At 44.5% G+C, this 72,089-nt stretch overlaps 2 protein-coding genes across 2 annotated transcripts; one reads left to right on the top strand and one right to left on the bottom strand.

The window, feature by feature from the left end:
* The first annotated feature begins 9,311 nt into the window (after positions 1 to 9,311).
* On the top strand, positions 9,312 to 36,406 carry LOC120971712 (uncharacterized). Its single transcript, XM_073503771.1, has 7 exons — positions 9,312 to 9,455; positions 9,524 to 9,616; positions 9,714 to 9,827; positions 35,628 to 35,800; positions 35,855 to 35,977; positions 36,179 to 36,260; positions 36,353 to 36,406. Exons 1-7 carry the CDS (start codon positions 9,312 to 9,314, stop codon positions 36,404 to 36,406), a joined length of 783 nt encoding a protein of 260 aa, XP_073359872.1.
* Positions 36,407 to 41,007: 4,601 nt separating this feature from the next.
* LOC109737592 (uncharacterized) lies at positions 41,008 to 43,833 on the bottom strand. Its single transcript, XM_073503773.1, has 12 exons — positions 43,453 to 43,833; positions 43,204 to 43,359; positions 42,902 to 43,105; positions 42,711 to 42,816; positions 42,594 to 42,658; positions 42,217 to 42,502; positions 41,949 to 42,097; positions 41,767 to 41,850; positions 41,555 to 41,683; positions 41,365 to 41,480; positions 41,211 to 41,286; positions 41,008 to 41,124 (listed from the first exon to the last, which is right to left on the bottom strand). Exons 1-12 carry the CDS (start codon positions 43,831 to 43,833, stop codon positions 41,008 to 41,010), a joined length of 1,869 nt encoding a protein of 622 aa, XP_073359874.1.
* Positions 43,834 to 72,089: the final 28,256 nt, after the last annotated feature.

The raw sequence follows: 72,089 nt of genomic DNA on the forward strand, positions 1-72,089 counted from the left end.
TAAGCGACGCTTAAATGCGTCTTGTCCTGTAATACAGGCGATAAGCTCATACTACTATAGGCCTTTCCACCTCTTGTGTGCCACTGTGGCAGCCCATTTCGACTATAAAAGGAGGCCCTTGGCATACTAGAGAGGGATTCGGATCTTTTGAACTACGCAGCCACCATAGCTAGTTCGAGAGCCCAAGAACTCTCTCAAATACACACCAAAGCAGGACTAGGGTATTACGCATCCTCGCGGCCCGAACCTGGGTAAACGATCCTTGTGTTGACTGCTAATCCTGCTCTTCTCACAACCCCGTGCCCCGGCAACCGTAGTAGGGATTCTTGTGATCCCATAGGTGTTGTTTCCCACCAACAGTAAGAGTGTTGAACCCAACGAGGAGCAGAAGGAAATGACAAGCGGTTTTCAGTAAGGTATTCTCTGCAAGCACTGAAATTATCGGTAACAGATAGTTTTGTGATAAGGTAATTTGTAACGGGCAACAAGTAATGAAAATAAATAAGGTGCAGCAAGATGGCCCAATCCTTTTTGTAGCAAAGGACAAGCCTGGACAAACTCTTATATAGAGGAAAACGCTCCCGAGGACACATGGGAATTATCGTCAAGCTAGTTTTCATCACGTTCATATGATTCGCGTTCGTTACTTTGATAATTTGGTATGTGGGTGGACCGGTGCTTGGGTGCTTTCCTTTCTTGGACAAGCATCCCACTAATGATTAACCCCTATTGCAAGCATCCGCAACTACAAAAGAAGTATTAAGGTAAACCTAACCATAGCACGAAACATATGGATCCAAATCATCCCTTACGAAGCAACTCATAAACCAGGGTTTAAGCTTCTGTCACTCTAGCAACCCATCATCTACTTATTACTTCCAATGCCTTCCTCTGGCCCAAACAATGGTGAAGTGTCATGTAGTCGACGTTCACATAACACCACTAGAGGAAAGACAACATACATCTCATCAAAATATCGAACAAATACCAAATTCACATAACTACTTATAGCAAGACTTCTCCCATGTCCTCAGGAACAAACGTAACTACTCACAAATCATATTCATTTTCATAATCAGAGGGGTATTAATATGCATAAAGGATCTGAACACCTGATCTTCCACCAAATAAACCAACTAGCATCAACTACAAGGAGTAATCAACACTACTAGCAACCCACAGGTACCAATCTGAGGCTTTGGGACTAAGATTGCATACAAGAGATGAACTAGGGTTTGAGAGGAGATGGTGCTGGAGAAGATGTTGATGGAGATTGACCCCCTCCCGATGAGAGGATCGTTGGTGATGACGATGGGGATGATTTCCCCCTCCTGGAGGGAAGTTTCCCCGGCAGAACAGCTCTGCCGGAGCCCTAGATTGGTTCCACCAAGGTTCCGCCTCGTGGCGGCGGAGTTTCTTCCCGTAAGCTTCCTTATGATTTTTCTCGAACGAAAGACTTCATATAGCAGAAGATGGGCACCGGAGGCCTGCCAGGGGGGCCACGAGGCAGGGGCGCGCCCAGGGGGTAGGGCGCGCCCCCCACCCTCGTGGCCAGGGTGTGGGCCCCCTCTGGTATTTTCTTCGCTCAATATTTTTTATTAATTCCAAAAATGACTTCCGTGGAGTTTCAGGACTTTTGGAGTTGTGCAGAATAGGTATCTAATATTTGCTCCTTTTCCAACCCAGAATTCCAGCTGCTGGCATTCTCCCTCTTCATGTAAACCTTGTAAAATAAGAGAGAATAGGCATAAGTATTGTGACATAATGTGTAATAACAGCCCATAATGCAATAAATATCCATATAAAAGCATGATGCAAAATGGACGTATCAGGCCCATGGAGTTCTGATAGCCCGGCTCGGTTGTCCCCCACTCAGGCGCAACAGCGCCAGACGACTGCGGCCCCGACCTCTGACGCGGGCGTTGCTGGTTCATGCAGGCCGACTGCCAGTGAATCCCTCTCGGGATCCAGGGCGGGTGCATCTGGCGGGATCTCCCTCGGGATCGAGTCCCGCCAGGACTGGGCGATCGAGCGTGGTATCTTCTGCGGCCGAGTCGACTATACCTGCTTCACGCCCTGCACGCATCAGTACAAGGTTACAAACAGGGAAAAACTAGCCGGTCAGTTACAAAAATATTTTGAAGTTTGGACTGACATGTAGCACAGGAGAACCACACTCTGTTGAGGAAGCTTTGGCAGATCCGAAATGGAGTAAGGCCATGGAAGAAGAATATATGGCCTTGAGGAAAAACAATACTTGGCACTTGGTTCCACGTGGTCAAGGTAAAAATTTGATAGATTGTAAGTGGGTGTACAAAATTAAGAAAAAAGCTGATGGAACAATTGATAGGTATAAAGCTAGATTGGTAGCTAAAGGTTTTAAACAAAGATATGGCATAGATTATGAGGACACCTTTAGTCAAGTTGTTAAAGCTGCTACTGTCAGATTGGTCTGGTCTATTGATGTGTCTAGGAGATGGAGCCTACGACAGTTGGACGTACAGAATGCATTTTTGCATGGTATTCTGGGAGAGGAGGTTTACATGAAACAACCACTTGGGTTTGAGAACAAAATGCACCGTATCATGTGTGCAAACTTGACAAGGCTCTTTATGGTCTGAAATAGGCGCCAAGAGCATGGTATTCTTGATTAAGCATGAAGTTGCAAGATATTGGTTTTGTTCCTTCCAAGTCTGACACTTCATTGTTCATTTACAATAAATTTAATACAACAATGTACATGCTCATATATGTTGATGATATCATCATCACTAGTTCATCTGATGAGGCAGTGACGGCACTTCTGAAGGACCTAGGCTCAGGGTTTGCATTGAAGGACTTGGGAGATCTTAACTTCTTTTTGGGCATTGAAGTCAAGAAAGTCACAGATGTTATAGTTTTGACTCAAGAAAAATATGCAATTGATCTTTTGAAAAGAGTTGGTATGGAGGGTTGCAAGCCTTCCCCAACACCGTTGTCTAGCTCAGAAAAACTGTCTCTGCATGAAGGTGAGGTCCTGAATCAGGAAGATAGCACTCGGTATAGAAGCATGATTGGTGCCTTGCAATATTTAACTCTTACTAGACCAGATATCTCCTTTGTTGTCAATAAAGTATGTTAGTTTCTGCATGCACCTACTATCCTTCATTGGACAGCTGCTAAGCGTATTCTCAGATATGTCAGCAACACAGCTAGCATTGGACTAACGTTTAGCAGATCTCATTCCACCCTTGTCAGTGCGTTTACTGATGCTGACTGGGCTAGCAGTCTAGATGACAGGAGGTTAACAGGAGGTTTTGCAATATTCCTTGGACGAAATCTAGTATCATTGTGTGCTAAGAAACAGGCAACGGTTTCCATGTCTAGTACAGAGGCCGAATATAAAGCTCTGGCAAATGCCACTGCAGTGATTATCTGGATACATTCTATACTCAAGGAACTTGGTGTGAAACAGGTCCAGGCTCCTTGTCTTTGGTGTGATAACTTGGGTGCTACGTACCTTTCTACAAATCCTGTGTTCCATGCTCGAACGAAGCATATTGAGATAGATTTTCATTTTGTGAGAGAACATGTTGCTAGCAAACAATAGGACATCCGTTTTATTCATTCAAAAGATCAGATTGCGGATGGTTTTACCAAGGCATTGCCCACAAAGAGTTTTGAAGAGTTCAAGTATAATCTCAACTTAACCAAGTTGTGATTAAGGGGGTGTGTTAAGCATATCTTCTGTAGTTAGTCAGGCGCATCAGGTAGTTAGGGTCAGGTTGTTGTAGAGATAGACTTGCATATTGTTTAGATCTTATCTCTCCCTCTCTACCCGTGTACTCCAAGTTACAACCTTAACTGTATGCGCCCTATGGGATATGCCCCATCGTATCAATAAATACTCACGCGGCCCTACATAGAGGGTAGAACGCTTCCACCATATTTTCTACAGTTATCACTTCTAGTTTTGTTCTTTGCTATTCATTTGTTGCAGGTATTGTCGTTACAGCTGATCTATTGATTTGGGAAATTATTGGATAAATGCTACATTACCGTGATGTTGCCTGAAGCATGATTGTTCATATATGATTATTAAGAAATATAGGATAGACTAGGATTTAGTCCTGCCTTGTCTTGTACTCCAAGTTGGTCATTGTACTTCTATATATATGCTCACGAGGCTCAAGCAATATCAATAAACTATTCTACCAATTCCCTCTATGACCTCCATGACCGCCGCCGGGGGCCGCGCCGCCCGTACCTAGGGTTCGTCTGCCAGTCATGTTAACCGGTTGCCCTAAAAAGCCTTTTTCCCGAGCCTTGATTCGGGTTCTCTCTCTCTCTCGCCGGTCGCTTTTGATCAATGTTTACTTTTTGGTTTTCCGATGTAAGATCGATTTGCATCGTCCGCCGCCGCCGTCGACCCTCGTGCGCCTCTACTCCAACACCGGCGTGACCGGCCGACTCCTTCACCGATCCGGCAGCCTCGCGCGACAGGCGGCCCCTCAGGGCTGTCGTTCGCCCGTTTGCCCGCCCATCGCCTTGCGCCGGCCGTTGCTGCCCTGCTCCGATTGGGACCTCTCCATTGCCACCTGCCTCCGCCACGTCTGCACGGCGGCCCTGCGGTCTGCCTCACCGGCCTCGTCCCCGGCTGCGTCAGGCTCGTCGGCTGCCTCGAGCTCGGGCGCCTCTGCTACATTGGTCGCCCGGGCCTCGCTGCCCGGGTGCCGGTGCCGATGCGCTCACATGTCGTCCCACGCCGTCCGTCGTCGCCGGTTTCATCTCGGACTCCGCTGCCACCCCGCCTCCATCGAACGGCGTCCTCGACCTCGCGCGCGCGATCGGTTTGATCACCCGCTCGCCGCTGCAATCCGCCTCATCTATACCGCTTGACCGACCTGGCCCGTCGGTTGCGCACGCCTCCGCAAGTCCCGTGAAGATCGTCCCCGAGTTCAGCGTTCTTGGTGTACACGGCTTAGGTCTAAGACGTGAAGCTGTGTGGGCACACAGCGTACAGGAGCATTATGGTTTACCTATAAACCGTGAAACCCTCCATGCACATGGCTTACTATAACACACGACTTATAGCCTCGCCACGTGGCATCGCCGTTGGTGCGGCTGTTCGTGATCTCACTTTGTTTGTCGAGTGCCTACGTTTTATACTTGGCTTTGCCTATAAGCCATTAAGCCATGCTCTCGATATACAACACTCGGCTTATACTGCCTAAGCCGGATCATTCTAAGCCGTGTGCGCTACGCCGAGTGTAACACTCGGTTTAGAGTTTGTCGTGGTTAAAATGGCATTTGCCGTGTATGAAACATACACGGCTTCGTATGTTTTTCCTGTAGTGTAGCAAGATATAATTCAAATCTCTTCACTCTATAATTTATTTAGCTTGCAAGACTTCCATTACTAAAAATATATATAGTTAATGCAAATTTTCTTTTAACTAGTTCATACAAATTTAACTTTCATGTCCGCGCCTCTATATGTTTATAGAAATATTCCAACCATTTTATCGTGAAAATTATGATGGACCTTGCTTCGGAGTGAAGAAGACTAGCTATAAGCTAGTGCAGCCAATCATGGATGCACTCAAAGATTCACTTAGTCTTTGCCAAAGAAAACAATATTCACTTAGTCAAAGATTTGGTTCCGACCAGAAGAAAAGAACGGGGGTTGGTAGAAGTTTGTTACACAAGGAGTACTACAGCAGTAGTGATTGGCACACAAGGAGTTGTTAACGTGTAAGGGAAAATGGGGGTGTAAGGTGTTGGCGCAGCTCTTGCCCTGGCACTCACCGGAGCTCTCTCTCACTCACTCATCGGACTGGAGGTAGACGTAGAGGAGTACAGAAGAAGAAGGAGCAGGGAGACACAACAGAATTTCTTCCCAGCGCACGAACGCTGCAGCTGCACGTACGGCCTTGTATTTCCTCAAGCAACAAACTCGATTTTTCATCTGTTACAACGCATGGGGTATTATACCCTGGGACTCGCCGGGCATGTAGCCACGTCCCAGTCCACGCCCAGCGGCCGTTCCAGCCCGTGCCATCCACGCCCCACGCATGCACGTACATGCCCTGGTCGTGCGCGCCCGCTCATGCATGACCGACTCCGGCGCTCCCCCGATCCCGCCAACAGAACACACACGCACTACACACCTACGGTGTAGTAGCCCACGGACACACCCATGCGCTCCACACGCACGCACACACGTACGCACACTCGCGGACACGACGCGCCCGTCATGCCTGGCACGCGCCCATACACGCGCCCGACTCGACCGGCTTGCCGCCGCGACTTATTTTCCCAACACTCTCCCCCTAAGACGCGGCTCAGAGCAGGCCGCCGTCCTCGACGCCGGCGTCCGCCATCATAGCGTGCTCCTCCGCTGGCGCCTTCCGAAGCTGGGGGCATTCTCGCTTGAAGTGGCTGTGCTCGCCGCACTTGTAGCAGCGGCCGCGCCTGTTGCCACCGTAGCCCGACGCCATGCTCCACCCATCGTCGTCGCCCCGAGCACCACCGCGCTGCCGCTCCCGTGCTCGCCACTGCGTCGCCGTGTACATGAGCTGGCCGTCCGCCCGCTCGCCGCCCGCCTGTCCACGTCGTCGCAGCCGCTCGTCGAAGGCCTTCAGGCGACCGAGCGCGTCCTCGAACGGCATGGTGGAGACGTCGCAAAACTGCTCGATTCCGGCAACCGCCGCGTACAAGCGATCCGGCACAGAATCGAGGAGCTTCTTCACCATCACGGTGTCGTCCAGCGTCGACCCGAGTCCCGCGTAGCGCGCCGCCATGCCGCTGAGCTTGCCGGCGAACCCATCCAGCGTGTCGCCCTCCGCCATGCGCAGCATCTCAAACTCCCCTCGGAGAGTGCCCAGCCGCGCCGCCCGGACTCGGTCCGCCCCGACGAACCTCGCCTTGTGGCTGCTCCACACCTCCGCCGCCGTCTTCTTGGACGCCACCTGGAGCAGCAGATCCTCCGCGAGCGCTCCGAGCAGGTAAGCCCGCGCCGGCTTGTCCTTCTTGACGATCACCGCCGCCGCCGCGTCCTCCGGCACCACCACCGCCTCCCACAGCCCAGCCGCGTCGAGATTGGCCTCGACTTTGATTGCCCACGCGGTGTAGTTCTCACCGGTGAGCATCGGCACCGGCTGCGGCAGTGAGCTGCCCGATCCGCCGGCGTACGGAATGAGCGACATCGCCGGCGATCACCTTTGCAACGAGGCTCCGAATACCAAATGTTGGCGCAGCTCTTGCCCTAGCACTCACCGGAGCTCTCTCTCACTCACTCACCGGACTGGAGGTAGACATAGAGGAGTACAGAAGAAGAAGGAGCAGGGAGACACAACAGAATTTCTTCCCAACGCACCAACGCTGCAGCCGCACGTACGGCCTTGTATTCCGTCGAGCAACAAACTCGATTTTTCATCTGTTACAACGCATGGGGTATTATACCCTGGGACTCGCCGGGCATGTAGCCACGTCCCAGTCCACGCCCAGCGGCCGTTCCAGCCCGCGCCATCCACGCCCCACGCATGCACGTACATGCCCTGGTCGTGCGCGCCCGCTCATGCATGACCGACTCCGGCGCTCCCCCGATCCCGCCAACAGAACACACACGCACTACACACCTACGGTGTACTAGCCCACGGACACACCCATGCGTTCCACACGCACGCACACACGTACGCACACTCGCGGACCCGACGCGCCCGACTCGACCGGCTCGCCGCCGCGACTTATTTTCCCAACATAAGGGACAATGGGACATGAAGTTCTCCACGACAACGTCGAAGCAGGCTATTAGTACAAAACTGTCCCTCTCTTTCACCTCAACCACCTTGTTCGGATCTCTGCCTACCCTATCCAGCTGCCCCTTCGTAGGTTTTCTTTATAGCTCGACCCAGTTATCCCAGTATTATCTAGCTAATTCAGTTTACATTCCAAAAGGTGTAGATTACAGTAGAATTAGTATTTTTATTTTATTTTTCTTTGCTTCGGTAGTTAGATTAGTAGGTACTTAATTTTCCTGGAAAAAGATTCATTCAACGTAATTTCAAAGGTTCTGGTCCGCCGTACACTGCCAGAAGACACTACCAAGATGTACTATACAATTAAATTTCAGAAAAAGGAAAAAGGCATACCGAACCTTGCGTAACCCGTGTGCTTTCTTGGGTTGTTAATATAGTACTATAGAAGATGATTGGCTTTGTACACAAAATGGGTTTGATCTGGCTACATGCATACGTGTGCGCAAGCAACACGTACGACGCCATTGACGAGACTAGGATGGTAGGTGCACGCGCGTAAGTTATGTATATATATGTACGGAGAGGCTTGCTCCGGTGCACCTCCCTAACTCAATTTCCTAGGGGTATTCTTGACCCCCGCCATCTATTTTTTCTCCGGTCCACCGCTGCCCATATCCAAGCCCCGTAGCCCATATCCAAGCCCCGTATAACCCGTATGACCCATACGTATGTATACGGTAACATCCCGAAAAAAAGATGACACGACCCCACGACCAGGTAGGACCTGCCGACGGCCGATCCATCAATCACGCAGCTCAATCAATCACGTAGCTCCATCATTCACGCAGCCCCTCCATTATTCTGGTGAGGTTCTGTAGGAATATCGGCGGCAGCGATCTTATCGTCGGCGATCTCGTCCGAGAGCGCGCGCGGCACCGTCGTCAACCTCCAGCGCTCGCAGGTACCGCATCCCGTTTCCACACGTTTGTCTCGCTCGCGGCAGCATCAAACGAACTGCCGATGTTTTCGTCGTAGTGGTTAACCTAGCGGGGCGGGCAACCTAGCTGTCTGGCAGTCCAGGCCATCGCAGATCTTGTTCTGGTAGTGCTGCTCGTCGTGATATACACAGTGATCACGCGGGCTAAAGTGGGTTTCTTCTTTCTAGGGTTAACCTAGCGGCGGTTGCCGTCGGTTGTGTGCACGACGGCTCCGTTATTTGATGCGGCGGCTTACCTAGGTATCCGGCGATCCAAAGTAATCACGACTGGTGCCGTGGGCTAGGAATCTGGCGGCGCATGTTATCACGGGTAGCGCTGCTTCTCGCGATCCAAAGTGATCACGTACTGGATTCGTGGGACGTACCTTAACGCCGCTCGGTGTGGAGAGGGGGGAGGACCCATGGGCGATCAGAGGTCGTTGGCGTCGGTTGTGTGCACGATCTGAACGCCCTCGGTTGGGGCGCTCTCCGGTTGGTGTAGTTTATTTAACATCCGTGATCGTGCGCTAGGTGTTGTATATGTCAGCATTGATAATGTTTGCACATTTGATGATACATATTAATTGTTGTAGGAAATGGCGGACGATGAGTTAACTGATATGATGTATGACATGGAGTTTGGAGAACTAATGAAAGACTGGATAGAAGATTGGTCAGATGATGAAAATTCAGATCGTGGAGATAGGTCAGAGAATGGGAACGTATTGGAAGATCTTAATGTGAGTGGCATTATCATGTTGTAATTTTTTGGTGGCATCCGACAATATTATATTTTGAAAATTTATAGATGGATGAACATGATGATGGTCAAAAAAACAATGAGCATGATGATGGTGAGGAAAACAACTCGGAGATCTCGAATGAAGATTACATTAGTCAGGTATGGAAGTGGAATTTTTTGTTGGCATGCATGCAAATTGAATTAATCCTGGAATATTATATGATAAGTACTTATGTATTTGTGTTACATTTTTCAGCTCATTTCCGAATGTCATAATGCGTACGACTATTACGGTGAATCCAACGCAGAGACAGGCCTTGATGTTGAATCATTAGCTGCACCTGATTCTGGGGAGTCGCTGTTGGGGAACGTAGTAATTTCAAAAAATTTCCTACGCACACGCAAGATCATGGTGATGCATAGCAACGAGAGGGGAGAGTGTTGTCCACGTACCCTCGTAGACCGACAGCGGAAGCGTTATCACAACGCTGTTGATGTAGTCGTACGTCTTCACGATCCGACCGATCAAGTACCGAACGTACGGCACCTCCGAGTTCTACACACGTTCAGCTCGATGACGTCCCTCGAACTCCGATCCAGCCGAGTGTTGAGGGAGAGTTTCGTCAGCACGACGGCGTGGTGACGATGATGATGTTCCACCGACGCAGGGCTTCGCCTAAGCTCCGCAACGGTATTATCGAGGTGTAATATGGTGGAGGGGGGCACCGCACACGGCTAAGAGATCTCAAGGATCAATTGTTGTGTCTCTGGGGTGCCCCCCTGCCCCCGTATATAAAGGAGCAAGGGGGAGGCAGCCGGCCAAGGGGAGAGGCGCGCCATAGGGGGGAGTCCTACTCCCACCGGGAGTAGGAATCCTCCTTTCCTTTTGGGAGTAGGAGAAGGGAAGGGGGAAGGAGAAAGAAGGAAGGGTGCGCCCCCCTTCCCTAGTCCAATTCGGACCAGACCATGGGGAGGGGTGCGGCCACCTTTTGAGGCCTTTCTCTCCTTTCCCGTATGGCCCATTAAGGCCCAATACGAATTCCCGTAACTCTCCGGTACTCCGAAAAATACCCGAATCACTCGGAACCTTTCCGAAGTCCGAATATAGTTGTCCGATATATCGATCTTTACGTCTCGACCATTTCGAGACTCCTCGTCATATTCCAGATCTCATCCGGGACTCCGAACTCCTTCGGTACATCAAAACTCAATAAAACTGTCATCGCAACGTTAAGCGTGCGGACCCTACGGGTTCGAGAACTATGTAGACATGACCGAGACACGTCTCCGGTCAATAACCAATAGCAGGACCTGGATGCCCATATTAGCTCCCACATATTCTACGAAGATCTTTAGCGGTCAGACCGCATAACAACATACGTTGTTCCCTTTGTCACCGGTATGTTACTTGCCCGAGATTTGATCGTCGGTATCTCGATACCTAGTTCAATCTTGTTACCGGCAAGTCTCTTTACTCGTTCCGTAACACATCATCCCGCAACTAACTCATTAGTCACAATGCTTGCAAGGCTTATAGTGATGTGCATTACCGAGTGGGCCCAGAGATACCTCTCCGACAATCGGAGTGACAAATCCTAATCTCGAAATACGCCAACCCAACAAGTACCTTTGGAGACACCTATAGAGCACCTTTATAATCACCCATTTACGTTGTGACGTTTGGTAGCACACAAAGTGTTCCTCCGGTAAACGGGAGTTGCATAATCTCATAGTCATAGGAACATGTATAAGTCATGAAGAAAGCAATAGCAACATACTAAACGATCGAGTGCTAAGCTAACGGAATGGGTCAAGTCAATCACGTCATTCTCCTAATGAGGTGATCTCGTTAATCAAATGACAACTTATGTCTATGGCTAGGAAACATAACCATCTTTGATTAACGAGCTAGTCAAGTAGAGGCATACTAGTGACACTCTGTTTGTCTATATATTCACACATGTATTATGTTTCCGGTTAATACAATTCTAGCATGAATAATAAACATTTATCATGATACAAGGAAATAAATAATACTTTATTATTGCCTCTAGGGCATATTTCCTTCAGTCTCCCACTTGCACTAGAGTCAATAATCTAGATTACACAGTAATGATTCTTACACCCATGGAGCCTTGGTGCTGATCATGTTTTGCTCGTGGAAGAGGCTTAGTCAACGGGTCTGCAACATTCAGATCCGTATGTATCTTGCAAATTTCTATGTCTCCCACCTGGACTAAATCCCGGATGGAATTGAAGCGTCTTTTGATGTGCTTGGTTCTCTTGTGAAATCTGGATTCCTTTGCCAAGGCAATTGCACCAGTATTGTCACAAAAGATTTTCATAGGACCCGATGCACTAGGTATGACACCTAGATCGGATATGAACTCCTTCATCCAGACTCCTTCATTTGCTGCTTCCGAAGCAGCTATGTACTCCGCTTCACATGTAGATCCCGCCACGACGCTTTGTTTAGAACTGCACCAATTGACAGCTCCACCGTTCAATGTAAATACGTATCCGCTTTGCGATTTAGAATCGTCCGGATCAATGTCAAAGCTTGCATCAACATAACCATTTACGATGAGCTCTTTGTCACCTCCATATACGAGAAACATATCCTTAGTCCTTTTCAGGTGTTTCAGGATGTTCTTGACCGCTGTCCAGTGATCCACTCCTGGATTACTTTGGTACCTTCCTGCTAGACTTATAGCAAGGCATACATCAGGTCTGGTACATAGCATTGCATACATGATAGAGCCTATGGCTGAAGCATAGGGGACATCTTTCATCTTCTCTCTATCTTCTGCAGTGGTCGGGCATTGAGTCTTACTCAACTTCACACCTTGCAACATAGGAAAGAATCCTTTCTTTGCTTGATCCATTATGAACTTCTTCAAAACTTTGTCAAGGTATGTGCTTTGTGAAAGTCCAATTAAGCGTCTTGATCTATCTCTATAGATCTTGATGCCTAATATATACGCAGCTTCACCGAGGTCTTTCATTGAAAAACTCTTATTCAAGTATCCCTTTATGCTATCCAGAAATTCTATATCATTTCCAATCAGTAATATGGCATCCACATATAATATCAGAAATGCTACAGAGCTCCCACTCACTTTCTTGTAAATACAGGCTTCTCCAAAAGTTTGTATAAAACCAAATGCTTTGATCACACTATCAAAGCGTTTATTCCAACTCCGAGAGGCTTGCACCAGTCCATAAATGGATCGCTGGAGCTTGCACACTTTGTTAGCTCCCTTTGGATCGACAAAACCTTCTGGTTGCATCATATACAACTCTTCTTCCAGAAATCCATTCAGGAATGCAGTTTTGACATCCATTTGCCAAATTTCATAATCATAAAATGCGGCAATTGCTAACATGATTCGGACAGACTTAAGCATCGCTACGGGTGAGAAGGTCTCATCGTAGTCAATCCCTTGAACTTGTCGAAAACCTTTCGCAACGAGTCGAGCTTTATAGACAGTAACATTACCATCAGCGTCAGTCTTCTTCTTGAAGATCCATTTATTTTCAATGGCTTGCCGATCATTGGGCAAGTCAACCAAAGTCCATACTTTGTTCTCATACATGGATCCCATCTCAGATTTCATGGCCTCAAGCCATTTTGTGGAATCTGGGCTCACCATCGCTTCTTCATAGTTCGTAGGTTCGTCATGGTCTAGTAACATAACTTTCAGAACAGGATTACCGTACCACTCTGGTGCGGATCTTACTCTGGTTGATCTACGAGGTTCAGTAATAACTTGATCTGAAGTTTCATGATCATCATCATTAACTTCCTCACTAATTGGTGTAGGTGTCTCAGAAACTGGTTTCTGTGATGAACTACTTTCCAATAAGGGAGCAGGTATAGTTACCTCATCAAGTTCTACTTTCCTCCCACTCACTTCTTTCGAGAGAAACTCCTTCTCTAGAAAATTTCCGAATTTAGCAACAAAAGTTTTGCCTTCGGATCTGTGATAGAAGGTATACCCAACAGTCTCCTTTGGGTATCCTATGAAGACACATTTCTCCGATTTGGGTTCGAGCTTATCAGGTTGAAGTTTCTTCACATAAGCATCGCAGCCCCAAACTTGAAGAAACGACAACTTTGGTTTCTTGCCAAACCACAGTTCATAAGGCGTCGTCTCAACGGATTTTGATGGTGCCCTATTTAACGTGAATGCAGCCGTCTCTAAAGCATAACCCCAAAACGATAGCGGTAAATCAGTAAGAGACATCATAGATCGCACCATATCTAGTAAAGTGCGATTACGTCGTTCGGACACACCATTACGCTGTGGTGTTCCGGGTGGCGTGAGTTGCGAAACTATTCCGCATTGTTTCAAATGTAGACCAAACTCGTAACTCAAATATTCTCCTCCACGATCTGATTGTAGAAACTTTATTTTCTTGTTACGATGATTTTCAACTTCACTCTGAAATTCTTTGAACTTTTCAAATGTTCCAGACTTATGTTTCATTAAGTAGATATACCCATATCTGCTTAAATCATCTGTGAAGGTGAGAAAATAACGATATCCTCCACGAGCCTCAACATTCATCGGACCACATACATCTGTATGTATGATTTCCAACAAATATGTTGCTCTCTCCATAGTTCCGGAGAACGGTGTTTTAGTCATCTTGCCCATGAGGCACGGTTCGCAAGTACCAAGTGATTCATAATCAAGTGGTTCCAAAAGTCCATCAGTATGGAGTTTCTTCATGCGCTTTACACCGATATGACCTAAACGGCAGTGCCACAAATAAGTTGCACTATCATTATCAACTCTGCATCTTTTGGTTTCAATATTATGAATATGTGTATCATTATGTAACACCCCGCATGTAACTTGCCATATTTGTAACTCCGACTCTTGCCATTTTCGGCTATGTGATATGTTTTTCCCTCCGTTGTCGGGTTTTGTCTTTCGTTTTGTATTTTGTCATGTCATGCATTTTCATATCATGTCATCATGTGCATTGCATTCGCATACGTGTTCGTCTCATGCATCCGAGCATTTTCCCCGTTGTCCGTTTTGCAATCCGGCGCTCCTATCTCCTCCGTTGCACCCCTCTTGTTTTCTTTCGTGTGCGTGTGTCAAACTTTCTCGGAATGGACCGAGGCTTGTCATGTGGTCTTATTATACCACCCGGAGACTACCGGTCAAGTTTCGTTCCATTCGGAGGTCGTTTGGTACTCCAACGGTTAACCGAGCATCCGCAAAGTCCATTTGAGTATCCAGCAAAACCCCCCTCCAAAACCAGCCCAAAACCCACCAAACTCTCTTCCATGCTCTAGGTCGTTCGATCACGATCGTGTGGGCGAAAACCGCACCTCAGTTGGAGTCTCCTAGCTCCCTCCACCTATTTATAAATGGGCATCCCGAAAAACGAAATCTCAGACGAAACCCTAAGTTTTTCCCTCCGCGCCGCCGGACGCGTCCGCCGTCGGCCGGACACGTCCGCCGCCGCAACCGACGAATCACGGCGCGCCACGTCGCCCCGCCGCCGCCCGGACCCCACCGGCCCGCAGGGCCCGCGCGCCGGCCCTCCGGCCCGTCTCCTCCGCCGCCGCCTCGCCTCCCGCGCCGGGCGCCGCCGCCGCCATCACCGCCCGCCGCCGGCCGGCCCCCGCCGCCGCGCCTCCGCCAGCGACCGCCGCCAGCGCCCTCGCCGCGCCGGGCCCCGCCGGCCCTGCCTCACCGTCGTCGGCCGGAGTCCCGAGCGCCACCGGGAGCCCCGATCTGGATCCGTTCGGTAGCCTCCCGTTGACTTCCTCTCCAGCCCCCTCTTTTCTTCTAAGTGTGGAAATTATATTAGTATCTTGCTCTGTTCCCGATGCGATAACTTTATGCATGTAGCTCCGATTCGCGCATGTAATATGTCAAATTGTTCGCCTCGTGATGCTCTACATTTTGTTCAATTACACCATGTTCATTAGAGGTCATCTTGATGCCCAAATCTTCGTTGGAAGAGGGCTAGTTGCTGTTATTCTCTGGTTCTTATCAGAACTTGGAGATTTGTCATTTTTGTATCATTTATTCTGTGCATCTTTTGAGCATGAGCTCTATATGTGTTTTGAAGTATGCCATGCCATCTTTCCAGTGGTATAGTCCATGTATTTTTGTGATCCCTGTGGTGACTAGCACAAGCATGCAAAGTAGGTCCCTTAATATTTCTGTTTTCAGGGACTTGGTGATTTCTATAAGTTTTTGTCTGCTGTAATTTTGTTGCCATGTAAACTTGATGCTACAGAGAGATCCATGCTTATTTTGGAGATGTTCAGTAAGGATGTTTTGTAGCTATAGTTGTAGTTGATCCATTCCTGCAAATTTTTGAAATTTTAGAGTACCATAGCATGACTCAATCTTACTCTACTTTTCCTATAAAATATTTCTGGCAGATTCTCAACACGATATGCATTTTTGCCAAGCTTATTGTAGTTGATTCATACATGCTATGCAATTGTTCTTGCCATGAATAGCTTCATAAACATGCCATCTTGCTGTAGGTATGCTTGGTTTGTCATGCATTACTCTGTCGTGAGTGCTTCAAGCTCACAAAGAGGCCTACATATTAATATTTCTGCCATGCTCTGTTTTCTGCTAAGTCTGGAACCTGATAACGAAACTTGCTATGTTTACAGGCTTGCCATCATATCTTCTGGTCCTTTTTGGCTTATGGTCAGTAAGGGACTTTTGTCATGTGCATTTAGTAGAACACTACCATGCCTTGTTTTGATATGTTAAGTTCCTGTAGCATGTTGATTTCGTGCTCTGAACATTGCTACCTGATGCTAATTTCTGCCATGTCCAGTTTTTCACCAAGTCTGTGAACCTGTAACCTTTTGCACTTTTGTCATGCTTGTTTGAGCTTGATATGTTGTAAACTAGCCGTAGCTCAGTGTTTATCTTTTGTCAATCATCTCCTGTAGATTACTTGCATGTGCTTTGTTGCTACGTTGGGGTGCTGTAGCTTTGTTACTTGTTGCATTTTAAGTGCTAGCTTGCTGTTTATCGCAGATTAGTGTCATTCTTGTTTTGCTTGCCATTTGCAAACCGTGCATCCGATTCCGGTGATCTTTATATCGATTTCGACCGAAATCATCTCATCTTTCCAGTGGCATGCTTGGTTTGCCAAGTTACTGCCATGTTCATCATTTTCCTTCCGGAGCACGCATACGCATCGCATATCATATCTTGCATATCATACATGTCTTGCATCATGTTGCTTGTGCATTTCTCGTTGTTGATTGTGGTTCCGTTTGTTTGTGTTCTTGTCTTGGGTAGAGCCGGGAGACGAGTTCGTGAACGAGGAACCTGTCGAGTACGCTTACGAGGATCAAGCTTTCGACAACTCTGAGAACCTTGCAGGCAAGATGACCACCCCTCGAAATCACTTCTATCTTTGCTATGCTAGTTGTTCGCTCTATTGCCATGCTCGCTACCTATCACTTGCTATATCATGTCTCCTATTTTAGCCATGTCAGCCCCTAACCATCCTTTCCTAGCAAACCGTTGTTTGGCTATGTTACCGCTTTTGCTCAGCCCCTCTGTCGTGGAATTGTCACGGCAGATGTCCTCGGGTTAGGACTTAGTCGTGGAGCCATCGCAATTGGGAAGCTTGAAGGGGTTAAGTGGGACAAGGAACACGAGGGTTTATACTGGTTCGGCCCCTTACGGTGAAGGTAAAAGCCTACGTCCAGTTGAGGTGGTATTAATCAGGGTTTCGATAACCAGGGAGCTAAACAGCTATGCCCGGCTCTCGATCAGATTGTTGTCGCCCCTAAACCGCTGCCGGGTCGTCCCTTTATATAGGGAGGCTGACGCCCAGCAGCCCTTAGAGTCCCGGCCGGCTCATAAGAGTGTCCGGCTCGGACTCTAAACAATACTTGCCTTACACTACAAGTCTACTATAACAATGACGATAACTATGGGCAATAAGCCATCGCCGGGTCTCAGCCCATCTCTGGCCCATTATCTTGAAACTTAGCTCCGGGCTTCTGGCAATGACCCTTAGTGTAAGCCGGCCCTCCTGGCGGGTGACTCCCAGGTCTATATCCTCAACATTAGGCCCCAGATTGACTTGAGCCGGCTCGTGTCAATCTTCAACTCTGCCGACAGAAAAATCTCCGGCTTACCGTTCGTGTGAAGGCCATAACCCGGAGTGACGTCATTCTCCGGACTCCGGATAATCCGCCGTGACGTCATTCTCCATTAAGTCCGTTTTTTACTCCGCCAGATCCGCAACGGATCTCTGCTTTTACTGTCTTTGCAAAAATCGAGGCGCCGTGAGGGGGAGATAACCACGCCGTGGTCTCCTTGAATCTCGCGCCCACTTATGACTTACCTTATAAATAGGCCGGCCCGGCACTCTCTTCTCACACTCTCCTTCTTCTTCCTCGCGCTATCGTTCCTCTGCCCGAGCTTCTGCCGCCGCCGCCGCCGTCGCGCCCCTGATCTTCATCGACCCGGCCGCTGCATCACCCTGACCCGGACCAGATAACAGCGGCGACCTTCGCTCTTCCTCAACTCCGGTGAGTCTTCTCTGCCTTGCTAGAACAGATCTGTGGTAGGGTTCCTCCCGTTCTTCGTGTTCGTCACCTTTGCCCAGAAATCGGCAGTCCTCGTCACCACTGTAGTCGGTTGATCTTTATCCTTGCGTAAAACCACTGCGGTAGACGTTCGGAACTCATTTCATCTGCAAGAAATTCTCTTTTTACTGCATAAGAACTGTGTTCAACCTCAAGAACTTCTCCTGCCTCTGTTTTTTAGGTTTAGAAAATTTTCTCTGCTCCGACTATTTTGATCCAAAAAAGTTACGGTAGTATGTGAAACCTGTTTACCATACTTAGTAAAAACGCAACCATTGAATCTCGGCGGCTTACATGTCCGGTTTAAAGAGAACCATGCTCTGTAAAATCCTCCGACTTAACTGCAGTAAGCCGTAGATGACCAACTTAACCTGAAAGCCCCGACAGCTTAGATAACCCACCATATCAATGTATATCATTAGTCCCCTTCATAAGCCGTCACTGTAGTTTGAATGATAATCCCCGGCTTATAATTAACCGGACACTTTTCTCTTCCTCATAGACCACCAACCGTCACCATGCCTCCCAAGGCTCCCATCACTTGCAACTGGATGAAATCCAACGTCACCGAAGAGACCCTGGCCAACTTTGTTAAGTCCGGATATCTGCCCAAGAAGGAAGTGATGTCCTACCGTGCCCCTGACCCGTCCGAAGAAAGACCTCAGCCGAGGGACGGGGAGGTAGTGATCTTTGCGGACCATATGAGTCGGGGCTTCGCACCGCCCGGCTCAAAATTCTTCCGGGACGTGCTCAACTTCTTTGACCTTCGGCCTCAGGATATAGGACCCAATTCCATATCCAACATCTGCAACTTCCAAGTTTTTTGTGAAGTATATCTTGGAGAAGAGCCGAGTCTGCTGCTCTTCAGAGAGCTGTTTTATTTGAACCGCCAAACCGAGTGCGCAAACGGTCCAAGTCTAGAGTTAGGCGGCATCTCCATCCAACGACGCAGGGACTGTCTATTTCCTTACGCAGAACCGCCAAGTCACCCCAAGGACTGGAACATGACTTGGTTCTACTGCCAAGACACGTCCCCGACTGATGAGAGCCCGCTGCCCGGCTTTCGCCCAACACGCCTGGAGCCGACTCATCCGCTATCCGACAAGCTGACTGCCGCGGAACGCCAGCCTCTGCTTCCAACGATCAATAAGATCAAGGCCCTGCTAGGCAACGGTCTGAACGGAATAGACCTGGTCCGGGTCTGTATCTCATGGCGGGTGATCCCATTGAGCCGCCGCCCCGGCTTAATGTGTGAGTACACCGGGCGAAAGGATGACCCGCAGAGGCACAGTCGCAACGACCTTCCAGAAGACGTTGCCGAAGAAGAGACCAAGGCTCTATTAAACGAGAGCCTGGCAGACTGTGGAAGAACCGGGTTAGCCCCGTTCTGCAAGACCAATCCAGCCCCAGCGGTAAGCCGCTGACTTTAACCTTTCCATTTTTTTTACCTGTCATCTTACTAAGAACTCATTACTGTATTTCTCAGGCTGATGATAAATTCTGGCGGGTCAAGTATGACCATGAGGCGGCCAAGAAGGCCAGGAAGGCGAAGAAAGCCGCCAAGAGAACCGCCCCTCGCAAAAAGGGAAACAGACCCACTGCTTCGGAGCTGCTGCAATTAAGCGATAGCTCCGAGTCAGAGGTAACCCTTAAACCTTTAAACTCTTGCCATATTTATTGTTTGCTGCTGTCCACCTTACCATCATTTTGCTTATTGACAGGATGACACCGGCGCCAGTAACCCGGTGATTGAAGAGGTAACATTACTCCCCTCCGACTCGGAGCCTTTGCCACAGCTGAAAGTCCGAAGGGTAACCCGGAAAGTAAGCTTTTCTCATCCATTAGCTCATCAAGACCCTCAATTTCTTTTGAAGCAGCAGGTTCACGAAAGCCGGCGTCTCACCCGGGCCCGCAAGGACATCGACCTCTCCGCCGGGTTACCCGACGCGACAAGGAAACGTCGCACCGAGGTCTTTTCTCACTTGTACCCTTTTCATCCGTTGGCGGGTGTTATCCGTCAACCGCTTAATTCTTCTGACTCCAATTACCAGGAGACCTCCCCTTCTTCTGGTGACTCCATGCAGTCAAGTCTGCCGGCCTTCAAAACTGCACCCGGGTAATAACAATCACCTTACATTACCTGTCTGTATTTACTCTTTGTATGCCTAACACTTCTGTCTTTTCAGTGCCCAGGCAAAGCTCACCAAAAGAGCAAAGAAGACCAGGTCAGCCGGAGTGCCGGACTTGCCTGAGCCGGAGACAACGGCTCAAGATCCGCCAGCCGCCTCCGAGGCCACCATTCCCATGGATACGGCGCCTGAAGCCCCTGCCCCGACCACCAAGACAACGACCGAAGCGTCAGCTAATCCGGAGGCCTCCGGCTCAACCCCACCGGCTAACGACCCGGACGTGGTAATTACCCGGACGGAGTATGTTGAGCCGGGGAGGCCGACCGCACTGGCCCAATGCTCCGCGAAGGGGGAGCTGCTGTGACCCCACCGGGCGAATCTGGATCTCTCGGGCTACCCCGATTTGAGCATTGGAGAGCTCGTTTCTGGCTACATCAGCCAGGTTCACAAGAGCTGGGACGCGGAGATCGCCATGGTCAATCAGATCCAACAAAAGTCTGAGGTAACCTTCTGCTGTCTTCTTACTTTCCGCATAGTGATCCTTGTCATGCTAGCCCCCAAGTCTATAACTTATACTTGGCATATGTTGTAGACTTAGAGTCCGGCTTACTTAATTGAACCAGCAGTACGTAGATAGACACGTTCAATATGCATTAGCCCCCAAGTGCCAAGTGTCTTTGCTTGGAAAGTGCTTGGGACTTATATAATGACTGTTTAATAACCCGGAAATATATGCAGGCTACTGGCAAGAAATTTGAGTCGGACCTTGCAGGTCTCAAGAGCCGGTTAAAAACTCAAGAGATGGAGACCCGGAAGGCGAATGCCAAGTTTGTCTCCAGCATCGCCGCTCAGCAGAAATTGAAGACTAAATTCGACGCTGAGCGGAAGGCCTGGGCTGAGGAGAAAGCCGCACTGGTGACCCGGGCAGAACAGGCGGAGAAGGCCCTCACTGAGAAGACCGCTGAGCTCTCCGGTCTAAAGCACCAGGTTTCCCAAATGGTGGCTGCTATCTTCGGTAAGTCGCCTCACCGGCTTTCATCAAGTCTGCACATGTTACGATTCACCCTTGTCACTGGCTTACCTGACCTTTATTAAACAGGTCCCAGGAGTGCCAACCTCAACCAGAGCGTGGTCACCAAGCTAAAGTCCGTGTACACCCTGGTGGAACAACTCTACACCGGGTCACAGCGCGCCTTAGCTGTGGTGGCCCTATCCAATGAGGTGCCAACCCATCTGGCTGAAATGCTGCGCCGTCTCGCAGTTTTGCCACAGCGAATCCAAGAGCTACGTCGAGCCTCCGCAAGATTCGGAGCAATTGCCGCGCTGAGCTGGGCCAAAGCCTTCCTGCCGGAGCTAGACCCGGCAGACATCGCCCTGGGTTACCCCAGCCTGAAGGAAGACGGCTCCACCTTCGACCAGAAGGATTTCGCGGCATGCGTGAAGGCTGTACGCCCGGTGGCCACCATCATCGGGAACGACACCGACTTAACCAAGTATCAGCCGGGGTACAACACGGAGAATCAGAGGATTCCAACCCCTCGCTATGAAGCTCTTAGTCTGATTCCTCCGGCTCGCCAACACACCTACGCCCCCGAGATTGACCCGGCCGGGTTAATTGACGAAGAAGCTCAGTTCGAAGCTCTCAGCGGCATCAACTGGAAGTCGTCGACCTTCGAAGCCTTGGGATCAGCCGGAGCAGAAGATGAGCCGGGGACTTCGACTCAGCAGGCGTCATAAACCGGCTAGCGGCTCACCAAACAACGCTCCACCCTTGAAACTTTGAAAGATTTTTGTAATAGAATAAGTGCAATAATTTATCTCTGCCGTGCCATCGTGCACGTAATGAATGCTGAAATCCTTTGAAGTCATTCTTTTGATGCTCCTCCGGGTCATAATTATCCTTCGTTCTTTTCAACCTTTAAAAAAGTACCTTCAAGCATCTGCATAGAAAGGTAAATCACAAGTCTCAAGACGGCTTACCACCCTCCGGATTAAATGACCCGGGTAGCATGGTTGGTATCCTAACTCTAATGGACTTGTCTTGATGACATCCAGGATGTTCAATTAACAAGATAACTCCAAAATTAAGCCGGCAAGCGAAACCCGGCCATGCACACGTTGTCATAATCAGAGTAGACTTTGCGATAACTCGGAACTTAGGGGCTTCCAGTTCGAATACGACCAGAGACCCGGCCCGAAAGGGGTTTAAGCCAAGATTCGGATACGATCATATAGCCCCCAATGGGTGTGGCGATGCCAATCAAGAGGGTACCGAAGCTATGTTCTCTTGGGTTCGAATACGACCCATGTTTGAACAGGAAGCCCCCAAGTGATTCTGAAAATTGTTTAACGACGCTGATTCGAATACGATCCACGTCGGTTCTCAGAGGGGTTACACTATGATTCAAATATGACCAAAGGCAACCTCCCAATGAGCTCGGCACTTTGCCAATCAAATGGGTATCGACAGCTATGTTCTCTTTGGTTCGAATACGACCCATGTTTGAACAGGAAGCCCCCAAGTGATCTTACTGCTTACGGCTAGACTCAAATGCGATCATAAGCCGGATCCTCCTTTCAAATTAGTATGACACGTATATTTGGAGGAGAAAAAGGACAGAGGTCCTGCTTTATTGCTTATCATAATATATATATGTCTGAGATAAATATGTACACCACAAGAGCCGGTAGCTCAAGTGTAATAAGGCCGAAGCTGAGCGATATTCCACGGCCGACGGGTCTCCTCCTCAGATTTACACGAATCTTTACGCTCCCGAACATCAATGAGGTAATATGACCCGTTGTGCAAGTTCTTACTGACCACAAAGGGCCCTTCCCAAGGTGGGGATAATTTGTGTGCATCTGTTTGATCCTGGATGAGCCGGAGCACAAGGTCGCCTTCCTGGAAGACCCGGGTTTTGACCCGGCGGCTATGATAACGGCGCAGGTCTTGTTGGTAAATCGCTGAACGGGCTGCTGCCACATGACGCTGTTCATCCAACAAGTCCAGAGCAACTTGGCGCGCCTGTTCATTGTCCGTCTCAACATAAGCCGCCACACGAGGTGAATCGTGACGGATGTCGCTAGGGAGGACCGCTTCTGCCCCATAAACCATGAAGAAAGGCGTGAAGCCAGTAGACCTGTTAGGAGTAGTGTTGATGCTCCATAAGACGGAGGGCAACTCCTCCACCCAACAACCCGGCGTCCGTTGCAAAGGGACCAAAAGCCGGGGTTTGATGCCCTTCAGAATCTCCTGGTTAGCTCTCTCAGCTTGACCATTGGACTGGGGATGAGCCACTAAAGAAACATCAAGCCGGATATGCTCTCGTTGACAAAACTCCTCCATAGCGCCTTTGGACAGATTAGTGCCATTGTCCGTTATGATGCTATGCGGAAAGCCGAAGCGGAAGATCACCTTTTTCATAAATTGAACCGCCGTGGCTGCATCACACTTGCTAACTGGCTCAGCTTCCACCCACTTCGTGAATTTGTCCACTGCCACCAAGAGGTGGGTCTTCTTATCCTTGGACCGTTTAAAAGGCCCGACCATATCAAGCCCCCAGACCGCAAAGGGCCAAGTGATCGGGATCATCCTCAATTCCTGAGCCGGCACATGAGCCCGTCGGGAGAACCTCTGACAACCATCACACTTATTGACCAAGTCCTCCGCATCAGCGTGAGCCATCAACCAATAAAAACCATGACGGAATGCCTTGGCCACAAGGGATTTTGAGCCGGCATGATGGCCGCAATCCCCTTCATGGATCTCGCGCAAGATCTCTTGACCTTCCTCAGGGGAAATACAACGCTGTAATACCCCTGAAACACTGCGATGATGCAACTCGCCGTTGATAACAATCATTGACTTGGCCCGCCGGATTATTTGCCTGGCCAAAGTTTCATCCTCAGGCAACTCTCCCCGGGTTATATAAACCAAGTACGGCATTGTCCAGTCTGGTATGACATGAAGAGCCGCCACCAGTCGTGCCTCCGGGTCAGGGATAGCCAAGTCCTCCTCTGTAGGCAACTTAACCGAAGGGTTATATAGGACATCCAGGAAAGTGTTAGGCGGCACCGGCTTTCGCTGAGAGCCGAGCCGGCTTAAAGCATCAGCCGCCTCGTTCTTCCTGCGATCAATGTGCTCCACTTGATATCCCTGAAAGTGCCCAGCAATGGCATCAACCTCGCGGCGATAAGCCGCCATGAGGGGATCCTTAGAATCCCAAGTGCCTGATACTTGTTGAACCACCAAATCTGAGTCCCCAAAGCACCGTACCCGGCTTAAGCTCATCTCCTTAGCCACCCGAAGACCGTGGAGTAAGGCCTCGTATTCAGCCGCATTGTTAGTGCAAGGAAACATCAATTGTAGCACATACTGGAACTTGTCACCCCTAGGGGAAGCCAATACAACACCAGCCCCCGAGCCCTCCAGCTGCCTGGACCCATCAAAGTGAATAGTCCAATAGGTGTTATCCGGCTTCTGCTCAGGCACTTGCGACTCTGTCCAATCATTAATAAAATCCACCAAAGCCTGAGACTTAACAGCAGTGCGTGGCACATATTTGAGGCCATGAGGCCCAAGCTCAATAGCCCACTTAGCAATTCTCCCTGTAGCCTCTCGGTTCTGGATAATATCCCCAAGAGGGGCAGAACTGACCACAGTGATGGGATGACCCTGAAAATAATGCTTGAGTTTCCGGCTCGCCATGAACACACCATATACAAGCTTCTGCCAGTGCGGGTATCGCTGCTTGGACTCAATAAGCACCTCACTGACATAATAAACCGGCCGCTGAATCGGATGCTCCTTACCCGTCTCCTTACGCTCCACCACCATAGCCACACTGACGGCTCGTGTGTTTGCCGCCACATACAGTAGCAAGGGCTCCTTATCAACCGGAGCAGCAAGGACGGGGGGCTCTGCCAGTTGCTTTTTCAAATCCTCGAAGGCGGTATTAGCTGCATCATTCCAGACAAAGTTATCCATTTTCTTCATCAACTGATATAAGGGCATAGCCTTCTCACCCAAGCGGCTTATGAACCGGCTTAAAGCAGCGATGCGACCTGCCAAACGCTGAACATCATTTATACATGCCGGCTTAGCTAGAGAAGTGATAGCTTTGATCTTCTCCGGGTTAGCTTCAATTCCTCTGTCAGAAACCAAGAAGCCCAATAGCTTGCCCGCAGGAACACCAAAAACACATTTGGCCGGGATAAGCATCATCTTGTAGACCCGGAGATTGTCGAAGGTTTCCCTTAAGTCATCTATCAGGGTTTCCTCCTTCATGGACTTAACCACAATATCGTCCACATAAGCGTGAACATTGCGCCCAATCTGTTTATGGAGACAATTCTGTACACAACGCTGGTAAGTCACCTGCGCACACTTGAGCCCAAAGGGCATAGAGACATAGCAGAAGGCTCCAAAGGGAGTGATGAACGCCGTCTTCTCCTGGTCCTTAACTGCCATCTTAATCTGATGATACCCGGAATAGGCATCCAAGAAACTTAAGCGTGCACAACCTGCCGTAGCATCAATGATCTGATCAATACGGGGGAGAGCAAAAGGATCAGCCGGACACGCCTTGTTCAAGTCCGTGTAGTCCACACACATCCGCCAGGTGCCGTTCTTCTTAAGTACAAGCACCGGGTTAGCCAACCACTCTGGGTGAAAAACCTCAACAATGAACCCGGCCGCCAAAAGCCGGGCCACTTCTTCACCAATAGCCTTCCGCCTCTCTTCGTTAAACCGTCGAAGGAACTGTCTGACCGGCTTAAATTTTGGATCAACATTGAGAGTGTGCTCAGCGAGTTCTCTAGGTACACCTGGCATGTCAGAAGGTTTCCATGCGAAGATGTCCCTATTCTCACGGATGAACTCGATGAGCGCGCCTTCCTATTTCGGGTCCAGATTTGCACTGATGCTGAACTGCTGAGACGAGTCACCTGGAACAAAATCAACAAGTTTAGTCTCATCAGCTGATTTAAACTTCATTGCTGGTTCATTCTCCGTGGTTGGCTTTTTCAGAGAGGTCATATCTGTTGGGTCAACATTGTCTTTCTAAAATTTCAACTCTTCTGTGGCACAAACAGACTCTACATAAGCCGCGTCACCTTCCTCACACTCCAGAGCCACTTTCCGGCTGCCGTGAACCGTAATGGTCCCGTTGTGACCCGGCATCTTGAGTTGTAAGTACACATAACACGGCCGTGCCATGAACTTGGCGTAAGCCGGCCGTCCAAATATGGCGTGGTAAGGACTTCTTATCTTGACCACCTCAAAGGTCAACTTCTCCACCCTGTAGTTGTTCTCATCACCGAAGGCCACTTCCAGTTCGATCTTGCCGACTGGATAAGCCGATTTACCGGGTACCACACCATGGAAGATAGTATTTGACTGGCTGAGGTTCTTATCAACTAGCCCCATACGACGGAAAGTCTCATAATAGAGGATGTTGATGCTGCTGCCTCCATCCATGAGTACCTTTGTGAACTTATAGCCTCCCACCTGAGGAGCCACCACTAAGGCCAGGTGGCCCGGGTTATCCACCCGGGGAGGGTGATCCTCCCTACTCCACACTATGGGCTGCTCCGACCACCGTAAGTAGCGTGGAACCGCCGGCTCAACAGCATTAACAGCCCGCTTGTGAAGCTTCTCGTCTCGTTTGCACAAACTAGTGGTGAACACGTGATACTGTCCACCGCTAAGCTGCTTTGGGTTGGTCTGATAGCCCCCCTGTTGCTGTTGATGACCCTGACCAGACTGTTGATTAAAGCCCCCTTGACCGTTCTGAGGACCGGAATTTAACCCGCCGCCCGGGCCATGAAAGCCGCCGGCGCCTGAGCCGCCACCCGGACCATTGTAGTTTTTAAAGGCCTTCATGATAGCACAATCCTTCCACAGATGAGTCACCGGCTTCTCTCTAGAACCGTGTCTCGGACAAGGTTCATTCAACAGCTGTTCCAGAGAAGGTCCTGACCCGGCGCCTCAGGGAGGGGGCCTCCCCTTGCGTCGCTGGTTATTACCTTGAGAGTTGGTGTTGGCTACAAACTCTAGGCTGCCATCGGCCTTGCGCTTGCCTCCTCCTTGGTTCCCCGGGCTAAACTAAGGACCCTTGCCGTTGCCGTTCTTCTTTCCCTTCCCTGCCCTTTCATCATCTGAAGGGGGATCCTTGGTACCATCGGAATCGGCGTACTTGACAAGAGCTGCCATCAGTGTACCCATATCAGTACAGTCACGCTTAAGCCGCCCGAGTTTCATCTTTAGGGGCACAAAGCGACAGTTTTGTTCCAACATTAAGACTGCAGAGCCGGCATCCATCTTATCCGATGAATGTATGATCTCCTTGACCCGGCGAACCCAATGGGTCGTGGATTCACCCTCCTGCTGCTTACAGTTAGTCAGATCCACGATTGACATAGATTGCCTGCAGGTATCTTTGAAGTTTTGAATGAACCGGGCTTTCAGCTCAGCCCAAGACCCGATGGAGTTCGGCGGTAACCCTTTCAACCACGTGCGGGCAGTTCCATCTAACATCATGGTGAAATATTTGGCCATGGCCGCCTCGCTGACTTCCAGCAATTCCATAGCCATCTCATAACTCTCGATCCAGGCTGCCGGCTGTAAGTCTGCTGTATAGTTAGGTACCTTCCTAGGTCCTTTGAAGTCCTTGGGTAGACGTTCATTACGGATAGCTGGCATCAAACACGGGACACCCCCGGTTCTAGTAGGGATACCCGCATCAACGGACATCGTCGGATAAGCCGGGGGGGTCTGGTAAGCCATCACTTGAGGCGCCTGCTCCGCCTCCTGGCGTGCTTGGTCTACCACGTAGAAGGCTCCATTATGAGCCGGGCCATGACCAGGGGGCGGCTCATGGCGTCGGACATTACTTGAGCCGGTCGCCGAGACCATGTGCCGGCTGTAACTCGGGCTCTGCCCTGGACGAGGGGTTGAATGGATCCTATCCCGGCTGTAGGAGTACGCCTCTTGCTGCGCCAGCGCTGTCTGGAGGAGTTCTCTGACCCGGCGGGTCTCAATAGCCGTCGGAGAGTCGCCATCAACGGGCAGAGCCGCCAGCCGTGCCGCTGCGGCGACCATGTTCTCCAGCGGGTTATTATAATGGCCCGGGGGTATTGGCACATACTGAGGCGAGGCGGGGGGCCCCTGGGGAGGCCCCATCACTCGTGGTTGAATAAGGGGTCCAGATCCGGGTGCTACGACCCCCGGCGGGTGACTAGACCCTGCACCCGGTGTGTTGAAGAGGTTGCGCGGATCGTAAACCGGCGGGAGTCGAGATTGAGCCTTTTGATGCCTCCTTCTCATGACCTCATTGGCCGCGTTCTGATCCATCGTGAGTTGGAAGGACTGCGCCTGAATCAGCTGAGTCCGGGCATCGAGAGCCGCCCGCTCCGCAGCCAGTCTGATCCCTTCCGCTGCAAGGTCCTCTTTAGCTTTTATCAGATCCAATTTTAGCTGTGCCACCGCCGCATCATGCTGAACTTGATCCGCCGGGTCGACCGTTGCGGTTAACAGGGCCGTCATCTTATCCGTGAGATCCATCAGCACCTGAGCCGGGGAAGGCACCGGGTTTTCCGATCCGGAAGCGGGGTTCTGAACAGGCTGCGCACCAGCCATAAAAACTCCAACCTGACTTGGCGGCTCAAAAAGGTCCGGAATACTGCTGCCATCGGAATAACTCATGAGCCTGCCATCTTGAAGTTGGTACAACGAGTTTGACTCATCAGCGGCCGACTCGCCGTCAGAGCCGGCGGCCGCCTCATCCCCAGACCCAGATGGATCAGAGGGCCCTCCGTGGATGCATCTCACAAAAGCGCGCTTTAAGGCAGGCCGGGCCCGGGCGGGTTGTGCGCGCTGAGCCGTTTCGATGAGACCGGCGCGGAGATCCGGCTCGGGGCCCGGCTCTCCAATCTTGCCGATGAAGACATGAATTCCACCGAAGGGGACCCGGTACCCGTACTCCACTGAGCCGGCGTCGGGGCCCCAGTCCGCATCGTCGATGTAGAGCTTGCCGCAACGACTCTTGGTCATCCGGACCACAGCGTATCCCTTGAGCCCTTCGAAGCTGCCCTTCAAGAACTCAAATCCACCGTGCGCCAGCCCCACGGTGGGCGCCAACTGTCGTGGAATTGTCACGGCAGATGTCCTCGGGTTAGGACTTAGTCGTGGAGCCATCGCAATTGGGAAGCTTGAAAGGGTTAAGTGGGACAAGGAACACGAGGGTTTATACTGGTTCGGCCCCTTACGGTGAAGGTAAAAGCCTACGTCCAGTTGAGGTGGTATTAATCAGGGTTTCGATAACCAGGGAGCTAAACAGCTATGCCCGGCTCTCGACCAGATTGTTGTCGCCCCTAAACCGCTGCCGGGTCGTCCCTTTATATAGGGAGGCTGACGCCCAGCAGCCCTTAGAGTCCCGGCCGGCTCATAAGAGTGTCCGGCTCGGACTCTAAACAATACTTGCCTTACACTACAAGTCTACTATAACAATGACGATAACTATGGGCAATAAGCCATCGCCGGGTCTCAGCCCATCTCTGGCCCATTATCTTGAAACTTAGCTCCGGGCTTCTGGCAATGACCCTTAGTGTAACCCGGCCCTCCTGGCGGGTGACTCCCAGGTCTATATCCTCAACACCCTCTTATAGCGTTGCTAGTTGCAGGTGAAGTTGAAGTTTGTTCCATGTCGGAACATGGACATGTTGGGATATCAGAATATCTCTTATTTATTTAATGCATCTATATATTTTGGTAAAGGGTGGAAGGCTCGGCCTTATGCCTGGTGTTTTGTTCCACTCTTGCCGCCCTAGTTACTGTTATACCGGGATTATGTTCCTTGAGTTTGCGTTCCTTACGCGGTCGGGTGATTTATGGGACCCCCTTGACAGTTCGCCTTGAATAAAACTCCTCCAGCAAGGCCCAACCTTGGTTTTACCATTTGCGACCTATACCTTTTTTCCCCCGGGTTTTCTAGAGCCCGAGGGTCATCTTTATTTTAAACCCCCGGGCCAGTGCTCCTCTGAGTATTGGTCCAAACTGTCAGTCGCCGGTGGCCACCAGGGGCAACTCTGGGCTGGCCTATCGGAAGCTTGGACAATCCGGTGTGCTCTGAGAACGAGATATGTGCAGCTCCTATCGGGATTTGTCGACACATTCGGGCGGCTTTGCTGGTCTTGTTTTACCATTGTCGAGATGTCTTGTAAACCGGGATTCCGAGACTGATCGGGTCTTTCCGGGAGAAGGTTTATCCTTCGTTGACCGTGAGAGCTTATGATGGGCTAAGTTGGGACACCCCTGCAGGGTATTATCTTTCGAAAGCCGTGCCCGCGGTTATGAGGCAGATGGGAATTTGTTAATGTCCGGTTGTAGATAACTTGTAACTGACCCAATTAAAATACACCAAGTGCGTGTGTAACCGTGATGGTCTCTTCTCGGCGGAGTCCGGGAGGTGAACACGGTCTGTGTTATGTATGACGTAAGTAGGTGTTCAGGACCTCTTCTTGGTCATTGTTAGATGATGTCCGCTCCATTGCTTCTCTTCTCGCTCTCATTTGCGCATGTTAGCCACCATATATGCTTTTGCCGCTGCAGCTCCACCTCTTTGCACCATCCTTTCCTACAAGCTTAAATAGTCTTGATCTCGCGGGTGTGAGATTGCTGAGTCCCCGTGACTCACAGATACTTCCAAAACAGTTACAGGTGCCGACGATGCCATTGCAGATGATGGCGTCGACCTCAAGTGGGAGTTCGACGAGGAACGTGGTCGTTACTATGTGTCTTTTCCTGATGATCAGTAGTGGAGCCCAGTTGGGACGATCGGGGATCTAGCATTTGGGGTTGTCTTATTTTCATCTGGATTTTGACCGTAGTCGGTCTATATGCTTGTATTTTGGATGATGTATGCATAATATTTATGTATTGTGTGAAGTGGCGATTGTAAGCCAACTCTTTATCCCATTCTTGTTCATTACATGGGATTGTGTGAAGATGACCCTTCTTGCGACAAAACCACTATTCGGTTATGCCTCTAAGTCGTGCCTCGACATGTGGGAGATATAGCCGCATCGTGGGTGTTACACATTACTATCGAGATTCAACAAAAATAGACCACTCTTCAAGGGTGCATGACCATAAAAGATATTACTCATATAAATAGAACAACCATTATTCTCTGATTTAAATGAATAACCGCTCGCATCAAACAAGATCCAGATATAATGTTCATGCTTAATGCTGGCACCAAATAACAATTATTTAGGTCTAAAACTAATCCCGAAGGTAGATGTAGAGGTAGCGTGCCGACCGCGATCACATCGACTTTGGAACCATTTCCCACGCGCATCGTCACCTCGTCCTTAGCCAATCTTCGCTTAATCCGTAGCCCCTGTTTCGAGTTGCAAATATTAGCAACAAAACCAGTATCAAATACCCAGGTGCTACTGCGAGCATTAGTAAGGTACACATCAATAACATGTATATCACATATACCTTTGTTCACCTTGCCATCCTTCTTATCCGCCAAATACTTTGGGCAGTTCCGCTTCCAGTGACCAGTTTGCTTGCAGTAGAAGCACTCAGTTTCAGGCTTAGGTCCAGACTTGGGTTTCTTCTCCTAAGCAGCAACTTGTTTGCTGTTCTTCTTGAAGTTCCCTTTCTTCTTCCCTTTACCCTTTTTCTTGAAACTGGTGGTCTTATTGACCATCAACACTTGATGCTCCTTTTTGATTTCTACCTCCGCAGCCTTTAGCATTGCGAAGAGCTCGGGAATTATCTTACTCATCCCTTGCATATTATAGTTCATCACGAAGCTCTTGTAGCTTGGTGACAGTGATTGAAGAATTCTGTCAATAACGCTATCATCCGGAAGATTAACTCCCAGTTGAATTAAGTGATTGTTATACCCAGACATTTTGAGTATATGCTCACTGACAGAACTATTCTCTTCCATCTTGCAGCTGAAGAACTTATTGGAGACTTCATATCTCTCAATTCGGGCATTTGCTTGAAATATTAACTTCAACTCCTGGAACATCTCATATGCTCCATGACGTTCAAAACGTCGTTGAAGACCCGGTTCTAAGCCGTAAAGCATGGCACACTAAACTATCGAGTAGTCATCAGCTTTGCTCTGCCAGACGTTCATAACATCTGGTGTTGCTCCTGCAACAGGCCTGGCACCCAGCGGTGCTTCCAGGACGTAATTCTTCTGTGCAGCAATGAGGATAATCCTCAAGTTACGGACCCAGTCTGTGTAATTGCTACCATCATCTTTCAACTTTGCTTCCTCAAGAAACGCATTAAAATTCAACGGAAGAACAGCACGGGCCATCTATCTACAATTAACATAGACAAGCAAAATACTATCAGGTACTAAGTTCATGATAAATTCAAGTTCAATTAATCATATTACTTAAGAACTCCCACTTAGATAGACATCCCTCTAATCCTCTAAGTGATCACGTGATCCATATCAACTAAACCATGTCCGATCATCACGTGAGATGGAGTAGTTTCAATGGTGAACATCACTATGTTGATCATATCTACTATATGATTCACGCTCGACCTTTCGGTCTCCGTGTTCCGAGGCCATATCTGTTATATGCTAGGCTCGTCAAGTTTAACCTGAGTATTCCGCGTGTGCAACTGTTTTGCACCCGTTGTATTTGAACGTAGAGCCTATCACACCCGATCATCACGTGGTGTCTCAGCACGAAGAACTTTCGCAACGGTGCATACTCAGGGAGAACACTTATACTTTGATAATTTAGTGAAGGATCATCTTATAATGCTACCGTCAAACAAAGCAAGATAAGATGCATAAAGGATTAACATCACATGCAATCAATATAAGTGATATGATATGGCCATCATCATCTTGTGCTTGTGATCTCCATCTCCGAAGCACCGTGCTTGTGATCTCCATCTCCGAAGCACCGTCATGATCACCATCGTCACCGGCGCGACACCTTGATCTCCATCATAGCATCGTTGTCGTCTCGCCAACCTATTGCTTTTACGACTATCGCTACCGCTTAGTGATAAAGTAAAACTATTACATGGCGATTGCATCTCATACAATAAAGCGACAACCATATGGCTCCTGCCAGTTGCCGATAACTCGGTTACAAAACATGATCATCTCATACAACACATTATATCACATCATGTCTTGACCATATCACATCACAACATGCCCTGCAAAAACAAGTTAGACGTCCTCTACTTTGTTGTTGCATATTTTACGTGGCTGCTACGGGCTTAGCAAGAACCGTTCTTACCTACGCATCAAAACCACAACGATAGTTTGTCAAGTTGGTGATGTTTTAACCTTCGCAAGGACCGGGCGTAGCCACACTCGGTTCAACTAAAGTAAGAGAGACAGACACCCGCCGGTCACCTTTAAGCAACGAGTGCTCGCAACGGTGAAACCAGTCTCGCGTAAGCGTACACGTAATGTCGGTCCGGGCCGCTTCATCTCACAATACTGCTGAACCAAAGTATGACATGCTGGTAAGCAGTATGACTTATATCGCCCACAACTCACTTGTGTTCTACTCGTGCATAGCATCAACGCATAAAACCAGGCTCGGATGCCACTGTTGGGGAACGTAGTAATTTCAAAAAAATTCCTACGCACACGCAAGATCATGGTGATGCATAGCAACGAGAGGGGAGAGTGTTGTCCACGTACCCTCGTACACCGACAGCGGAAGCATTATCACAACGCTGTTGATGTAGTCGTACGTCTTCACGATCCGACCGATCAAGTACCGAACGTACGGCACCTCCGAGTTCTACACACGTTCAGCTCGATGACGTCCCTCGAACTCCGATCCAGCCGAGTGTTGAGGGAGAGTTTCGTCAGCACGACGGCGTGGTGACGATGATGATGTTCCACCGACGCAGGGCTTCGCCTAAGCTCCGCAACGTTATTATCGAGGTGTAATATGGTGGAGGGGGGCACCGCACACGGCTAAGAGATCTCAAGGATCAATTGTTGAGTCTCTGGGGTGCCCCCCTGCCCCCGTATATAAAGGAGCAAGGGGGAGGCAGCCGGCCAAGGGGAGAGGCGCGCCATAGGGGGGAGTCCTACTCCCACCGGGAGTAGGACTCCTCCTTTCCTTGTGGGAGTAGGAGAAGGGAAGGGGGAAGGAGAAAGAAGGAAGGGTGCGCCCCCCTTCCCTAGTCCAATTCGGACCAGACCATGGGGAGGGGTGCGGCCCCCTTTTGAGGCCTTTCTCTCCTTTCCCGTATGGCCCATTAAGGCCCAATACGAATTCCCGTAACTCTCCGGTACTCCGAAAAATACCCGAATCACTCGGAACCTTTCCGAAGTCCGAATATAGTCGTCCAATATATCGATCTTTACGTCTCGACCATTTCGAGACTCCTCGTCATATTCCAGATCTCATCCGGGACTCCGAACTCCTTCGGTACATCAAAACTCAATAAAACTGTCATCGTAACGTTAAGCGTGCGGACCCTACGGGTTCGAGAACTATGTAGACATGACCGAGACACGTCTCCGGTCAATAACCAATAGCGGGACCTGGATGCCCATATTGGCTCCCACATATTCTACCAAGATCTTTATCGGTCAGACCGGATAACAACATACATTGTTCCCTTTGTCACCGGTATGTTACTTGCCCGAGATTTGATCGTCGGTATCTCGATACCTAGTTCAATCTTGTTACCGGCAAGTCTCTTTACTCGTTCCGTAACACATCATCCCGCAACTAACTCATTAGTCACAATGCTTGCAAGGCTTATAGTGATGTGCATTACCGAGTGGGCCCAGAGATACCTCTCCGACAATTGGAGTGACAAATCCTAATCTCGAAATACGCCAACCCAACAAGTACCTTTGGAGACACCTGTAGAGCACCTTTATAATCACCCATTTACGTTGTGACGTTTCGTAGCACACAAAGTGTTCCTCCGGTAAACGGGAGTTGCATAATCTCATAGTCATAGGAACATGTATAAGTCATGAAGAAAGCAATAGCAACATACTAAACGATCGAGTGCTAAGCTAACGGAATGGGTCAAGTCAATCACGTCATTCTCCTAATGAGGTGATCTCGTTAATCAAATGACAACTTATGTCTATGGCTAGGAAACATAACCATCTTTGATTAACGAGCTAGTCAAGTAGAGGCATACTAGTGACACTCTGTTTGTCTATATATTCACACATGTATTATGTTTCCGGTTAATACAATTCTAGCATGAATAATAAACATTTATCATGATACAAGGAAATAAATAATACTTTATTATTGCCTCTAGGGCATATTTCCTTCAGTCGCAATCGTCGGTCATCATGAGTGAGGTATGTATGTAATCAATGTTGTATGGAAGTAATGTTATACCATAGAAAACTTTTTTCATGGCTATGTTATGATTGTGTAGGTGACAGGAGTTGAGGGGAAAAAGAATGTCCAAGATACTGCTAGTGCAGATGATAAGAGGGATATGTTCATGCAGATAATACAAATGACTTTTACGTCTCACGAGGCTGCGTATGATTTCTACAACAGCTATGCTAGAGATAATGGTTTCAGCATTAGAAAGAATAGGGTCAGGTATAGCAAAACCGAGTCACGTCATATGCGTTACAGGCGGTTTGTTTGTTCCAGACAAGGAAAACGTGACAACAGGTTGCTAACCGAGGAAGGACACAGCCGTAGGCTCAGACCCGAGACACGCTGCCACTGCGAAGCGCACCTGACCGTGAAGCTTGACCAAAAGCGTGGGGTTTGGTATGTTGATAGTTTTGAGGACAAGTATAGCCATATCTTGGCAGGACAGGACGAGGTACCTTTTCTTTGGTCCCACAGAAAAATCAAATAGTACCAGAGAGCTGAGATACTGTCCATGCGAGCTGCAGGGATTAGAATTCACGACATGATGGATTCCTTCATCAGCAAACATGTATGGTATGGCGGTGTTGGTTTTACCAGGCGTGAAATATACAACCTTTGCGCCAGGGAGAAGAGGAAGCTGCTTTCAAAAGGTGATGCTGCCACAGTCATAGGCATCATGGTCAGTAGGAAACAGAACGATCCTAGCTTCTTTTTCAAGTACAAGCTAGACAGGGAGGACATATGAATAGGATGTTCTGGTGTGACTCCCAGTCTCGTCATGACTATGAGGACTTCGGCGACGTGCTTGTATTTGACAGCACGTAAAAGATGAACCGGTATGATATGCCATTCATACCCTTTGTTGGTCTTAACAATCACCGGAAGACCACTGTTTTTGCTTGTGCCATAGTTTCGGACGAGACCGAAGAGACATATGTGTGGCTGCTGGAGACTTTTTTGAGGTCCATGTGTCAAAAGATGCCTATGAGTGTTATCACGGATGCCGACGCTGCGATGATCAAGGCAATTCGCCAAGTCTTGCCAGATGTGTGGCACCGTATATGTACGTGGCATATAGAAAAAAATATGAAGATTCACCTCAGTCACAAGTCCTTGAAGGAGTTCCGAACTCTTCTGCACTACAGCAGTCCACGGCCACGTTTGAGGAGAGATGGCACGCGTTTTCCAAAAGATGGCAGTCGGAAAAAACAGTAACATGGTTGAGACGGATGTATAAGAGGAGGAGACTGTGGGCCGCGGCTTATCTGACAGAGGGTTTTTGGCTTGGCATGAAAAGCAACCAGAGGAGTGAAAGTCTAAACTCATGCCTTCACCTCCACCTAGACGGTGAAATGACCCTGGTGGATATGATTTTGCACTATGAGAACGCCGTTGTACGTATCCGTGAGAATGAGGCACGAGATGATTGCACGGCCTCACAGAGTTTACCGGTGCCAGTTACTAGCTTGAGGGAACTTGAGATAGCTCCTTCTCACGTCTTCACTCCAGCAAACTTCTATATGTTGCAAGCTGATCTTAGGAAAATTGGTGGCATGGAGATTGTAGAAATAAAGCTCGGAGACGGATCACAGCAGTACATCGTGGCCTGGAAGAATAACCGGAAGAGCCGTTTTTGGGTGGAGTACACTCCAGTGAATTCCGCAGAAACTATAAGGTGCAGCTCCAGAAGAATGATTCGAAAGGGACTACCTTGCAAGCACATATTCCATGTACTGAAGTACTTGAATATATCTGAAATACCAAAGTGTTTAGTTCTTGTGCGGTTCACGAAAGACGCAAGGTTGGGACTGCCCGCCAGGCGCACAAGCGATCTGTTGGGATTTGGATGGACTGGAGCAGCTGAAAGAATGAAATATAGCCAGGTCAGTGTGTTGGCTTCAGAAGCTATGCATGCAGCATGCAAACACCCAACTTTGTGGGATCAGTTACAGGAGAGTTTGAAGACCGTGATAGCTAAGAGCCATGAGTATGATCAGCTAAAGGAAAATTTGAGTAAGAAAATGGCTGATCTTAGTACTTGTGCAATTGAATATGTAGATGATGGTGAAGGCAACATAGTTGAAGTTCATGATCCTATTAAAGTATCAACGAAAGGTGCAACTAAGGTAGATGAGAACCGCCCTATGTCGAAAAATGGTAGGCCACTTTCGTACGACGAGATCAGAATCAGGTGCGGCGCATGCAAATTGCTAGGGCACACTAAACGCAGCAAGAAATGCAAACTAAATAAGAAGTAAGTTTTTGTATGCATTGTAGGTTATAATTGTTTTTAACTTGTCATTCATTAACTTTTCCTGTTATCGTGTGCAGAAGCGTGGTGGGCGAAGAAGAGTAGAATAGTTGCTAAAGTTATGTTAGAATGAATCCAGTGATCTAATAGTGAGGTGTTTACAATGTGTTACTGCATACATGATACATGATATATACTATTGCAAGAGGCCAGTACCTTGAGATAGTGCTTGTAGCATATATGGACTAAACAGGAGGCAGACACTAGGGACTTTAATCATGGAAAATGGATAGCATTTTAGCCATTGTAATGATGGCATCTTTTGTGTTGTCCACTGTAGTTATATTATATTAGAAAACTAGACGATACTTGGCATGTTGTTGCGGGAATGTTTTGCAATATATTCATAGAGAAATGGTTACGTGTAACATGTATATGTTGTTGCGGGAATATTTTGTTTGCATGTTGTGGTGGACCTTTCTCCATACATGTTGAATGACGAGGTGGCAAACTTGCATGTTAAGAGAAATAGGTTAGTGGTGGCTAGTTGTTTAGATATAGAAGATGTAATTATGTGTGGTAATAATTAAAAAAATTTCACTCCTTTGGTTCACCACCATTTAGATATAGAAGATACCAGCTCACTTTGGTCTATAGTATAGACTTCGTACCAAAAACCCACCATTTTGCCCTCATAAAGAAAAGAAAAACCCACCATTTTATGGCTTGTAGTGTAACTCGGGCCGCTTGTCGCGATGACGTGGGGGGGGTGACGGATGCCGTTAGATGGCGCGACACACGGCCACTCCCGTTGCCGAGCCCATTTAACAATTTTCATTTTGATTACAGCCCGTTTAAATGGGCCGCGCTGGCCACCTGGTCGGGGCGGTTCTTCCCTCGCGATCTCCACGCGCGTTCTATCTATCCACTACAACCGCCGCCGCCGCTGCCGCCACCGATCCACGTCTTGCCGCCGGTCACGTTACGCCATGGTTTCGTGGAGCGACGAGTCGAGCTCTTCTTCGGATGGCGAATCCGTGACTAGCCTGCAGGTATGCTGCTACTATATAATCTCCAAATAGTGCTAGGCTTAGGGTTAGGGTTCTTCATTTCCGGTATTTAACGCAGGGCGTTGATTTGTGCATTATCTCTGTTGTTTCGTTTAGCTTCCTACGACTATACCTTGCTATGAATGGAGTGGCATTGCTCACGATCTGTCTTCTCGTTGTCTGCATCGAGAACCTTGCGTCAGGCTAGTTGCTTTTGATTCCTTGGACACTGGCAGACGTTTTCTTGCCTGTGGTCAGAAGGTATGTTGTTCCGTACTGTAAATATATGTTTAAATTACCTCGTGCTCGATTTACTTCGCGGTAATCCATTGTTCTGCCCAAAATTGCATACAATTTCAATTAATTTGTGCATTTACAAAGTCCGTATTTATGTTGTTTTTTTACGGTCTAATATTTGTTTTAGCACATAATAGCATATACTTGTAGTTAATTGATCCATATATATATATATGTATATCATTGCATGCTACATTTTGTGTTTATATGATTGAGACCATATTTTTAGTGCATTGCATGTAATTGTATTGCATTTGTGCATATATGATTGAGACCATATTTTTTCATACTGTAGGAAGAAGTGAAATGTAACTATGTGGAATGGGTAGACCCGGAGTGGTCAGTGGCTACGAAGTTCTGCCTGAGAGAACTGTGGAGCATGTATGACGAGAAGCTGAGACAGAATATTAAGAATGCTGAAGAAAATTGCATGTTAATTGGAGAAAAGAGGAGGACGGAGGAAGACCTGAGATTTTTCAAAATGGACTTTGCTAAACTGGTGGCTGATAAGGAGGATGCTCTCACGCAGTTGGGCAATGCAAGATTGTCACTTAGCGATCTCAAAGAGGAGCTGGAGAAGAATAAGATGGTAGACCATGGTTGTGCCAATCTACATCAGGTCCTGAGGGTAAAGGCTGAGAAAGACCGGGACCGGGTGGTGCTAGAGAGACCAAGTGATGAGAGAGAGGGACCAGCTGAAGCAAGAGAAGAGAAAACTTGAGTATATTATTGCAGATTTTCTCAAACAGAAACATGGGTACATTGATAAGATCAAGAAGCTGAAGGAGATTTGTGATGAATTTTAAGTATGTTTTGTGGTTTATTGTTGAACATAATGATCAAGTCCTATCTGCATTGTGGCCAGTTCATTTGTGTAAGGTCTAAGTATATTATATTAACCAATAAATTATATCACTTTCGAAATAGTTTGCCCTTGTTTGACCTGCATCCTAATGCGGGTTCTCGGCTAAGCACTGAAATTATTTTGCTTCCACCGGAGCTCTAAATCGTACTGATCAAGGGGGCGAAATAGTAGTTGATCATGTGATTGATGGTGCTACTGATCCTGATCTTCATGATGCAGAAAAGGAAAAGTCTAACAAAAATGCAGCAAAAAAACTGTGCAACGTGATTTCAAGCAACACATAACGCCAAGGGAGTCTGGCGCAAGACACAAGGAAGATCCACCTGCGGACGCCGATCCCGAGAGATCCAGCGGCAATCATGCGCACGGGATCCCAGGCGGATCTGCCTACTCCACCAATCGCAGGATCCACGGGTGGCCCGTCTGCGTCCGACACGCGGGCTGTCTCCACCGAGCGGTCGGGCGGGACCGGACCTGGCGCGTCCCCCGCGCGAACTGGCGCTCGTCGACTGGGTCGCCCGCGCTGGGACCGGATCTGTCATTGTCTCGGGCGCGGGATCCCACACCGGATGGCACGACAGCCGAGGTTGATTCTCAGGCAAACAAAAAGGAATTTATCAAAAAAAATTGTTATTGTTGAATAATGCCAAATCAAATCAAAAAAATATGCAAAAGTAAAAAAGAAATGAATTACTCTTCCATGACAGAAAAGAATAAACACAGCAGCAAAAAACATTAAGGTAGAACAAATGAAGGGAAGCAAAAATTTATTGGTACGAAACGTATAGTCTGACTGCATTACACATACACAAGTATGTGTGAGCGACCAAAAATCCACACAAAATCCATGGTATCGTGCTTATTACATGAATGATAGAAAATCAAAGTTGTCCATGCCGGGAAACGTGCTTCCGGACTTAAAACAAACGACTAAAACTAGAATCTTGAATCATGTATGATGTCTTCACGCCTTGCTTTTCTTTGCGATGTCGCGGATTTTGTTCTTCACACATTCAAGCGTGTTGGTAGGCGAGAGAACCAACTCGGCGACGAGACGCCTTCTCCTTGCATTAATGGTGCCCTGCAATTTTTAGAACAAGGTTTAATGAATAGAAGTTGGTATTATACGACAATTGTACATGTGTACGAACAGAGAGGACAAATTACCTGGGTAAAATCAGCGGTCCATCGATCCCCGTCCCAACGCTCCATAACTTCAATCACAAAAAGGCCACAAGAGTTCCTAATATATATGCAAACATTAGTCACCGTGCACACGAACATGTCTTTCGTAAGTAGAAAATGATGAACCATAACTCACCCGTCCTCTTGTAGTGGCATGTCGATCTGAGGTATGATAGGCCACTTAGTGACGTCTGGATATTTGCCAGGTGTAATACGGTTTGCCTCTTCCATATCAATTGCTATTGCTAGTCGCTATTTGAAAGAAAGTAGTAGTGAGAAACCATATGACATTTCATATGAAGAATGCTCAATGTTCAGGAGAGTACCAGTGCTTTCACAGTGTCGAGAGAGAACTCGAGAGGATAGAGCGAATCAAAAACTCGGAATTCTTTCTTGAGGTTGTGCATCACCACGGTGATCCAGTGTGTATTGCCGACGTTCAACGGGATAAACGACTAAAATGTGGAACACATTTGTAATCAGATGCAATTATGCTTGTTGAAATGAGCGTTAATGAACTAGTAAGAACATATCGTACCTTATCACGGACGGTATACTCGTCCAGAACCCTACGTACTGCTCCAGCTCTGCTCATAGAACATTTTATTTTCATAGGTGACACCTAGATTATGCACTTAAATAGCAGGACATGGTAATAGATCTTACGTCATCCGCCAGCCATGTATGCTCAAGTACCGGTCATATACGCTCCACAGTCACAGAGGTGCCACGTTCATTGTAGTAAACTCTTTTTGTCATATTATTCTCAGGCCGAGCAGCTGCCTCCACAAACGCAACAGCAGCATCGATGAGTTCCGGTGTCAAATCGTCCTTAACAAAGCCTTCCATGTCATTGTCACTAAACAGAGCTGCATGATAAATTACGAACGTCACGAACGGTGAGTACATGAAATGGTAGTAAATTAAGCACTAAGATAGCTACTAACGGTACCTCTAGTTGCGGTAGTGTTGCCGGATGGCTTAGTACCGCGAGCGCTTCGCTTGCCGGGCTTGTCAAGTTTAAAGGGGGATTCAAATTTCTTGGGAATAGTCCGTCGGCGCTTCCCGGATATAACATCGTCTTCTTTTGCGGTTGCTGCAGACTTTTTCCCCTTGCTCTTACCCACCATCCTGTCGATAGAACTTGCAGAAATGTCAATGTCGGACGATTCTGCTCGAGGAGAATTACCTACAATCCAAGGGTTCTCCGGTGTTGCGCCGCACTCATCAGTAGGCTTCGTTGTCTTGTCAACATTTAACTTGGCAGGTGTTTTCTAGTTAACAAAAAAATAATGTGATAGGTTCAGTTAACGAAAATGAAGATGCATAATTGAGATAAATGAAGACAAATAAATGAAAACATACTTCCTCATCATCGTTGTTCTGGTTTACAATAGGCTCGTCAGGCTGTGTCAAATCAATCACCGGCTCTAGACCGTCAGAGTCATCCTTGTACACGAATTCTTTTTTTTTCTGGCGGACCATTCTCAAAGGAATCCACTTCTAGGTCGGCATCGTTGTTGCCGGAAGCCGCAGCAGCCGCTGGCTTGTACATCACACCATTTTGGTTCAACTTCTCTAACAATCTCTGCATTACATAAAAAATATTAATTAATTTCGGCACGGTTTTGCAACTCCAAGATGTTGTAAACATAGAATTAAGGGTGTGTCACCTCGGCTACTTGTTCCGGTATTTCCTTCATTTGGCTGCGTATGTAATCCATACACCGCTTCATGATGAGGTTCATCATCTCGTCCGTGTTTGAGGCTAACTTGGACTTCTTTGCCGCACCAACGGCGGGCTTCATTTTTGGCTTTTCTGGTTCGGGTACTTTGCGCTCCTGCGCCCTATACTCCTTGGTTATGTTGTCTTCAATCTGCATGTGAAATACAAGTATATGTGATCAATAAAAATATTAATACAACTAATTATGTTATATAAAAGATTTAAGAAGTACCCAACGTAATGAATTACCTTGATGTTACCAAGGCCACGGTCGTGGTCATAATCAAACTTGTCTCTCCTTGAGGCTGCAGCTTCAGTCCAATTCCTCATTAGAGGTTCCATGGACAAGCTAGGATTGAATGCGCATTCACCTTCCAGAGGCTGAACCTTCTCCCAGTACACGTACTACATGAATATGAAAAATTACAATTAGTACTATACAGCAAGTAAATTAGCAATCATATTTTTTTTGCAATGGTACAAGTCTGAAAGGTGTACCTGCAGGAGAGCTAAGTTCCCTCTCGGCCATTGGCGGAGGTGTTTGCCTTTCCTCACGTTGCGAAGGCAGTCCATCAGAACCCGGAGGGTGAATGCATTCCAATTAATCTTGGATATACGCTTCACATCGTCCACCAATGTGTAATATTGCTTTGGTACAGTCTTGCTCGACATGGGAGCAAGAACTGTTCCAAGCAACACGAGGACAACTCTCCGAAGGAAATTGTCGTCGGCAGATTTATTTTTTGTGACTATGTTACCTGTGGTCTTGCTCAGGAATTGAGGCGGCACTCGATCTTTAACATCCTCACCTTCCTCACCGAGAATACCTTCTGCCGATAGTCCGTGGTTCTCCAAGGCCAAGATGCACTCAACATCCATGGCACCGAGAGACACTTCGCCAACCAAGTCTTGTACAATGAATCTGCCCTTGCTAGGATCAAATATCTCAACCATGTACCGGATCAACAGTGTACGCATCTTCAGCGAAGGTATCTGAAGCATGCTACGGAGTGCTGTTTCGGCAAGTGCGGCCCATTGACCAGAAGATAGACCGGCAATAAGTTTGAACCATTTTTCTACGGCGCAAACAATTTCTCCGTTGAGTTCATCCATCCTGTTAAAAAAATATACTTGGTTATAGTACCATAAATTATGTAATCAACTTTTTTCCTAACATATTGTTGCATAAAACATAATAATGGAATACACTATCCCAAAGTAGATAGAAAACTATACAACATAATTTATTCATACTGAAACATTCAGCAGAGACACGTGCAACACATAAAATGACAGTTTAACAAGTACTTATTTAACCAATTAGTTTCATAATAAAAAGCAACATAATTTATCTAATCATTTATTTTCATATGGTACTGTACAAATAGATATAAGAATCGGTGACAGTGCCTAATTAACAGTAAATTGAAAAGAAAAAAACGAAATTATGCATACTGGAACATGCATCAAACAAACGTGCAACACATACAATATTAGTCGGCGTCTCATAGTTGCAACATGCATGTCTCAGGGCATTGCTATAACTTAAAGTGACTATGCTATAACTAACACTGATTAAAAATTGTTGTTTATTCATCAATCCAACCTACAAGTGAAAGACAACAAACAACATGCAGAAACTAATTTGCAATCGTAGGGCTATCTAATCAAATACACGCACAAACAAATCTAGTGTCATAGGCCTATCTAATCTAATACACGCACAAACAAAAAACATCTACTCCAACAGATGTAATGCGAAGATTATGCGCTAATTAATCTTAGTCCTATCGAATCTAACACACGCACAAAGAAAAGCATCATCGATGCGGTACGGTTGCCAACATACTGGATCGCTCGATGAAGATGGAAGTTTTCGGCGTTGTAACGTGGACGTAGTTCGTCCACGACGGCCAGCACGCGCTGACGACCTGGATGTTCTCGACGATCTTGCTGGGGTTGGGCCGATGCTAGGGACGCAGCTGTCGTCGACTCGGCGGTAGGAGCCGTCGTAGACGACATGAAAGACGATGCCGAGACTAAATAGGAGGAGGAGGATCTCCTAGGTCGTCGTAACCACCAGGGATAGAACGCCCGTGATCTTTGCCTTCCTTGGTTAAGGAGAGGCAGTACGTGCTCCTAAATTAAAGGGATAGGCTTCCCACGCTCGAGTTTTTTTTGTAGATTCCGATCCGGGAATTGTGTAACAAATCGCAGCTGCTCCTCTCTTTGAGCGACGAGGGGCTCGTTTCATGTACTTTTTTTCTTTTCTTTTTAATATTAGAAAATTTTGATATCAAATAATTATTTCAACTCAACCAAATGGCCCCAAAAAAATTTCACACAATGGGATGACCATGGACATCATGCATGCCAATTCTCATCGATTTCCGACACTCGATGCATTTACTAGGATTTTGCCGGCGAAAAGAACCCGAAACGCTGCCCGGACATGACGCAACGTTCGTTCGGTGTCAGGAATGGCTCACATGTTGCATGGGGGCCTACATTGGCATCCTCACATGGTGCCAAAGTTTGGTGTCATTTCATGCAGGCCAGCACATAGCACATGTGCAATCACCATCATTCGGGTCTGCCGGAGGGGGAGCCCGAAGGACGTTGTTTTTCTGGACTCAACCAAATGGCCCCAATTTTTTTCACACAATGGGATGACCATGGACATCATGCATGCCAATTCTCATCGATTTCTGACACTCGATGCATTTACTAGGATTTTGCCGGCGAAAAGAACCCGAAACATTGCCCGGACGTGACGCAACGTTCGTTCGGTGTCAGGAATGGCTCACATGTTGCATGGGGGCCTACATTGGGCATCCTCACATGGTGCCAAAGTTTGGTGTCATTTCATGCAGGCCAGCACATACCACATGTGCAATCACCATCATTCGGGTCTGCCGTAGGGGGAGCCCAAAGGACGTTGTTTTTCTGGACTCAACCAAATGGCCCCAAAAAAATTTCACGCAATGGGATGACCATGGACATCATGCATGCCAATTCTCATCGATTTCCGACACTCGATGCATTTACTAGGATTTTGCCGGCGAAAAGAACCCGAAACACTGCCCGGACGTGACGCAAGATTCGTTCGGTGTGAGGAATGGCTCAGATGTTGCATGGGGGCCTACATTGGGCTTCCTCACATGGTGCCAAAGTTTGGTGTCATTTCATGCAGGCCAGCACATAGCACATGTGCAATCACCATCATTCGGGTCTGCCGTAGGGGGAGCCTGAAGGACGTTGTTTTTCTGGACTCAACCAAATGGCCCCAAATTTTTTTCACGCAATGGGATGACCATGGACATCATGCATGCCAATTCTCATCGATTTCTGACACTCGATGCATTTGCTAGGATTTTGCTGGCGAAAAGAACCCGAAACGCTGCCCATACATGACGCAACATTCGTTTGGTGTCAGGAATGGCTCACATGTTGCATGGGGGCCTACACTGGGCATCCTCACATGGTGCCAAAGTTTGGTGTCATTTCATGCAGGCCAGCACATAGCACATGTGCAATCACCATCATTTGGGTCTGCCGGAGGGGGGGCCCGAAGGACGTTGTTTTTCTGGACTCAACCAAATGGCCCAAAAATTTTCACACAATGGGATGACCATGGACATCATGCATGCCAATTCTCATCGATTTCCGACACTCGGTGCATTTACTAGGATTTTGCCGGCGAAAAGAACCCGAAACGCTGCCCGGACGTGACACAACGTTCGCTCGGTGTCCGGGATGGCCCAGATGTTGCATGGGGGCCTACAATGGGCATCCACACATGGTGCCAAACTTTGGTGTCATTTCATGCAGGTCAGCACATAGCACATGTGCAATCACCATCATTCGGGTCTGCCGGAGGGGGAGCCCGAAGGACGTTGTTTTCTAGAGTCAACCAAATGGAATTTTGAAAATAGAATGAAAATTATATTTAGGAAGTGAAACAGAAGACAACATACATTCATGGAATTTTGATTTTTATAACTATAATAAGAAATAAAATACAAAACATATACTTCAATTTTAAAACTCTAAGAAGAAATAACATAGAAAAAATATATTTGATATACCTTTTTTGAAATAGAAAACAGAAAAGATATATTATAATAAAGATGAAACATATTATATTGCATTTTTTGAATTTTAATAGTGTGAGAATAACTGAAAGAGTAGAAATATATTAGATTTTAAATTATTCTACATATAAAAGAAAATAAATATTTGATTGAATAAGTCAAATATAAGACAGTAATTTTTCGTACACATTGAATAAGTGAAATATAACACATTGAAGCAGCTCGGTTTTAAATGTGGTAATAATCTGCGCGCGGGTGAGGCTGGCCTGGGACGGCCCACCCGAATTAGGCCCAAGCGAGCGTCGCGCCGGGCACATCCCAGCGGTGCTGGGAGTTTAGTCCCACCTCGCCAAGCGAGGGGAGCTCGCACCGGTTTATATACCGGGCTGAGCTTCCCTTTTCAAGTTCCTTTCTAAAGCGGGCAGCACATTGCCTAACCCTGTCGGTCCCTTCCCAGTGGGGCCTACTAGCTGCCTATTATCACAATCTGGCGGGCCTGCATCCTGGCCCATTAAATGACTGGGTTGCTAGTCGTATGCTGGCCGTTGAATTGTGTAGTATGCAGCTAGTAGGCTGGCTTTTTTGTCATATTTCACTTTTTGCATTTGTCACCATTATTTGTTGTTCTTCAAATCACCTCATAAAAGAATATAACACAACAATTTTTCGCACATTCATGAATTTTCTAACTGTCAGAACAAATAATACAGAAAAATATATATGTGATTCAAAATTATTTCAAAGATAAAACTAAAAAGAAATATTTTAATTAACAAGTGAAATGAAAGAGAATGTATTATCTTGCATAATTTGAATTGTAAAACTGTCGGAATTAATGAAAGAGGAAAAATAGATTTGATTTTCAGATATTTGAAATATATATAAGAAATGAAATACGTAAACATCATGGCAATGCACACATTTCCATTGCAACCAGTAATTTAGGCTAACTAGGATTGTTTCCAAACACAAATGTGAGATTATGATAACCTTGCAGGGTTAAGCTATGTATTTGAATCTAGAACCAAATTAACGCAACCTTAGAGTTGAAGAACTGGCTGATCCATATATCATTAATAATGCTCTATTTCCACTTCAAGCCAGCATAAACCTATATAACCAAAAGCCAGCATGGCCTGCAGTCTGCCTAACCCATCATCCTAGGCTTACAAAGTTCATGAGCACCGCAAAATAACAGCAACAACTACTAAAACATCGCAACAAAGTAAAGGCCACATCTTCAGCAGGAAGTAGAGTCTTCTTTTTTATCCTTCCAGTCTTGCCACGTTGATTCTCCACCCCTGCTTCGCTGTGTACACTTCAGCAACAACTACTAAAACATCGCAACAAAGTAAAGGCCACATCTTCAGCAGGAAGTAGAGTCTTCTTTTTAATCCTTCCAGTCTTGCCACGTTGATTCTCCACCCCTGCTTCGCTGTGTACACTTCACTTGCTACTCGCTCTAGCAGTCTTGCTCCCACCTCCAGCACCTTTTTTGTGGCTCCTTTGTCTGCAAAATATATCAATCAACAATCCTATTAGGGTCTACATTTTTCATGCAGAGAAATAACTATAGTTTTCCCAATACTGCAGTACTAAAATCACATTTATTAGGGGCAACCAAACAGCTCACTGTAAATAAAACTAACATAATCTCAAATACTGAAGTATTCTCAAAGAACTTAGAACATAGTATGCTATCAAATGGGTCCAAACTGACTCACACAGATAGACTAACTGAAGACACTGACATGCCATCACTCTGTTTTCTTGTCCTTCAACTTGTTGATGCGCTGTGAGTGATGAATGCCCATACGGATGTAGGTCTCCGCTTCAATCGGCATGGTCCTGTCTCCGAGCTGCGGGATCCCTGGACCCACAATCTGCATGTCCGCCGGCTGCTCCTGGACAACATCATCCTGCTCCTCCTCTCCAGCACTGTCGTCCAGCAGCAGAACAACCTCCTCTTCCCCGCTCTCATCCTTGCTCTGCTCCACATCTTCGCTATCACTCTCATCCTCGCTATGCTCCACATCTTCACTATCACTGTCATCCTTTCTTTGCTCCACATCACTGTCAGAGTGAACATTGGACTGATCAACCGGAGCAGGCACCGCGAGCAACACTCCGACAAGATCTGGCACTGGAATAGGAGGGGCGCGGCGGCGGGAGCGGTACATGTACCACCTCGCACGCTGACGCGGATCCGGGGAGTTCTCCGCTTCGTTCATAGCCCAGAGGAAAACCTGGACTGGAACAACTCCTCGAGCAGGACCAAACAACGATTTCTTCTCATTGCCCGTAAGCACTTTGATGAGACCCCTACCGTGGTCGATGAACATCTCCAAGCTGGGAAACCAGCTGCAGATCTCCTCCACATTCGCCCTCTTCTCCAGATTGCCCTGACAGAACTTCCCAATTGCCTCCTCCCACTTTTCTTGAGCGCGGCGGCAATCACTTGCCGACCGCGACCTCCTTCCCTTCTTGTCCCCCATTGCCGGCGACGCCAGATGTGAGATTTGAGCTCACGGAGTGAATGGGGAACAGAAGCAAAGACCTAGGGTTCGTATCTGCCAGATGAAATGGGGAATTTTTCCCCTCTCCAGCTGATAACCGCGTGTGAGGCCGGCCTGGAACGGCCCACCCAAATTAGGCCCAAATCAAAGCCGCGGTGGGCACTATCTCGGGGTGGTGGGAGTTTAGTCCCACCTCGCCAATGGAGAGGAGCTCGCACCGGTTTATAAACCCACCTGAGCTAATCATCTCAAGTTCCTATCTAAAGCAGGCAGCTCATTGCCTAACCATTCTCTCTATGCCCCGTTGGGCCTACCGGCAACTTATATACATTCACCGCGGGCCTGCATCCTGGCCCAATGGGTTACTAGTCGTATGCAGGCCGTGGGGTTTCATATAAATGCTGTTGGTAGGCTGGCATTTTTTATTATTTATTTAATTTTTTTGCAGATGTCACATGTCTAATTTTTTGCATATGTCACATGTCAAATTTTGCAAACAAGTTTGAATCATTAAATTTTCAAATTATAAATTAAATTTAAAATTTAAAAATATTAAAAATATTTGGACCAAACATTTCCACCATGTGAGGATACCCAAAGTAAATTTTTAAATTTGTATTCAATTTTTTGCATATGTCAAATGTCTAATTTTGCACACAAGTTTGAAACAAAATATGTCCTCTAGACTGACTAGTCAAAACATCAGTCTATACCTCAAGGGGGCATTGTAAAGTATTATTTTCCAAATTTTCTTTCATAGCCATGTTTGGCACATGTGGGTCACCATGTACAAGAAAATTTGGGTGATTTGGAGGTGGTGGAAAAAATCACGTATGTTCAAAAACTAGCTTAAGTTAGACCAAATGGCCCCTCCGGAATGCGATGATTTTTTTGACCACCTCCAAATCACCTCAGTTTTGGCACACATGATATCTTGCACAAACAAAGCTAGTTTTCCAAGGTTTTATATTTTTTTGAATTTTTTATTAATTTATAATGCCCTCTAGACTGATGGTCAAACCATCGGTCTATACCTCAAGGGGGCATTGTAAAGTATTATTTTTTCCAAATTTTCTTTCATAGCCATGTTTGGCACATGTGGGTCACCATGTACAAGAAAATTTGGGTGATTTGGAGGTGGTGGAAAAAATCACGTATGTTCAAAAACTGGCTTAAGTTAAGACCAAATGGCCCCTCCGGAATGCGATGATTTTTTCGACCACCTCCAAATCACCTCAGTTTTGGCACACATGATATCTTGCACAAACAAAGCTAGTTTTCCAAGGTTTTATATTTTTTTGACTTTTTTATTAATTTATAATGCCCTCTAGACTGACTGGTCAAAACATCGGTCTATACCTCAAGGAGCATTGTAAAGTATTATTTTTCCAAAAAAATTTCATAGCCATGTTTGGCACATGTGGGTCACCATGCACAAGAAAATTTGGGTGATTTGGAGGTGGTGGAAAAAATCATGTATGTTCAAAAACTGGCTTAAGTGACCAAATGGCCCCTCCGGAATGCGATGATTTTTTCGACCACCTCCAAATCACCTCAGTTTTGGCACACATGATCTCTTACACAAACAAAGCTAGTTTTCCAAGGTTTTATATTTTTTTGAATTTTTTATTAATTTATAATGCCCTCTAGACTGATGGTCAAACCATCGGCCTATACCTCAAGGGGGCATTGTAAAGTATTATTTTTCCAAATTTTCTTTCATAGCCATGTTTGGCACATGTGGGTCACCATGTACAAGAAAATTTGGGTGATTTGGAGGTGGTGGAAAAAATCACGTATGTTCAAAACCAAATGGCCCCTCCGGAATGCGATGATTTTTTTGACCACCTCCAAATCACCTCAGTTTTGGCACACATGATCTCTTGCACAAACAAAGCTAGTTTACCAAGGTTTAATATTTTTTTGAATTTTTTATTAATTTATAATGCCCTCTAGACTGATGGTCAAACAATCGGTCTATACCTCAAGGGGGCATTGTAAAGTATTATTTTTCCAATGTTTCTTTCACAGCCATGTTTGGCACATGTGGGTCACCATGTACAAGAAAATTTGGGTGATTTGGAGGTGGTGGAAAAAATCACGTATGTTCAAAAACTAGCTTAAGTAGACCAAATGGCCCCTCCGGAATGCGTTGATTTTTCCGACCACCTCCAAATCACCTCAGTTTTGGCACACATGATATCTTGCACAAACAAAGCTAGTTTTCCAAGGTTTTATATTTTTTGAATTTTTTATTATTTTATAATGCCCTCTAGACTGATGGTCAAACCATCGGTCTATACCTCAAGGGGGCATTGTAAAGTATTATTTTTTTCAAATTTTCTTTCATGGCCATGTTTGGCACATGTGGGTCACCATGTACAAGAAAATTTGGGTGATTTGGAGGTAGTGGAAAAAATAATGTATGTTCAAAAACTGGCTTAAGTAAAAAGACCAAATGGTCCCTCCGGAATGTGATGATTTTTTCGACCACCTCCAAATCACCTCAGTTTTGGCACACATGATCTCTTGCACAAACAAAGCTAGTTTTCCAAGGTTTTATATTTTTTTGAATTTTTTATTAATTTATAATGCCCTCTAGACTGATGGTCAAACCATCGGTCTATACCTCAAGGGGGCATTGTAAAGTATTATTTTTCCAAATTTTCTTTCATAGCCATGTTTGGCACATGTGGGTCACCATGTACAAGAAAATTTGGGTGATTTGGAGGTGGTGGAAAAAATCATGTATGTTCAAAAACTGGCTTAAGTAAAAGACAAATGGCCCCTCCGGAATGCGATGATTTTTTCGACCACCTCCAAATCACCACAGTTTTGGCACACATGATCTCTTGCACAAACAAAGCTAGTTTTCCAAGGTTTTATATTTTTTTGAATTTTTTATTAATTTATAATGCCCTCTAGACTGATGGTCAAGGGGGCATTGTAAAGTATTATTTTTCCAAATTTTCTTTCATAGCCATGTTTGGCACAAGTGGGTCACCATGTACAAGAAAATTTGGGTGATTTGGAGGTGGTGGAAAAAATCACGTATGTTCAAAAACTGGCTTAAGTAAGACCAAATGGCCCCTCCGGAATGCGATGATTTTTTCGACCACCTCCAAATCACCTCAGTTTTGGAACACATGATCTCTTGCACAAACAAAGCTAGTTTTCCAAGGTTTTATTTTTTTTTTGAATTTTTTATTAATTTATAATGCCCTCTAGACTGATGGTCAAACCATCGGTCTATACCTCAAGGGGGCATTGTAAAGTATTATTTTTTCCGAATTTTCTTTCATAGCCATGTTTGGCACATGTGGGTCACCATGTACAAGAAAATTTGGGTGATTTGGAGGTGGTGGAAAAAATCATGTATGTTCAAAAACTGGCTTAAGTAAAAAGACCAAATGGCCCCTCCGGAATGCGATGATTTTTTCGACCACCTCCAAATCACCTCAGTTTTGGCACACATGATATCTTGCACAAACAAAGCTAGTTTTCCAAGGTTTTATATTTTTTGACTTTTTTATTAATTTATAATGCCCTCTAGACTGACTGGTCAAAACATCGGTCTATACCTCAAGGAGCATTATAAATATTATTTTTCAAAAAAAAAATTCATAGCCATGTTTGGCACATGTGGGTCACCATGTACAAGAAAATTTGGGTGATTTGGAGGTGGTGGAAAAAATCACGTATGTTCAAAAACTGGCTTAAGTGACCAAATGGCCCCTCCGGAATGCGATGATTTTTTCGACCACCTCCAAATCACCTCCGTTTTGGCACACATGATATCTTGCACAAACAAAGCTAGTTTTCCAAGGTTTTATATTTTTTTAAATTTTTTATTAATTTGTAATGCCCTCTAGACTGATGGTCAAACCATCGGTCTATACCTCAAGGGGGCATTGTAAAGTATTATTTTTTCCAAATTTTCTTTCATAGCCATGTTTGGCACATGTGGGTCACCATGTACAAGAAAATTTGGGTGATTTGGAGGTGGTGGAAAAAATCACGTATGTTCAAAAACTAGCTTAAGTACCAAATGGCCCCTCCGGAATGCGATGATTTTTTCGACCACCTCCAAATCACCTCAGTTTTGGCACACATGATCTCTTACACAAACAAAGCTAGTTTTCCAAGGTTTTATATTTTTTTGAATTTTTTTTTAATTTATAATGCCCTCTAGACTGATGGTCAAACAATCGGTCTATACCTCAAGGGGGCATTGTAAAGTATTATTTTTCCAATGTTTCTTTCATAGCCATGTTTGGCACATGTGGGTCACCATGTACAAGAAAATTTGGGTGATTTGGAGGTGGTGGAAAAAATCACGTATGTTCAAAAACTGGCTTAAGTTTAGACTAAATGGCCCCTCCGGAATGCGATGATTTTTTCGACCACCTCCAGATCACCTCAGTTTGGGCAAACATGATATCTTGCAGAAACAAAGCTAGTTTTCCAAGGTTTATATTTTTTTGCATTTTTTATTAATTGTAATGCCCTCTAGACTGATGGTCAAACCATCGGTCTATACCTCAAGGGGGCATTATAAAGTATTATTTTTTCCAAATTTTCTTTCATAGCCATGTTTGGCACATGTGGGTCACCATGTATAAGAAAATTTGGGTGATTTGGAGGTGGTGGAAAAAATCATGTATGTTCAAAAACTGGCTTAAGTAAAAGACCAAATGGCCCCTCCGGAATGCGATGATTTTTCCGACCACCTCCAAATCACCTCAGTTTTGGCACACATGATATCTTGCACAAACAAAGCTAGTTTTCCAAGGTTTTATATTTTTTCAATTTTTTATTATTTTATAATGCCCTCTAGACTGATGGTCAAACCATCGGTCTATACCTCAAGGGGGCATTGTAAAGTATTATTTTTTCCAAATTTTCTTTCATAGCCATGTTTGGCACATGTGGGTCACCATGTACAAGAAAATTTGGGTGATTTGGAGGTGGTGGAAAAAATCATGTATGTTCAAAAACTGGCTTAAGTAAAAAGAGCAAATGGCCCCTCCGGAATGCGATGATTTTTCCGACCACCTCCAAATCACCTCAATTTTGGCACACATGATCTCTTACACAAACAAAGCTAGTTTTCCAAGGTTTTATATTTTTTTGAATTTTTTATTAATTTATAATGCCCTCTAGACTGATGGTCAAACCATCGGTCTATACCTCAAGGGGGCATTGTAAAGTATTATTTTTCCAAATTTTCTTTCATAGCCATGTTTGGCACATGTGGGTCACCATGTACAAGAAAATTTGGGTGATTTGGAGGTGGTGGAAAAAATCACGTATGTTCAAAAACTGGCTTAAGTAAGACCAAATGGCCCCTCCGGAATGCGATGATCTTTTCGACCACGTCCAAATCACCTCAGTTTTGGAACACATGATCTCTTGCACAAACAAAGCTAGTTTTCCAAGGTTTTATTTTTTTTTTTGAATTTTTTATTAATTTATAATGCCCTCTAGACTGATGGTCAAACCATCGGTCTATACCTCAAGGGGGCATTGTAAAGTATTATTTTTTCCGAATTTTCTTTCATAGCCATGTTTGGCACATGTGGGTCACCATGTACAAGAAAATTTGGGTGATTTGGAGGTGGTGGAAAAAATCATGTATGTTCAAAAACTGGCTTAAGTAAAAAGACCAAATGGCCCCTCCGGAATGCGATGATTTTTTCGACCACCTCCAAATCACCTCAGTTTTGGCACACATGATATCTTGCACAAACAAAGCTAGTTTTCCAAGGTTTTATATTTTTTGACTTTTTTATGAATTTATAATGCCCTCTAGACTGACTGGTCAAAACATCGGTCTATACCTCAAGGAGCATTGTAAATATTATTTTTCAAAAAAAAAAATCATAGCCATGTTTGGCACATGTGGGTCACCATGTACAATAAAATTTGGGTGATTTGGAGGTGGTGGAAAAAATCACGTATGTTCAAAAACTGGCTTAAGTGACCAAATGGCCCCTCCGGAATGCGATGATTTTTTCGACCACCTCCAAATCACCTCAGTTTTGGCACACATGATATCTTGCACAAACAAAGCTAGTTTTCCAAGGTTTTATATTTTTTTAAATTTTTTATTAATTTGTAATGCCCTCTAGACTGATGGTCAAACCATCGGTCTATACCTCAAGGGGGCATTGTAAAGTATTATTTTTTCCAAATTTTCTTTCATAGCCATGTTTGGCACATGTGGGTCACCATGTACAAGAAAATTTGGGTGATTTGGAGGTGGTGGAAAAAATCATGTATGTTCAAAAACTGGCTTAAGTAAAAAGACCAAATGGCCCCTCCGGAATGCGATGATTTTTTCGACCACCTCCAAATCACCTCAGTTTTGGCACACATAATCTCTTGCACAAACAAAGCTAGTTTACCAAGGTTTAATATTTTTTTGAATTTTTTATTAATTTATAATGCCCTCTAGACTGATGGTCAAACCATCGGTCTATACCTCAAGGGGGCATTGTAAAGTATTATTTTTCCAATGTTTCTTTCATAGCCATGTTTGGCACATGTGGGTCACCATGTACAAGAAAATTTGGGTGATTTGGAGGTGGTGGAAAAAATCACGTATGTTTAAAAACTGGCTTAAGTTAGACCAAATGGCCCCTCCGGAATGCGATGATTTTTTCGACCACCTCCAGATCACCTCAGTTTGGGCACACATGATATCTTGCACAAACAAAGCTAGTTTTCCAAGGTTTATATTTTTTTGCATTTTTTATTAATTTGTAATGCCCTCTAGACTGATGGTCAAACCATCGGTCTATACCTCAAGGGGGCACTATAAAGTATTATTTTTTCCAAATTTTCTTTCATAGCCATGTTTGGCACATGTGGGTCACCATGTATAAGAAAATTTGGGTGATTTGGAGGTGGTGAAAAAAATCATGTATGTTCAAAAACTGGCTTAAGTAAAAGACCAAATGGCCCCTCCGGAATGCGATGATTTTTCCGACCACCTCCAAATCACCTCAGTTTTGGCACACATGATATCTTGCACAAACAAAGCTAGTTTTCCAAGGTTTTATATTTTTCAATTTTTTATTATTTTATAATGCCCTCTAGACTGATGGTCAAACCATCGGTCTATACCTCAAGGGGGCATTGTAAAGTATTATTTTTTCCAAATTTTCTTTCATAGCCATGTTTGGCACATGTGGGTCACCATGTACAAGAAAATTTGGGTGATTTGGAGGTGGTGGAAAAAATAATGTATGTTCAAAAACTGGCTTAAGTAAAAAGAGCAAATGGCCCCTCCGGAATGCGATGATTTTTCCGACCACCTCCAAATCACCTCAGTTTTGGCACACATGATCTCTTACACAAACAAAGCTAGTTTTCCAAGGTTTTATATTTTTTTGAATTTTTTATTAATTTATAATGCCCTCTAGACTGATGGTCAAACCATCGGTCTATACCTCAAGGGGGCATTGTAAAGCATTATTTTTCCAAATTTTCTTTCATAGCCATGTTTGGCACATGTGGGTCACCATGTACAAGAAAATTTGGGTGATTTGGAGGTGGTGGAAAAAATCACGTATGTTCAAAACCAAATGGCCCCTCCGGAATGCGATGATTTTTTTGACCACCTCCAAATCACCTCAGTTTTGGCACACATGATCTCTTGCACAAACAAAGCTAGTTTTCCAAGGTTTTATATTTTTTTTGAATTTTTTATTAATTTATAATGCCCTCTAGACTGATGGTCAAACCATCGGTCTATACCTCAAGGGGGCATTATAAAGTATTATTATTTCCAAATTTTCTTTCATAGCCATGTTTGGCACATGTGGGTCACCATGTAAAAGAAAATTTGGGTGATTTGGAGGTGGTGGAAAAAATCATGTATGTTCAAAAACTGGCTTAAGTAAAAAGACCAAATGGCCCCTCCGGAATGCGATGATTTTTTCGACCACCTCCAAATCACCTCAGTTTTGGCACACATGATCTCTTGCACAAACAAAGCTAGTGTTCCAAGGTTTTATATTTTTTTGAATTTTTTATTAATTTAAAATGCCCTCTAGACTGATGGTCAAACCATTGGTCTATACCTCAAGGGGCATTGTAAAGTATTATTTTTCCAAATTTTCTTTCATAGCCATGTTTGGCACATGTGGGTCACCATGTACAAGAAAATTTGGGTGATTTGGAGGTGGTGGAAAAAATCACGTATGTTCAAAAACTGGCTTAAGTTAGACCAAATGGCCCCTCCGGAATGCGATGGTTTTTTCGACCACCTCCAAATCACCTCAGTTTTGGAACACATGATCTCTTGCACAAACAAAGCTAGTTTTCCAAGGTTTTATATTTTTTTGAATTTTTTATTAATTTATAATGCCCTCTAGACTGATGGTCAAACCATCGGTCTATACCTCAAGGGGGCATTGTAAAGTATTATTTTTTCCAAATTTTCTTTCATAGCCATGTTTGGCACATGTGGGTCACCATGTAAAAGAAAATTTGGGTGATTTGGAGGTGGTGGAAAAAATCATGTATGTTCAAAAACTGGCTTAAGTAAAAAGACCAAATGGCCCCTCCGGAATGCGATGATTTTTCCGACCACCTCCAAATCACCTCAATTTTGGCACACATGATCTCTTACACAAACAAAGCTAGTTTTCCAAGGTTTTATATTTTTTTGAATTTTTTATTAATTTATAATGCCCTCTAGACTGATGGTCAAACCATCGGTCTATACCTCAAGGGGGCATTGTAAAGTATTATTTTTCCAAATTTTCTTTCATAGCCATGTTTGGCACATGTGGGTCACCATGTACAAGAAAATTTGGGTGATTTGGAGGTGGTGGAAAAAATCACGTATGTTCAAAAACTGGCTTAAGTAAGACCAAATGGCCCCTCCGGAATGCGATGATCTTTTCGACCACGTCCAAATCACCTCAGTTTTGGAACACATGATCTCTTGCACAAACAAAGCTAGTTTTCCAAGGTTTTATTTTTTTTTTGAATTTTTTATTAATTTATAATGCCCTCTAGACTGATGGTCAAACCATCGGTCTATACCTCAAGGGGGCATTGTAAAGTATTATTTTTTCCGAATTTTCTTTCATAGCCATGTTTGGCACATGTGGGTCACCATGTACAAGAAAATTTGGGTGATTTGGAGGTGGTGGAAAAAATCATGTATGTTCAAAAACTGGCTTAAGTAAAAAGACCAAATGGCCCCTCCGGAATGCGATGATTTTTTCGACCACCTCCAAATCACCTCAGTTTTGGCACACATGATATCTTGCACAAACAAAGCTAGTTTTCCAAGGTTTTATATTTTTTGACTTTTTTATGAATTTATAATGCCCTCTAGACTGACTGGTCAAAACATCGGTCTATACCTCAAGGAGCATTGTAAATATTATTTTTCAAAAAAAAAATCATAGCCATGTTTGGCACATGTGGGTCACCATGTACAATAAAATTTGGGTGATTTGGAGGTGGTGGAAAAAATCACGTATGTTCAAAAACTGGCTTAAGTGACCAAATGGCCCCTCCGGAATGCGATGATTTTTTCGACCACCTCCAAATCACCTCAGTTTTGGCACACATGATATCTTGCACAAACAAAGCTAGTTTTCCAAGGTTTTATATTTTTTTAAATTTTTTATTAATTTGTAATGCCCTCTAGACTGATGGTCAAACCATCGGTCTATACCTCAAGGGGGCATTGTAAAGTATTATTTTTTCCAAATTTTCTTTCATAGCCATGTTTGGCACATGTGGGTCACCATGTACAAGAAAATTTGGGTGATTTGGAGGTGGTGGAAAAAATCATGTATGTTCAAAAACTGGCTTAAGTAAAAAGACCAAATGGCCCCTCCGGAATGCGATGATTTTTTCGACCACCTCCAAATCACCTCAGTTTTGGCACACATAATCTCTTGCACAAACAAAGCTAGTTTACCAAGGTTTAATATTTTTTTGAATTTTTTATTAATTTATAATGCCCTCTAGACTGATGGTCAAACCATCGGTCTATACCTCAAGGGGGCATTGTAAAGTATTATTTTTCCAATGTTTCTTTCATAGCCATGTTTGGCACATGTGGGTCACCATGTACAAGAAAATTTGGGTGATTTGGAGGTGGTGGAAAAAATCACGTATGTTTAAAAACTGGCTTAAGTTAGACCAAATGGCCCCTCCGGAATGCGATGATTTTTTCGACCACCTCCAGATCACCTCAGTTTGGGCACACATGATATCTTGCACAAACAAAGCTAGTTTTCCAAGGTTTATATTTTTTTGCATTTTTTATTAATTTGTAATGCCCTCTAGACTGATGGTCAAACCATCGGTCTATACCTCAAGGGGGCACTATAAAGTATTATTTTTTCCAAATTTTCTTTCATAGCCATGTTTGGCACATGTGGGTCACCATGTATAAGAAAATTTGGGTGATTTGGAGGTGGTGAAAAAAATCATGTATGTTCAAAAACTGGCTTAAGTAAAAGACCAAATGGCCCCTCCGGAATGCGATGATTTTTCCGACCACCTCCAAATCACCTCAGTTTTGGCACACATGATATCTTGCACAAACAAAGCTAGTTTTCCAAGGTTTTATATTTTTCAATTTTTTATTATTTTATAATGCCCTCTAGACTGATGGTCAAACCATCGGTCTATACCTCAAGGGGGCATTGTAAAGTATTATTTTTTCCAAATTTTCTTTCATAGCCATGTTTGGCACATGTGGGTCACCATGTACAAGAAAATTTGGGTGATTTGGAGGTGGTGGAAAAAATAATGTATGTTCAAAAACTGGCTTAAGTAAAAAGAGCAAATGGCCCCTCCGGAATGCGATGATTTTTCCGACCACCTCCAAATCACCTCAGTTTTGGCACACATGATCTCTTACACAAACAAAGCTAGTTTTCCAAGGTTTTATATTTTTTTGAATTTTTTATTAATTTATAATGCCCTCTAGACTGATGGTCAAACCATCGGTCTATACCTCAAGGGGGCATTGTAAAGCATTATTTTTCCAAATTTTCTTTCATAGCCATGTTTGGCACATGTGGGTCACCATGTACAAGAAAATTTGGGTGATTTGGAGGTGGTGGAAAAAATCACGTATGTTCAAAACCAAATGGCCCCTCCGGAATGCGATGATTTTTTTGACCACCTCCAAATCACCTCAGTTTTGGCACACATGATCTCTTGCACAAACAAAGCTAGTTTTCCAAGGTTTTATATTTTTTTTGAATTTTTTATTAATTTATAATGCCCTCTAGACTGATGGTCAAACCATCGGTCTATACCTCAAGGGGGCATTATAAAGTATTATTATTTCCAAATTTTCTTTCATAGCCATGTTTGGCACATGTGGGTCACCATGTAAAAGAAAATTTGGGTGATTTGGAGGTGGTGGAAAAAATCATGTATGTTCAAAAACTGGCTTAAGTAAAAAGACCAAATGGCCCCTCCGGAATGCGATGATTTTTTCGACCACCTCCAAATCACCTCAGTTTTGGCAAACATGATCTCTTGCACAAACAAAGCTAGTGTTCCAAGGTTTTATATTTTTTTGAATTTTTTATTAATTTAAAATGCCCTCTAGACTGATGGTCAAACCATTGGTCTATACCTCAAGGGGCATTGTAAAGTATTATTTTTCCAAATTTTCTTTCATAGCCATGTTTGGCACATGTGGGTCACCATGTACAAGAAAATTTGGGTGATTTGGAGGTGGTGGAAAAAATCACGTATGTTCAAAAACTGGCTTAAGTTAGACCAAATGGCCCCTCCGGAATGCGATGGTTTTTTCGACCACCTCCAAATCACCTCAGTTTTGGAACACATGATCTCTTGCACAAACAAAGCTAGTTTTCCAAGGTTTTATATTTTTTTGAATTTTTTATTAATTTATAATGCCCTCTAGACTGATGGTCAAACCATCGGTCTATACCTCAAGGGGGCATTGTAAAGTATTATTTTTTCCAAATTTTCTTTCATAGCCATGTTTGGCACATGTGGGTCACCATGTAAAAGAAAATTTGGGTGATTTGGAGGTGGTGGAAAAAATCATGTATGTTCAAAAACTGGCTTAAGTAAAAAGACCAAATGGCCCCTCCGGAATGCGATGATTTTTTCGACCACCTCCAAATCACCTCAGTTTTGGCACACATGATCTCTTGCACAAACAAAGCTAGTGTTCCAAGGTTTTATATTTTTTTGAATTTTTTATTAATTTAAAATGCCCTCTAGACTTATGGTCAAACCATTGGTCTATACCTCAAGGGGCATTGTAAAGTATTATTTTTCCAAATTTTCTTTCATAGCCATGTTTGGCACATGTGGGTCACCATGTACAAGAAAATTTGGGTGATTTGGAGGTGGTGGAAAAAATCACGTATGTTCAAAAACTGGCTTAAGTTAGACCAAATGGCCCCTCCGGAATGCGATGGTTTTTTCGACCACCTCCAAATCACCTCAGTTTTGGAACACATGATCTCTTGCACAAACAAAGCTAGTTTTCCAAGGTTTTATATTTTTTTGAATTTTTTATTAATTTATAATGCCCTCTAGACTGATGGTCAAACCATCGGTCTATACCTCAAGGGGGCATTGTAAAGTATTATTTTTTCCAAATTTTCTTTCATAGCCATGTTTGGCACATGTGGGTCACCATGTATAAGAAAATTTGGGTGATTTGGAGGTGGTGGAAAAACTCATGTATGTTCAAAAACTGGCTTAAGTAAAAAGACCAAATGGCCCCTCCGGAATGCGATGATTTTTTCGACCACCTCCAAATCACCTAGGTTTTGGCACACATGATATCTTGCACAAACAAAGCTAGTTTTCCAAGGTTTTATATTTTTTGAATTTATTATTATTTTATAATGCCCTCTAGACTGATGGTCAAACCATCGGTCTATACCTCAAGGGGGCATTGTAAAGTATAATTTTTCCAAATTTTCTTTCATAGCCATGTTTGGCACATGTGGGTCACCATGTACAAGAAAATTTGGGTGATTTGGAGGTGGTGGAAAAAATCATGTATGTTCACTACCTGGCTTAAGTTAGACCAAATGGCCCCTCCGGAATGCGATGATTTTTTCGACCACCTCCAAATCACCTCAGTTTTGGAACACATGATCTCTTGCACAAACAAAGCTAGTTTTCCAAGGTTTTATATTTTTTGAATTTTTTATTAATTTATAATGCCCTCTAGACTGACTGGTCAAAACATCGGTCTATACCTCAAGGGGGCATTGTAAAGTATTATTTTTCCAAAAAAAATTCCTAGCCATGTTTGGCACATGTGGGTCACCATGTACAAGAAAATTTGGGTGATTTGGAGGTGGTGGAAAAAATCACGTATGGTCAAAAACTGGCTTAAGTACCAAATGGCCCCTCCGGAATGCGATGATTTTTTCGACCACCTCCAAATCACCTCAATTTTGGCACACATGATCTCTTGCATAAACAAAGCAAGTTTTCAAAGGTTTTATATTTTTTTGAATTTTTTACTAATTTATAATGCCCTCTAAACTGATGGTCAAACCATCGATCTATACCTCAAGGGGGCATTGTAAAGTATTATTTTTTCCAAATTTTCTTTCATAGCCATGTTTGGCACATGTGGGTCACCATGTACCAGAAAATTTGGGTGATTTGGAGGTGGTGGAAAAAATCATGTATGTTCAAAAACTGGCTTAAGTAAAAAGACCAAATGGCCCCTCCGGAATGCGATGAGTTTTTCGACCACCTCCAAATCACCACAGTTTTGATACACATGATCTCTTGCACAAACAAAGCTAGTTTTCCAAGGTTTTATATTTTTTTGAATTAATTATTAATTTATAATGCCTTCTAGACTGATGGTCAAACCATCGGTCTATACCTCAAGTGGGCATTGTAAAGTATTATTTTTCCAAATTTTCTTTCATAGCCATATTTGGCACATGTGGGTCACCATGTACAAGAAAATTTGGGTGATTTGGAGGTGGTGGAAAAAATCACGTATGTTCAAAAACTGGCTTAAGTAAGACCAAATGGCCCCTCCGGAATGCGATGATCTTTTCGACCACGTCCAAATCACCTCAGTTTTGGAACACATGATCTCTTGCACAAACAAAGCTAGTTTTCCAAGGTTTTATTTTTTTTTTTGAATTTTTTATTAATTTATAATGCCCTCTAGACTGATGGTCAAACCATCGGTCTATACCTCAAGGGGGCAATGTAAAGTATTATTTTTTCCGAATTTTCTTTCATAGCCATGTTTGGCACATGTGGGTCACCATGTACAAGAAAATTTGGGTGATTTGGAGGTGGTGGAAAAAATCATGTATGTTCAAAAACTGGCTTAAGTAAAAAGACCAAATGGCCCCTCCGGAATGCGATGATTTTTTCGACCACCTCCAAATCACCTCAGTTTTGGCACACATGATATCTTGCACAAACAAAGCTAGTTTTCCAAGGTTTTATATTTTTTGACTTTTTTATTAATTTATAATGCCCTCTAGACTGACTGGTCAAAACATCGGTCTATACCTCAAGGAGCATTGTAAATATTATTTTTCAAAAAAAAAATTCATAGCAATGTTTGGCAAATGTGGGTCACCATGTACAATAAAATTTGGGTGATTTGGAGGTGGTGGAAAAAATCACGTATGTTCAAAAACTGGCTTAAGTGACCAAATGGCCCCTCCGGAATGCGATGATTTTTTCGACCACCTCCAAATCACCTCAGTTTTGGCACACATGATATCTTGCACAAACAAAGCTAGTTTTCCAAGGTTTTATATTTTTTTAAATTTTTTATTAATTTGTAATGCCCTCTAGACTGATGGTCAAACCATCGGTCTATACCTCAAGGGGGCATTGTAAAGTATTATTTTTTTCCAAATTTTCTTTCATAGCCATGTTTGGCACATGTGGGTCACCATGTACAAGAAAATTTGGGTGATTTGGAGGTGGTGGAAAAAATCATGTATGTTCAAAAACTGGCTTAAGTAAAAAGACCAAATGGCCCCTCCGGAATGCGATGATTTTTTCGACCACCTCCAAATCACCTCAATTTTGGCACACATGATCTCTTGCATAAACAAAGCAAGTTTTCAAAGGTTTTATATTTTTTTGAATTTTTTACTAATTTATAATGCCCTCTAAACTGATGGTCAAACCATCGATCTATACCTCAAGGGGGCATTGTAAAGTATTATTTTTTCCAAATTTTCTTTCATAGCCATGTTTGGCACATGTGGGTCACCATGTACCAGAAAATTTGGGTGATTTGGAGGTGGTGGAAAAAATCATGTATGTTCAAAAACTGGCTTAAGTAAAAAGACCAAATGGCCCCTCCGGAATGCGATGAGTTTTTCGACCACCTCCAAATCACCACAGTTTTGATACACATGATCTCTTGCACAAACAAAGCTAGTTTTCCAAGGTTTTATATTTTTTTGAATTAATTATTAATTTATAATGCCTTCTAGACTGATGGTCAAACCATCGGTCTATACCTCAAGTGGGCATTGTAAAGTATTATTTTTCCAAATTTTCTTTCATAGCCATATTTGGCACATGTGGGTCACCATGTACAAGAAAATTTGGGTGATTTGGAGGTGGTGGAAAAAATCACGTATGTTCAAAAACTGGCTTAAGTAAGACCAAATGGCCCCTCCGGAATGCGATGATCTTTTCGACCACGTCCAAATCACCTCAGTTTTGGAACACATGATCTCTTGCACAAACAAAGCTAGTTTTCCAAGGTTTTATTTTTTTTTAATTTTTTATTAATTTATAATGCCCTCTAGACTGATGGTCAAACCATCGGTCTATACCTCAAGGGGGCAATGTAAAGTATTATTTTTTCCGAATTTTCTTTCATAGCCATGTTTGGCACATGTGGGTCACCATGTACAAGAAAATTTGGGTGATTTGGAGGTGGTGGAAAAAATCATGTATGTTCAAAAACTGGCTTAAGTAAATAGACCAAATGGCCCCTCCGGAATGCGATGATTTTTTCGACCACCTCCAAATCACCTCAGTTTTGGCACACATGATATCTTGCACAAACAAAGCTAGTTTTCCAAGGTTTTATATTTTTTGACTTTTTTATTAATTTATAATGCCCTCTAGACTGACTGGTCAAAACATCGGTCTATACCTCAAGGAGCATTGTAAATATTATTTTTCAAAAAAAAAATTCATAGCCATGTTTGGCACATGTGGGTCACCATGTACAATAAAATTTGGGTGATTTGGAGGTGGTGGAAAAAATCACGTATGTTCAAAAACTGGCTTAAGTGACCAAATGGCCCCTCCGGAATGCGATGATTTTTTCGACCACCTCCAAATCACCTCAGTTTTGGCACACATGATATCTTGCACAAACAAAGCTAGTTTTCCAAGGTTTTATATTTTTTTAAATTTTTTATTAATTTGTAATGCCCTCTAGACTGATGGTCAAACCATCGGTCTATACCTCAAGGGGGCATTGTAAAGTATTATTTTTTCCAAATTTTCTTTCATAGCCATGTTTGGCACATGTGGGTCACCATGTACAAGAAAATTTGGGTGATTTGGAGGTGGTGGAAAAAATCATGTATGTTCAAAAACTGGCTTAAGTAAAAAGACCAAATGGCCCCTCCGGAATGCGATGATTTTTTCGACCACCTCCAAATCACCTCAGTTTTGGCACACATAATCTCTTGCACAAACAAAGCTAGTTTACCAAGGTTTAATATTTTTTTGAATGTTTTATTAATTTATAATGCCCTCTAGACTGATGGTCAAACCATCGGTCTATACCTCAAGGGGGCATTGTAAAGTATTATTTTTCCAATGTTTCTTTCATAGCCATGTTTGGCACATGTGGGTCACCATGTACAAGAAAATTTGGGTGATTTGGAGGTGGTGGAAAAAATCACGTATGTTTAAAAACTGGCTTAAGTTAGACCAAATGGCCCCTCCGGAATGCGATGATTTTTTCGACCACCTCCAGATCACCTCAGTTTGGGCACACATGATATCTTGCACAAACAAAGCTAGTTTTCCAAGGTTTATATTTTTTTGCATTTTTTATTAATTTGTAATGCCCTCTAGACTGATGGTCAAACCATCGGTCTATACCTCAAGGGGGCACTATAAAGTATTATTTTTTCCAAATTTTCTTTCATAGCCGTGTTTGGCACATGTGGGTCACCATGTATAAGAAAATTTGGGTGATTTGGAGGTGGTGGAAAAAATCATGTATGTTCAAAAACTGGCTTAAGTAAAAAGACCAAATGGCCCCTCCGGAATGCGATGATTTTTCCGACCACCTCAAATCACCTCAGTTTTGGCACACATGATATCTTGCACAAACAAAGCTAGTTTTCCAAGGTTTTATATTTTTTGAATTTTTTATTATTTTATAATGCCCTCTAGACTGATGGTCAAACCATCGGTCTATACCTCAAGGGGGCATTGTAAAGTATTTTTTTCCAAATTTTCTTTCATAGCCATGTTTGGCACATGTGGGTCACCATGTACAAGAAAATTTGGGTGATTTGGAGGTGGTGGAAAAAATCACGTATGTTCAAAACCAAATGGCCCCTCCGGAATGCGATGATTTTTTTGACCACCTCCAAATCACCTCAGTTTTGGCACACATGATCTCTTGCACAAACAAAGCTAGTTTTCCAAGGTTTTATATTTTTTTGAATTTTTTATTAATTTACAATGCCCTCTAGACTGATGGTCAAACCATCGGTCTATACCTCAAGGGGGCATTGTAAAGTATTATTTTTCCAAAGTTTCTTTCATAGCCATGTTTGGCACATGTGGGTCACCATGTACAAGAAAATTTGGGTGATTTGGAGGTGGTGGAAAAAATCACGGATGTTGAAAAACTGGCTTAAGTTAGACCAAATGGCCCCTCCGGAATGCGATGATTTTTTCGACCACCTCCAGATCACCTCAGTTTGGGCACACATGATATCTTGCACAAACAAAGCTAGTTTTCCAAGGTTTATATTTTTTGCATTTTTTATTAATTTGTAATGCCCTCTAGACTGATGGTCAAACCATCGGTCTATACCTCAAGGGGGCATTATAAAGTATTATTATTTCCAAATTTTCTTTCATAGCCATGTTTGGCACATGTGGGTCACCATGTAAAAGAAAATTTGGGTGATTTGGAGGTGGTGGAAAAAATCATGTATGTTCAAAAACTGGCTTAAGTAAAAAGACCAAATGGCCCCTCCGAAATGCGATGATTTTTTCGACCACCTCCAAATCACCTCAGTTTTGGCACACATGATCTCTTGCACAAACAAAGCTAGTGTTCCAAGGTTTTATATTTTTTTGAATTTTTTATTAATTTATAATGCCCTCTAGACTGATGGTCAAACCATTGGTCTATACCTCAAGGGGCATTGTAAAGTATTATTTTTCCAAATTTTCTTTCATAGCCATGTTTGGCACATGTGGGTCACCATGTACAAGAAAATTTGGGTGATTTGGAGGTGGTGGAAAAAATCACGTATGTTCAAAAACTGGCTTAAGTTAGACCAAATGGCCCCTCCGGAATGCGATGGTTTTTTCGACCACCTCCAAATCACCTCAGTTTTGGAACACATGATCTCTTGCACAAACAAAGCTAGTTTTCCAAGGTTTAATATTTTTTTGAATTTTTTATTAATTTATAATGCCCTCTAGACTGATGGTCAAACCATCGGTCTATACCTCAAGGGGGCATTGTAAAGTATTATTTTTCCAATGTTTCTTTCATAGCCATGTTTGGCACATGTGGGTCACCATGTACAAGAAAATTTGGGTGATTTGGAGGTGGTGGAAAAAATCACGTATGTTTAAAAACTGGCTTAAGTTAGACCAAATGGCCCCTCCGGAATGCGATGATTTTTTCGACCACCTCCAGATCACCTCAGTTTGGGCACACATGAGATCTTGCACAAACAAAGCTAGTTTTCCAAGGTTTATATTTTTTTGCATTTTTTATTAATTTGTAATGCCCTCTAGACTGATGGTCAAACCATCGGTCTATACCTCAAGGGGGCATTGTAAAGTATTATTTTTTCCGAATTTTCTTTCATAGCCATGTTTGGCACATGTGGGTCACCATGTACAAGAAAATTTGGGTGATTTGGAGGTGGTGGAAAAAATCATGCATGTTCAAAAACTGGCTTAAGTAAAAAGACCAAATGGCCCCTCCGGAATGCGATGATTTTTTCGACCACCTCCAAATCACCTCAGTTTTGGCACAAATGATATCTTGCACAAACAAAACTAATTTTCCAAGGTTTTATATTTTTTGACTTTTTTATTAATTTATAATGCCCTCTAGACTGACTGGTCAAAACATCGGTCTATACCTCAAGGAGCATTGTAAAGTATTATTTTTCAAAAAAAAATTGATAGCCATGTTTGGCACATGTGGGTCACCATGTACAAGAAAATTTGGGTGATTTGGAGGTGGTGGAAAAAATCACGTATGTTCAAAAACTGGCTTAAGTGACCAAATGGCCCCTCCGGAATGCGATGATTTTTTCGACCACCTCCAAATCACCTCAGTTTTGGCACACATGATATCTTGCACAAACAAAGCTAGTTTTCCAAGGTTTTATATATTTTTAAATTTTTTATTAATTTGTAATACCCTCTAGACTGATGGTCAAACCATCGGTCTATACCTCAAGGGGGCATTGTAAAGTATAATTTTTCCAAATTTTCTTTCATAGCCATGTTTGGCACATGTGGGTCACCATGTACAAGAAAATTTGGGTGATTTGGAGGTGGTGGAAAAAATCATGTATGTTCACTAACTGGCTTAAGTGAGACCAAATGGCCCCTCCGGAATGCGATAATTTTTTCGACCACCTCCAAATCACCTCAGTTTTGGAACACATGATCTCTTGCACAAACAAAGCTAGTTTTCCAAGGTTTTATATTTTTTGAATTTTTTATTAATTTATAATGCCCTCTAGACTGACTGGTCAAAACATCGGTCTATACCTCAAGGGGCATTGTAAAGTATTATTTTTCCAAAAAAAATTCCTAACCATCTTTGGCACATGTGGGTCACCATGTACAAGAAAATTTGGGTGATTTGGAGGTGGTGGAAAAAATCACGTATGTTCAAAAACTGGCTTAAGTACCAAATGGCCCCTCCGGAATGCGATGATTTTTTCGACCACCTCCAAATCACCTCAATTTTGGCACACATGATCTCTTGCATAAACAAAGCTAGTTTTCAAAGGTTTTATATTTTTTTGAATTTTTTACTAATTTATAATGCCCTCTAGACTGATGGTCAAACCATCGATCTATACCTCAAGGGGGCATTGTAAAGTATTATTTTTTCCAAATTTTCTTTCATAGCCATGTTTGGCACATGTGGGTCACCATGTACCAGAAAATTTGGGTGATTTGGAGGTGGTGGAAAAAATCATGTATGTTCAAAAACTGGCTTAAGTAAAAAGACCAAATGGCCCCTCCGGAATGCGATGAGTTTTTCGACCACCTCCAAATCACCATAGTTTTGATACACATGATCTCTTGCACAAACAAAGCTAGTTTTCCAAGGTTTTATATTTTTTTTAATTAATTATTAATTTATAATGCCTTCTAGACTGATGGTCAAACCATCGGTCTATACCTCAAGTGGGCATTGTAAAGTATTATTTTTTCCAAATTTTCTTTCATAGCCATGTTTGGCACGTGTGGGTCACCATGTACAAGAAAATTTGGGTGATTTGGAGGTGGTGGAAAAAATCATGTATGTTCAAAAACTGGCTTAAGTAAAAAGACCAAATGGCCCCTCCGGAATGCGATGATTTTTTCGACCACCTCCAAATCACCTAGGTTTTGGCACACATGATATCTTGCACAAACAAAGCTAGTTTTCCCAGATTTTATTTTTTTTCTGAATTTTTTATTAATTTGTAATGCCCTCTAGACTGATGGTCAAACCATCGGTCTATACCTCAAGGGGGCATTATAAAGTATTATTTTTTCCGAATTTTCTTTCATAGCCATGTTTGGCACATGTGGGTCACCATGTATAAGAAAATTTGGGTGATTTGGAGGTGGTGGAAAAAATCATGTATGTTCAAAAACTGGCTTAAGTAAAAAGACCAAATGGCCCCTCCGGAATGCGATGATTTTTCCGACCACCTCCAAATCACCTCAGTTTTGGCACACATGATATCTTGCACAAACAAAACTAGTTTTCCAAGGTTTTATATTTTTTGAATTTTTTATTATTTTATAATGCCCTCTAGACTGATGGTCAAACCATCGGTCTATACCTCAAGGGGGCATTGTAAAGTATTATTTTTTCCAAATTTTCTTTCATAGCCATGATTGGCACATGTGGGTCACCATGTACAAGAAAATTTGGGTGATTTGGAGGTGGTGGAAAAAATAATGTATGTTCAAAAACTGGCTTAAGTAAAAAGAGCAAATGGCCCCTCCGGAATGCGATGATTTTTCCGATCACCTCCAAATCACCTCAGTTTTGGCACACATGATCTCTTACACAAACAAAGCTAGTTTTCCAAGGTTTTATATTTTTTGAATTTTTTATTAATTTATAATGCCCTCTAGACTGATGGTCAAACAATCGGTCTATACCTCAAGGGGGCATTGTAAAGTATTATTTTTCCAATGTTTCTTTCATAGCCATGTTTGGCACATGTGGGTCACCATGTACAAGAAAATTTGGGTGATTTGGAGGTGGTGGAAAAAATCACGTATGTTCAAAAACTGGCTTAAGTTAGACCAAATGGCCCCTCCGGAATGCGATGATTTTTTCGACCACCTCCAGATCACCTCAGTTTGGGCACACATGATATCTTGCACAAATAAAGCTAGTTTTCCAAGGTTTATATTTTTTTGCATTTTTTATTAATTTGTAATGCCCTCTAGACTGATGGTCAAACCATCGGTCTATACCTCAAGGGGGCATTATAAAGTATTATTTTTTCCAAATTTTCTTTCATAGCCATGTTTGGCACATGTGGGTCACCATGTATAAGAAAATTTGGGTGATTTGGAGGTGGTGGAAAAAATCATGTATGTTCAAAAACTGGCTTAAGTAAAAGACCAAATGGCCCCTCCGGAATGCGATGATTTTTCCGACCACCTCCAAATCACCTCAGTTTTGGCACACATGATATCTTGCACAAACAAAGCTAGTTTTCCAAGGTTTTATATTTTTGGAATTTTTAATTATTTTATAATGCCCTCTAGACTGATGGTCAAACCATCGGTCTATACCTCAAGGGGGCATTGTAAAGTATTATTTTTTCCAAATTTTCTTTCATAGCCATGTTTGGCACATGTGGGTCACCATGTACAAGAAAATTTGGGAGATTTGGAGGTGGTGGAAAAAATAATGTATGTTCAAAAACTGGCTTAAGTAAAAAGAGCAAATGGCCCCTCCGGAATGCGATGATTTTTCCGACCACCTCCAAATCACCTCAGTTTTGGCACACATGATCTCTTACACAAACAAAGCTAGTTTTCCAAGGTT

This window comes from Aegilops tauschii, chromosome 7 (genome assembly GCF_002575655.3).
Source record: "Aegilops tauschii subsp. strangulata cultivar AL8/78 chromosome 7, Aet v6.0, whole genome shotgun sequence".
Lineage (NCBI taxonomy): Eukaryota > Viridiplantae > Streptophyta > Magnoliopsida > Poales > Poaceae > Aegilops > Aegilops tauschii.

Coding starts and splice junctions, on each gene's coding strand:
- LOC120971712 (XM_073503771.1), top strand. CDS start 9,312: ATGGCGGACGATGAGTTAACTGATATGATGTATGACATGGAGTTTGGA. Junction 9,617..9,713: donor ATGAAGATTACATTAGTCAG/GTATGGAAGTGG, acceptor TACATTTTTCAG/CTCATTTCCGAATGTCATAA. Junction 9,828..35,627: donor GGGAGTCGCTGTTGGGGAAC/GTAGTAATTTCA, acceptor ATGATTGTGTAG/GTGACAGGAGTTGAGGGGAA.
- LOC109737592 (XM_073503773.1), bottom strand. CDS start 43,833: ATGGATGTTGAGTGCATCTTGGCCTTGGAGAACCACGGACTATCGGCA. Junction 43,360..43,452: donor GGAACTTAGCTCTCCTGCAG/GTACACCTTTCA, acceptor ATATTCATGTAG/TACGTGTACTGGGAGAAGGT. Junction 41,481..41,554: donor TCGACACTGTGAAAGCACTG/GTACTCTCCTGA, acceptor TCTTTCAAATAG/CGACTAGCAATAGCAATTGA.